The sequence below is a fragment of the Crocodylus porosus genome, unplaced genomic scaffold, assembly GCF_001723895.1.
Source record: "Crocodylus porosus isolate Cpor-Errol unplaced genomic scaffold, CroPor_comp1, whole genome shotgun sequence".
In the NCBI taxonomy this organism is placed as follows: Eukaryota; Metazoa; Chordata; order Crocodylia; family Crocodylidae; genus Crocodylus; species Crocodylus porosus.
In genome coordinates, this window is record NW_017728942.1 from 3,903,199 (window position 1) to 3,975,287 (window position 72,089).

The following is a 72,089-nucleotide window of genomic DNA, read 5'->3' on the forward strand; positions in this document are numbered from 1 at the left end:
GTAGCCCAAACAGGGAGCTCTTACCTTGAACAAATTATTACAAAATAATTAATGTAATTGGGCCCATTTTAAATGGACAGGAAGTAGAAATACAAATTGGGTCTTGCTCATATTGATGCACCCCCACAGCTAAATATGGCTCCTTTTTAAATCTTTTCAGTGGGTGCATGGAAATGTTTTGTGTCATTAACTGATTTATATCAGGAATTGTGCTTATGTTTTCACAGTACAAACCCCTCGTGTTTTCTTCTTTCTAGATTTGGTTTTAGGTCCTGATTCTCGGTTCAAGCAAAGACTCTGTCAGTGCAAGTAGCTTACTTTCCTAGTCTAGATAATAACTGTGTTGCTACTGGATAATCATCATGGGTCACTGTTCTTTGATGCACCCTGTAAATACACTGCCAAAGGTCTTAGTCATTTAATTGCCACCCACTTGAGAGTGGATTTTAGATTGCTTAAATTTCTGAAGATCCTGATTGGCTGGGAAGCTGGACATCCTGGGAAAAAAGGGTGGGAGGCAGGTTAATCTGACACTGCTGAGAACCATGAGGATTGCTTCTAGCCTTGCAACTGAGCCCTGAGCTTGGCAAGCAGCATAATACTATGTTGTAAAAGGTGTCTGGGGGTTTCCATTAAAGGCCAGAAATAACATGGATGGGGTTAAGGCCCAGTAGACTGATTTTTTTTTTCAGTTTTATACTATTGTAACGTAGTTAACCACGTTAGACTGAAGTCAAGCTGAAAGCGGGGTGGATTTGCACCTTATAGACTAACCAAAGTAGGTAGATTGAGCAATCTATTGATAGCTCTTTTATGAGTTGAAGCTCACTTTATCAGATGCTGTGTAAGAAGAAAGCATAGTATAAGGAGAGAGACATTGGAATATACAAGGCAAGGGAAGGGGAGAGGATTAGGTTGGGGGGAAGGAGGGACAGTGCCAGGAAAGGCAAACAAACAAGCACCTTTCCATGATGGGGTCGACTGGGCTCTTTAACTGGTTGGCAGTCAGGCTAGGAGTGAAGCCTCGAGAGATGGACAAATGGATGATCTCCTTTGCTCTACCAGCTCCTGCAGCCAGGCTAGTTCCAAGTGTGGTGCTGCCTGCCTTTCCTTTGGAGGAAACCAGCCCAGCTGAGAGGGGGACACTGGCTTTTGTGCCCTGGAGAGGTTGCTCCAGCTTCACTTTATTTTCAAGCATGGATCACATTCAGTGAGCGGGTGTCTCACTTGGAGTCATTCTATTGTCTTGCAAGACAGATGCCTACTACATAAAATCATAGAAAATTAGGGTTGGAAGGGACCTCAGGAGGGCATCTAGTCCAACCGCCTGCTCAAAGCAGGACCAGCCCAACTAGATCATCCCAACCAAGGCTTTGTCTAGCCGGGTCTTAAAAACCTCTAAGGGTGGAGACTCCACCACCTCTCTGGATAACTTGTTCCAGTGTTTTACTACCCTTCTAGTAAGAGAGTTTTTCTTAATATCTAATCTAAATGTCTCTCGCTGCAACTTGAGATCACTGCTCCTTGTTCTGTCATCTGCCACCACTGAGAACAGTCCAGCTCCATCCTCTTTGTAACCACCCTTCAGATAGTTAAAGGCTGCTATTAAATTCCTCCTCAGTCTTCTTCTAAGTAGGGAACAAAAGAGTCCCAAAAGCTAATCCAGGTAATGGGATAAGAATTCATAGTCCCTGTTGAAGCCATGCTTAATGTAATCCAGTCTATGGATGGTTTCTCGTTCTGCAATTTTCCATTCCAGTTGGTTTCTAAAAGTTTGCTACCTGAGATCAGCCACCCCCCAGGTCAGTGACAGAGTGTCCAGCAAGGGTAAAGAGGGCATGTCTACATGTTCATTAATGTGCTTTTGCTAATGCACATTAAATTTTGTACCTTCATTGTATGGTACTACAAAAAAGCACATTAGCCTATTTTAATGTACATTAGTGAAAAGCGCAGTTTTTTTGCGATGCTTTAAAATAGGCTAACATGCATTGAAGCACATGTGTAGACAGACCCCTTATTCTGCTACATGCTTGTGTATTTTACTGCAGCTGATTTTAGAGCGGTGTTCATTCATACTGTCATGTAGGGATCCAATGTAGACAGCCGAGGGGCACTGCAGGTGATGACGAATATGACATAGGTGCACTCATTGGGACTTTGTCCACACGCAGAGACCCACCTAAACCAGTCTCTTGTTTTCCATGCCTGGAGATGGCTCCCGCTGACATTCCTGTCCTCGGATAACTGCAGCAGGTAGTTCTGAAAGACAGCAATTTTCCAGGTGGTCTTGACAGCTGGAATAGAGCTCCTTTAGGGAAACCATTAAAAAAAAAAGGGGAGAAAAAGTGGCCTACCTTGAATATTTCTTTTCTGCTGCTTGTACCTACCCCTCCTCTTCCTAATCAGGTCAGACTTCTGTCAAATGGCTTCGATACAGCACAGTTCATTCAGAACAGTAAGTAGATTTGCTGGCTGAAAAAAGTGGCAACTAAGTGAGTCTGTTGTACTTTGGGAAAAAAAACATTTAAAATGGTCTTTTTGCATTTCTCCCAGTGATTCAGGCTGTCTGGGTGTGGCAGCAGATGAAATTTGATCCACTGACTATTCACATACATTGAAAAGTGTTTGCCTAAGCACCATGAGGCAAGGACAGAGGCAGATAAAGTGCTGTAAAGAATTCTCTAACCGAACGATCCCCTTGTATGAAAAGAAGCAGACAAGCTTGTACAACAGACTTGTTTTGAAGACTGGTTTTAAATCCCATCCCTAGCTCCCTCCTCAGTCTTTCTGTCCCCACTTACTTTGAGGGCCAGTGGGGCAGTTCGAGGTAAGTGTCTTTTACCCACCATTAACAGATACCACCTTGCTTTATAAAGCCCTAAGACCTTATCCTCCGTGTCCAAATTCCCAAACTGGCTGTTCCTGGCACTGAACACTACAGGTCTGCCCACACGGTTGTCTGCCTGCACATTGTTTATCAGGCCCACATTTCTGTTTGTCCAGTTCTGCTGCCGTTAAAGCCAATGCTGGGACTCTCACTGGATTTAATACAAAAGGGCCTTGGGACATGGGAAATTTACTCTTAAAGGTCACATTTTAGTTAGCTGTCTAACTCCTTGACCAATATACACAAATAGAGTGCAAAGCCCTGAGTTTTTTGCATGAATAACAATGTAATTATGAAAGCGGCTTTCATCTTGTGCATGTGAAGTTTACAGAAGCACAAGCTGAAAGTTCAGGAGGGGAGCGTTTATAACTTGACTATAAAAAGGGTTAATGGTGGGATTTGCAACTTGGGCTCATTTCAGCTAAACGTTAGCCAAATACACCTCAGATAGCTCAGCCGCATTAGTGGAAGCGAGTTCAAAATTAGGCACTAAATGCTGGTTGTGCTATTGCTACTGATAATTTGCTTTGATCCATTGACTCACATTAATTACAAAACCAACAATGCATCGAAAGTGACTTTCAGTCCGGTCTGTCTATTGTATATCTATTTTCCCAAAATTATAGGGCCCTGTGTCTCAGCTCTTCATAATCTTTCATCTTTATTTATCCTCCCAATACCTCTAGGAGTAGTGAAGTGCTATTATCCCCATTTAGAGATGGAGAACTGAATCACAGAAAGACTAAGTCCTAGATCCTCAAAGGTATTTAAGCACCTAATTCCCACTACAATTGTTGGGAAGGAAATGCCTAAATAGAACTTAGCGGCCTAAATACCTTTTGAGGATTTGAGCCTAAGTAAGGTACCTAAGGTCACCTAGAGAGCCTGGCAAAGCAGGGAACTGAGCCTAGAGTTACAGGCAAGTGCCCTCGGGAGGGACATTTGAGTAGTTTTCAGATATTGTGAATCATAGAAAAGTAGGGCTGGAAGGGCTTGCACAAGCTCATCTAGTCCAAGTCCCTGCTCAGATAGATAACATCATATCTAAACCATCCTAGACAAGGGCTTGCCTAACCTATAAGGCTGCACAAACTACTTTAGAAAGCTGCCATACAGAAAGAAGGAGGACAGTGGAGCAAGCTGCCTAGGGAAAAGGTTGGATATACTTCCCTGGGATAGTTTAGTGATAATGCATCCTGCAAGGGATTGGACTAGATGATCCCTGAAGTCCCTTCCAACCCTATGGTACCTAAATGTAGACACTTCTTCAGAAATTCGTGTTGAGATGGCACTACCCATATGTTATATGACCTGATGCTTTCCTCCACAGAGAGGGTGGATTTGTAAATGTAACTTATTTTATACTTCAGCATTTCTGAAATTCTGAACGGGGCAATTGGTTTAAGTGGAGTGATGCAAAACTCACTAGTCCCACATTGCACAAAAATCAGTTGTCTGCTATCCTTCTGCTCTAGCTGCTGTCCTTTGACTTGAGTATGAAGTAAAAGGGTAATTACATGGGCTAAGTACAGACAGTCAAAAGGTCCGAGGCTGAATCAGTTAAATCACTGCAGGTTAGTCCAAGCTGCATAGATTTAACCAATAAGCAAGTGAACAGACACTGGCTTTTGATTCCAGAAATGCAAGCACATGCCTGCAGTGGCCCAGGCCAGAAACCAGGGAGTGCTGGAGCATACCTCCATGATCGACCGGAACAGACAGCCTGGGTCGAGGCTGCACACCCTGCGAGGTGGGGTTTGAGGAGAAAGTGCAAAACATCCTGGGATGCTGGGGGACTGTGAATTAATTTGAATCTGACTGGGATCTGGGACAGACGTTCAAGAAACTGATTTAAGATAAATCAGTTCAGTCTGATACTACCCCCAGCCGGGTTTATCTTAACCTGGTTTCAACCATTTTGAAAGTGGTTTTTGTACACTGAACTTCTGTTGTGTTACAGATTTGAACCGGTTTATTTGTAATTTCTGCCCCTAGCCACACAACTGCGGAGGCAGTGCTATTTTTATCAAGGAAAAACACAACAATAAGATGGGCATGCTGAGATCCCCACTTTGGATGATATGGTGAATCTGCTGCTCATGTAGCAGGCCCAAACCAGAGCACACATAAAAGGTAGCAGCTCACTGCTTTTATCAAAATGCCCTCCAGGATGGAAAAGTGGCAATAGTTAAGTTGATGGAGGAAGGCTTCTGCCAGCACTAATGGTTTATTTATTTTTAAAGCATTTGGCTTTAATAAAGGCATAAGCACACGACGGTAGGGAAAGCCCCGCTGTGCACTTGCAGTGAAAGGTCAGTGTCTGAAATACATTCATGCGTGGCTTTACATTGGTTAAGTGTGGAAAAGAATAGAGCATATTTTCTCCCCAACAGTCCCAGGTATTTCTACTCCTGAAACGGATCTATTCATTGGATGAATGCTGTTTAATCAAGCAGCCGGAAAAGGGTGTGTGTCATCTTCAGAAGTACAAAGAAATCTCATTCAAAGATAGTACCATTCTTAAAAGGCTGATGTTTAAATTAGACCTGCCCAGACAGGTCTAACATGTTTGGTGTGCCCCCCCACCCCCACCTTTAGTGCAAGCTTTCCAGTTATAATTTACTTGCTGCTTCCATTTTAAAATAAATAAAAGCACAGTTCCTATAGAAAAGGTTGAATCATAAAACAGAAAGAGCCCAAACTAAATTCAGCCACTTCTGAACAGTGTGTCAGCATACAGTACAGCATAAGAGCCATTGCAGCTGAATTAAAATATATTATAGAAGTCTCTTGGAAACAAACTTCAAGAAGCAGCATGACCATTACACAGGGGCAGTGACAGAAACCTGAAATCTAAATTATTTGGCCATTTGAACTCTTTTAAAATTTATTCAGAGCCAGATGCTTGAGGCTTTGTGATGAATCCATTGTGCACATGTGATATATTTTTAATTCAAGGACCAAGAAAAGGGAGTAGTCACCTATACAAGAAACACACTCTGCAGAGTGCCAGCCGTGTGGGTCCTGAGGTTTTCTGGATGTTATGAACCCGTACCAATCTGGCTGCTACAGCATCTTTGGTGTAGAGAAAGCATTGAAGAAGATGGCGCGCTGCCCGCCCTCCACATACTTTTGGCACCTCAGCTCTTTTTTTTCTCCCTCTTGTGAGCATTTCTTTTATTCTACTGTCCTGCTGTCTCTCAATATTGCAAGGGTCACCCAAAATTATAATGAAATCCTATAGCTTAGTAGGATGTAAAGGGAATGGGATGCAGAGTGTTTCAAGCTTGGTCTGAATGCAGGGTGGTAAGTGTTAAAGTTGCTGTGTAATTGCTGTTCCTTCTCTGCTGAGAAAAGAGTTTTGAAGGGTCACAGTCTCCTGTTTGCTAAGTGTTCATAGTGGAAAAGCCACCATAGGTAGTAGGACTGTATGAAGCTTCAGGTGGTGATGTGTTTCGGAGGAGATTTGGCCCGATTCAGTGGCCGAATCTCTGAATCCCAGCCAAATCAGGAGACCGATTAAAAGGTCCAAATAGATTCAAAGCTCTTCAAATCCTTGGAAAAGATTTGGAGAGCTTTAATGATTTGGGCAGTCCCCGGTGGCTGCAGCAGGGAGCTGCAGCCGACTCCGAGCGGGTAAGTAGGGGCCGGAGAGGGGGGGCTGGGGGAGGGGACCATGGGGGAACCCCTGCCTGCTCCCCCAGCCCCCTCAGCTCCTGGCCCTTTAAAGAAAAGTCCCAGTGCTCACCAGGGATCCTTGCTGTCCCCCACTGCCGCATGCTGCATGGGGGGGCTCTATACAGGCCCCCCCGTGGGAGCGCTGCCCGGGCCAGCTCCAGCTTTTTAAGAAAAACAAAGAAGAAATACCCGAGAAGTCCCAGGACTCACTGTTTCTGCAGCAGCCTCAGGGCTTCGGGGGGCTCATGCAGAGCCCCCCATGTGGCACGGGGAAGTGGGGGGCAGTGGGGATTGCCCCGCAGGCAGGAGCAGTGAGTCTGGGGTGTTCTCATTTGTTTGTTTTTTTCTTAAAGGGCCAGAGCTGGCCTGGACAGGGCACCCAAGGGGGAGCAGGGGGAGGGGTTGGGGGGCTCATGCAGAGCCTGCCATGCAGTGTGGGGCCTGGCCTGGCTGATTTGGAGGTTCGTCAGCAGCCAAATTGCTGAATCAGATTTGGCCAAATCGATTCGGGACAGTGATTCGAATCACCGAATTGAATCACTGTCCCCCAAATCGGCCGAAGCGAATACTAACCGCTTCACACTGGCCTAATAGTAGCACCCTTCTTATCCAGGAGTGACCATGTGGTGAAAGCTGCACAAAGTTGAATAAGCCTCTCAAGGACTCAGCCAGGCTTGCTCACATTGGCTTCTTTCTGATCCTGGGTTAACTCTGGTAGCCAAAACAATACTCTTGTCCCTAAATGCCGGGCTTTGGCAAGCTCTCTTTCAAATAACTCTGGACCCCAAATCCTAGGGGTAAGGGGGTAATAAGTTGATTCAGGAGAATTCTTGAACTGTTTTAAAATGGGATTGCTGTTAAAGAAAGCATAAGTTAAAGGAGGAACTTAGGCTGTTTTGATGTTAGTTTTTTGCCCAGAGGTTTCGACTGTACTTGTAAAGTGATGGTGGCAAAACTTTCCAAGTCTTTTCCAAGTGAAAGCAGCTCCATTTGGCTCTCCGAGGATGCGTCTACATGAGATGTTTATTGTGGAGCAGACTAATTACCCCCACACTTAACATTGTGCATCTACACAAGCACCCCAATTAGGCCAGAGTAACTAATTTAACTCCACAGCAGGAGAGTAATTGTAAATACAAATCCTGCAGTGGAGTTTTTTACTGTGCAGCAGCACACATGTAGAGGCTGCCCCGGCTGGCTGGGGCATGAGGGTGCTTCAGTGGGGGGCTGCCTAAACCACGCGCCTGGGAGCAACGAACTCCAGAGCAATAAGTTCCGGAGTTTATTGCTTCACGTTACATGTGTAGATGCACCCAATGTTTCCTGCTAATATAATTGCAGGGAGGATTTAAAAAGTATTAAAATACCATTTAAAATGAAACCCTGCCGATAGTACTATGTTCACTATAGCAGCACATCCTAGGGATAGCCTTATCCTGAAGGCAGACACCCAGCATGCTGGAGGTGGAGAGCTGCTCCACAACCACTCCTGCGTCCTCTGAGATTCACCTCTTTAGCTGTGTACAATTCTGCCCTCATTCATGTTTAAATCAGAAGCAAGTCTACTGAAATCAATGGAGTTGCAGTGATGCAAGAGCAGAGCTGTGGCCAGGTGCTAAGATTGGCTTGATGGAAGTCCCTCTTCTTGCTGCAGTTTCTCTGCTAAGAGTTATCTGTCCTGTTTTATAAGCAGTAGCTGTTCTGCTCACTGTAGATGGGGGATGCTCGGCATCTGTAAGTCCAAGATGCCAAATGCTGGAATGTTTCTTCGTAACGCATTGAGACTCTTCCATGTTCTTCCTTGTCTCCTATAATACTTCTGTTTTCCTGTGGGATTCCCTGAGATGAGTGGCTGGTAACATGGGTAAAGGGCTGAAAATCCTTCCAAATGTCATGTGGGGCTGGGGGACTTCATAAACCTAGAAAGAAGTATTTTCAGAATGAAGTAAAGTGGTCACTTGCATTTTTGGGCACTGCAGAAAACCACTAGGAATGTGCAGACATATTCATATCTTAGGGAGCAATGGGATAGATACGTTTATAGCCGCAAGTAATAGAAAACAGAAAATCACTGCAGAATGGGGAGAGACTGTTTGTATTACCTCATATGAAGCAAGTTCAATTTGTATACATGAGGTTTGATTCAGGGAAATCTGTGTGGCCCAAAAAGCCTGGCCTCTCTGCTTGGCTGTGGTATTAGTATGGGAAATTTTTCTGCTACAGATCTGTGGGTATCTTCCATAAGCTGCATCAGAGCCAGAAAGTGGAGGGTAATACCAGTAGTTTCCACACTTGATTTGTAATGGGCTAAAATATCTGTCCTTGCCATGTTTTAATGATTATCCCTTACCTTTGATCTTGAAAGATCCACAAATACTTTATAGATGGAGGGCGAAGATCTGTCTGCTAGCACTGTAATGCTAAATCGGTAAGTAGAGGATTGCAGCATCCACAGATGGGTAGGAATAAAGATAGTGCAAAAAATCTGATGGGTATGATGCCCATTTTAATATAAAAGTCAAAACTCTCCCTTCTCTATCACTGGTTTTAAGACCAGATCGGTCTATCTAGCCTGACTTTTGGCATATATTATGCAGGAAAATCCTGTTTTCAGGCCAAACAATTAGTGATTGAATTAGAGCACCTCTCCAGCAAAGCCATCCTGCTGTAATGTAAAGGCTCCATGGCTAGTATTTGCTTGTAGAAAAAGAAGGGGGAATTTGTCAAGAATCTCCAGAAAATTTACTCTGGATTTTTAACCAATACGTATGTTGCATTTTAACCTAGCTCAGATACATTTTTCTCCCGTCACTCTGAATTGGAGTTGCCACTGAGGGCTGAAATGTCCCTTCAAGCTGGGATCTCAGATTGCAGCTCCATTTGTGCAAGCAAAAATAAATGTAAAATTTGGATGCATAAATGCCCAGGTAACTTCCAGTCTTTCCATTCTAGAGGAACATGAGGCTAATCTGTGATGCCCAGACTCCTATATTCTATAGGATCTAGGATGAGTATATCAAGGGTATTAAACCCGTACTTGAATTTGGAGGAAAATCTCATCTGGGTCCCACCACAAGGTCATCATGATCCAGATTTCATGCAGTGAGAATGAAAGGGTTAATCACAATAAGGGCTTTTCAGTCAGATTGTCAACAGATACAGGCGGACCCACCAGATCCACAGGCAGCTCCGTGGAGCACTAGCCAGGACTAAAGTCAGAAAAAACACCTGAATGCATGCCAAGCAGGAAGCCAGCCATACACCCAGATGTCACTGCTGGCAAAAATTGATGATAAAAAGCATCCAGACTTTTGGCACTTAGGTCTTGCATCTGCCAAGCTTTTATCCTGCGAATGACCATGAGCACTGGCTAAAATAATAGAGTGTGTTAAAGGGAAGGGTTAACACTGAAGTGGAGCATGCTCCACTTCACTTGAACAGGCAAGAATGCATGCATCTTGCTTTATGACTCTACTATAATTTAGGGATGTATAGTTTTTGCTGTCTGTTTATAAAATATTGCAAACAATCATTTTTTCTTTAACCATTTGAAGGAGTTGAAGTGTTCCTATGAAATCAATACATCTCTTGTAGACTGGTCTCCTATTGCCATGAAATCTGGGCCCTCCCCTGTTTAAACACCATAAAGGTGGCACCCACTGTCAGCCCTGTATCAGTATTAACTGATGTGTGTCTGTCTGTCCCTGTAAGGTTCAGCTTCTATCATAAACTTTATTTAAACCTGTGTACCTTTAATATAGATTAATAGGTTCATAGATGCCAGGGTCAGAAGGGACCTCAACAGATCATCGAGTCTGAGCCCCTGCCTAGGCAGGAAAGTGTCCCGGGGTCAGATGACCCCATCCAGAAACCTATCGCGTCTTCTCTTAAAGACCCCCAAGGTAAGGGAGAGCACCACCTCCCTTGGGAGCCCATTCCAAATTTTGGCCGTCCTTACCGTGAAGAAGTTTTTCTTGATATCAAACCTAAATCTGCTCTCTGTCAGTTTGCAACCATTGTTCCTTGTTATCCCAAGAGGTGCCCTGGTGAATAGAGCATCTCCGATCCCTTGCTGCACCCTCCTAATTAATTCATAGGCAGCCACAAGATCAGCTCTCAGCCTTCTCTTGCGGAGGCTGAAGAAGTCCAGGTCCCCCAGTCTTTCCTCATGGGACTTGTCCTGTAAGCCTCTAACCATATGAGTGGTCCTTCTCTGGACCCTCTCAAGTCTATCAACGTCCTTCTTGAAGTACGGCGCCCAAAACTGGACACAGTGCTCCAACTGCGGTCTGACCAGTGCTGCATAGAGGGGAAGTATCACCTCCTTGGATCTATTTGTCATGCGTCTGCTGATGCAAGCGCGGTTAGCTTTGCTGATGATTTCATCACACTGATGACTCGTGTTCATCTTGGAGTCCACTATGACTCCGAGATCCCTTTCCGCTTCTGTGCCACTGAGAGGGTCACTTCCCAGCCAGTAGGTGTGCTGGATATTTTTGTGCCCTAGGTGCAGCACTCTGCACTTGTCCTTGTTGTACTGCATCCTATTGTGTACTGCCCACTTTTCTAACCTGTCTGCAATTTTTCCCTACCCTCTGGAGTGTGCACTTCACCCCACAATTTAGTATTGTCCGCAAACTTGGACCGAATACACTTCACACCCGCATCCAAGTCACTGATGAAGATATTGAAGAGTACAGGTCCAAGGACCAAACCCTGCAGGACCCCACTACCCACATCCTTCCAGGTCGATACCGACCTGTCTACTACCACTCCCCAAGTGTGACCGCTAATCCAGTTTGCCACCCACCAGAGCGTGTAAACATCTGTCACAGCCTTTTAATTTATTTATGAGAATGGGATGAGATACTGTATTGAAGGCTTTGCTAAAATCCAAGCAAAAGACATCCTCCTCTACTCCTGTGTCTAAGCATTGTGTAACCCTGTCATAAAACAAAACCAGATTAGTCAGGCATGATCTACCTGCTAGGATCCATGCTGGTTTCCCTGCTGCATTGTTTTTCCCACTGGACTCAGACAAATATGATCCTTCATCATCTTTTCAAAGACTTTTCCAAGGATGGAGATGAGACTGACTGGCCTATAATTACTCAGATCCTCCTTCCCCCCCTTCTTGAATACGGGGACCACTTCTGCCCTACTGGTTATCTTACCCACCCTCCACCGTATGGCGAATTCGATTGATTGGTGGGCACTGTCCACAAGGTGACCACAAATCTGCAGCTCCTTTACCACGTCTTCCCCCATAGCCAACACCAAGTCCAGTGAGTCCAAGTCCCCTAGTGGGACCATATACCTCCTGCATTAGGTTCTTAGCCTGCATGCAGGGCCTTCACCTATGTGAACGGTTGGATTTGGCTGACTTCTCCTCCCAGCTGATGTCAGGGTAGTTTGGTCCCCCATGTATGCCGGATTATTCCAAACGCTCTTTCTGAACTACTCAGGGAAGGGACTGTAGTAGGCAAGGGGCATTGCGTGAGGTCCTGGTTCTAGGTGAATATGCTGGGGTGTCCCTGTTAAACTTAACTTTTCTTTCAAATGCTTGACTTACTTTTAGTTGTCACTGAAGTTCGTTGCTAGCTTGTGGTGATACAGAGTGGCTGTCTGTCTTTTGGTTTACCAAAATGTTTGCTATTGGTCCGGATGTAGGGTCACCGTATTATTTTAAAGAAAATCTAGGACGCTGCCCCCCTCCTCCCAGGAGGCAGAAGCAAGCAGGAGTGCGGGGTGCAGTCTGGCACGGAGGTGGAGTCTTCCCGGTACACCATGCTAGTCTGCCTCCCTGTTGGACTGCACCCTGTGCCCCTGCAGTTGTGGGACTTCCGTTTCAATTTTCACCAGCCAGCTGGGCCCAGCTTATGAAATCCGGGACTGTCCCTGCCAAACTGGGACGGATGGTCACCCTGCTGGATGCCACAGCACATACTAATCATAGCAGACTGTCCAAATTTAGCTTCATACATTTACCTAAGAACACACGTGCCTTTGCAGACCCATAGAGTAGTCTGAAATAGTGGGTGAATGAACTACAAAGGCCTTGAGTTTCAATATAATCAACCTAAAAAGAACATCCACAACAGGCATATTTTAATCTGGATTTTTGGCATTGGTCCAGCATATGCAATTGCTGTGTTGGGCTTGTCTGGCTGGACTTGCTGTTTTTAATAATTTTGTATTGTGTATTTTAAACAATGCATGTATGCCTGGGGCACTAGGTCTCAGCATTTCAACAGGAGTCAAAATAAATGTTTAATGTCTTCCTTCATATGTTAGTGTCTTTTAGCGTGTTTACCTCATAGTTCCCCAAACTCTGGCATGCTGCTGTGATCAGCAATGAAGAGATTTGGTTTGCATCCATTTTGCTCCTGATAAAGAAGTCCTGAAAGGCCTTTAAAGGGTCTAGTTTCCTTCTTGGGTTTTACCTCTGGTATCAGAAATGCTAAGTCTGCTGTTCCTAGTTATATTGAGAACTGGCTGGAAATCTCTGATGTGGATTGTGAGTTTTCTAGCCACAAGTTGAAGGGCAGGGGTGCTGGAACTTTAACGAAGCATTTCCCCTGTTCCCCATCTGTTTAATGAGGTCCGTGAATGCAATAGGTATTTAAAAAAAAAAAAAAAAAAAAAAGCTAGCATGTGGGGAGGGTAAACTCCAGACAATTTAACTAAAAAATACTTCCTCTCTCAACTGGACAAGATTTGCACAATATCTCTGATATTTTAATCCTGCTGCTTTACTGGTCATACATTCCAGGCAAAGCAAGGTAGAGGTGATCTGAATTTATAACATAAAAAGCACAAGTTAGGGGGGCAAAACTCCCCAAACCACTTCCAGAATCACTGCATGCATCCTGTCCAGAAAGAATGACCTTTATTTGTGTTTTTAGCTTTGCAGGCCACCCTTTATTCCAGTAGTATTTCATAAGTCTTTGCTGTGAACGAAGTCTTTGCTACCACTCTTTCTAGATTGAGAGAGACATCGGGATCTTCAGGTGCTCATTTACACCCTGGTCCTCAGCCTTTTGGTGTTAAGAAGGCCAGTCCATGTTAGGCATGTGTCCCTTGCTGACTTGAGGTCTAAAACTGGTCAAAGAGTAAAAGTAATTACAGGTCCTGTATTGCTTCAAATCCAGCTATTTGTTATTTATGCATTTCTTTGTATTGCAGTAATTCCTGGGGACTCCTTTCATGGAGCAGAGCTCCATTACGCCAGGCGCTGTATAAACAAAGCATGGTCCCAGTCTCCAAGAGCTTACGGTCTAAGGCCGCTTTTGTGCCTTATTCCACAACGTTATGCCTGCGTGATTTTCCAGCTTATGAGTCGCACTGTTTTGTCTTGCCGTTTTTCGGATGAAAGTTACACCTCCTGCTCTTAGTGAAAACACGATCAAATATCCATACGGCATAACCAAACAACAAAAGAGTACTGTTGACAGCTGACAGGTCTGACAAGTGCATTTTTAAACTGGATTCAGCTTTGTCATAGTGCATATAAAGGAGCATTGAAGGTAAAAAATAAAATAAAAAATAAGTAGATTATATAAATAAATAAAAAAGTTTGTAACTTTGCCAAATGCTGCTTCATTAAAAGCTCCAAACATTGTTATCTTTCAAGCAGGGTGATTTCAAATGTAGACACATGTTTATTTTGTGTGGGTGCTTAAATATTTAATTCTTCAGCAGAGTTTACACAGAATCTGATTTTGCGAGGAGGGAAGGAATTTGGCTTTTATGATTTAAATAGAACGGTATGACTCGAAGGCTCTCTGGTCCCTTTGAGCATGCTTCTGTTCTGTCCCTGTGATTTTTCACCACAAATTGGCTTGACTGGTTCAATGATTTTTGTCATTGAGCAGGTCACTAGTGTTCAATCATAATCTGAAGCAGAATACACATTGCAGCCTTTACAGACTTCAGAGGATCATGTTCATACTTTGGAATTAAAACCACCCCCTCCCCCTAAAAAACCCCGGTTAAAAGCAAATGCCGTAATCTCAGTTTATTTTATTTCTTTCCCATTGCCATTGTGGAAACATTTTTAGGGCATGTACAGGTATTTTGCTCTTGTGAGACTTTAAGAACTTGGACATCCTTGCTCAGAATCTGTTTTCTGCCATCTGAAGAAACTGATTTGTGATTTGCAAGAGCAAAGTGTGGCTGCCTTGGCTATGGGACAAACGTGTGTGTGAGGGGCAGGGGGCATGTACAAATTTGTGTGGGTGTCCATGCCAGATTGAAGAGGAATTATATGGAGCATTACATCTGCTGTAACTAAGAGGGAGGGGGAAGAACCGTGGCCAAATATTGAAAAACCATCTTGGCAAGAGCTAGCTGTAGAGTAGTGTTCAGAGGGAATCTGTATACGTGGGTTGGCCTTGAAGAAAGTGTAGAGCGTTTAACAGAGAGAATCCTGTATTGGCAAGGAGATGATTTGATGGTTTGAAGGGATATCTCCCAATTTTATAATGAGACTAACAAACATAGGGGACCTGACTAATAAATCCCATTGTGACATCAGAGTCCCAATGTCTAGTATTTGGGTGGATGTAATTTTAATAGAGAATTTAACAGTAGCAGTCCCTATCAATGTTGGACTTAGGTCATTTAGGACCGACCTTTCAGATAGATCCACACTTAGCATCTTAAGGCACAGATGCGCTTGTGTTTATAGATCAGCATTGCGTGCCCAGAAAGGACAGATATCACTTGAACACACAAATCAAGTAGTGTAAAATGCCTGATGCAGGCACAGTAATGTTGCAGTAATGTTTTGAGTTGGAAAATTGTATCTGCAGTGTTAAAAGCCAATTAAAAAAAAACCGTGGCCATATTTATTAAAAATATCCTTGTGTGCAGCACCAATATGTAGATGACTCTAGGCAATGTTTGTACTTAAAACAACATTTAAAATCTGGCTCTGGAGTCCATTCTTCCTAATGATCTCATGGAATATTGATTTATTTATTTCTTTTAGAGAAAACACTGTACAGCTCTTATGTGATGGTCACAGCGACTCAATGGTGGCCCTATACAGATTTTGGATGCTTCTGCATCTTTTGCCAGCCTCTGAGGCTAAAAGTCTGCCTGTAACCCAGTACTTCATCTGCTTTCTGACTTGGACACAGAGAAAAGGTTCATGCTTTTAGATTCACAGGTCAGTGCAATGAACGGCAGCAAACTAGAAGATGTATGGGCTAAGTAACAAGAAGGCATCTGATCTCCAGTTCTCCAGTCCAAGCCCATATGGGAGGCATCTCTACGTTCGCCCTCATCCTTTATGCTCTCATGGCCTGATTGTGCAGGCTGCCAGGGGGTTCGCCTTCATCGCTGAAATCAAGGGTGCTTGGAACCTTGCAAAGCCCAGCCCGTCTGGGAAGCGTTCCCTCCCTGAGATGGGGCTCCAGGGGCAAGGACAGGACCTGCATGATAATAATGAAACATAATATTTAAATACAAAAACCAGCAGTGGATTCCCTTGCAGGTTTTACACTTCTCTGTGCAATGCACAGAATTCTTAAAACGTCCTCTCCAGAGCTATGGGTGCATGTGTTTCAACTGTCAAGGACAAATCTGCATACATTAGATCAGCTTAAAAGTACCTAAAGATTTTCTAGATTCTCATGCTCTGCCCACACACACTCCTCAAACTAGACCACAAAGAACACCCACACCCCACGTGAAACTTTTGAAGCAACTTTTCAAGCATTCATTAAGCCTTACAACACTCCTTTAGCCATTCTAGAAGTTAGAAGAATGAGGGACAGGGTGATCATTTATTTGTCAAAGGTCCTGGCAATTAAGTTTCTGGAAATGAATATGAAGGTTCTGATTCTCATCTCGCACTGGGATAAACCAAGGGGAGCTTGATCAAAGTCACTCGATATATCAATATAAAAATGGGGGCTCAAAGAAAACAAAGCATTATAAAGTTTGCATTGAGGAAATCCCTGCTAAACTTCCTTTTCTGGGAACGCTTCTGCCTGCAGTGAGGATGGGTGTACCTCACGTGGTTTGGTGATTCAGATTTGGCGCTCTACCCCAAGAATGCATGAGCACTTTCTGAAATGTGATAGTTTCTCTTGAAATCCCTGCAACTTTCTTTTCCATGTTTCAACAGGGCCTTCAAAAGTGCACCATAAACTATGTAAATACAAAAACCAAGGCAAGTTTGATTAAAAAACAAAAAGTCTAAAAAGCAATGCAATAGATGGCCACAGGAGCAGAGCGCTGCCATGCCCTTCAACCTTGAAGTGATAACTTTTCATGTAGGGGCAGAAAAAAGCAGATGTGCAGAAGTAGTCAGGAGTCAGCTCCACCTTGTCAAACTAGTATTAGAGAATACAATTAACTGTTTGCTGTTGCACAACTTTGGATTATTGAATGAGCGTGGTTAGTATTTCATATAAACAGGGAAGGATGGTTCTCATGGTTGTAAAAGTTTACAGTCTGTAGTTCTTTTCTGCAGACTGTGTAGTCTCTCCAATTTTAACCAGTGGTTTAAGTGTAACCAACAAGTGAGCAGACAGATAAAATGTATTCTCATAAAATACATGGTACTGATGCATTTCTTCCTAAGTTTTAATTTGGTTGAATTCTAGTGTTGTTGTTTTTTATGAAGTCTTAGTTGTTTTTGGACAGGACCTATGTATAGAAATAGTTTGTTCACAGATTTAATATTGAACTGAGGGAAAGTACTAAATTAGAAAGACTTGTGTTTGACTCATGCAAAACCTGGTCCAAATAGAGTGATTTAGCGTGGAAGGGAGAATAAAGATTTATTGGGGATGACTCTTGCCTACTGTGTACAAGGAGTTTTAAGAGAAAATTTAACACTGATGAGGTTCCTGGGTGGGGGTTGGGATGTATTATTGTTTGCGTGTTATTTGTCGAGGGTAATTCAATTCACGTGACAATCCAAACTAAAATGAGCATTTCTTCTTTGATTCATAGTTGGGTAGGTAGAGTTTTTTTTTATGTGAATGGCTTGCGTAGAAAGCTTATTTAGCCTCAGCTTTCATAGGCTCAAGCAGAACCTGGCACCACACGATTTAGACCTGGGTCCAGTTGTCCAATATCCCATGGTACTTACTGCTTTAAGTCAGAACACATGCACTCGAATGGAAAGCAGATGGCAGTACCTCACTCAGGCCAGTGTAGGATCCAGATGCTGAATTCATTGTTTAGGGCAAGTGGGGACTCCAAAGTAGAAGTTTCAAGTGCAGAATTAAATGATTTTTTTCCTCTAATGAATCATAAATTCACTTGAAAATCAAATTTGATTGGGACCAGAACGATTTTCCAATTTGGGTCAAAAAAGGGCAAAATCTTATGTTTTGATGTTTTTAAACAGAATGTTCTGTTTAGAAGTTTTTATTTTAAACAAAGTATTCTGACTTCTTTTTCATTTCAAAATAGTGTCCTTTTGTTTGAAAAGTTGACTTGAATTTAAAAGGGTTAAGTTGCCTGAAAGTGAAAATTAGTGAAACAACCTGATTCAAGTTGACCCCAGATCCATTTGTTTTTCATTTTGCACTGTAAAACACCCCCCCACAAAACAAAACCATTTTTTTTTCTTTTGAGCTGACGTACCATATTATTTTTCTGTGTGACTAAGGATCCAAAACCCTATTAGTTGCCCAACTGTAGCCAGGAGATGGATTGCAATGTTTGTTGATACAGCAGTGGTTTTTCATCTGCCGTAGAACCACGGTCCAAAATATTTGAAAGTTAAAGGAAGCTGTCTAAAACGATCCTGTTGGTTATTGAGTGTATGCTTGCTAAAATGCTACAAACTAAGTAGCACTATTTCAACTTTCTCTCTGTGTTTGTTCTTGCTGTGTTAAAACTAGCTTGCAGGTGGTGACAAGGAAGACATTTTCTGAGAAAGCAAAAGACGCTGAAGGGAAAGATTTTTTTTTTCCCCCCCTCAGGTGAGGTGTCCAGTGTTACAGGACATCCTGTAAGGCAAGTAAACCTACAGGTTTTTCTTCTAAATATTAGATGACACATGCTCATGCTGTCCTCCGCTTGCATAACATATGCACACGTGGTTGATGGGTATTGCTGTGATGTTTCTTCTGTGCTCTAATTTAGGGAACTAAACACCTGTCACATGTACAAGTGCCCCAGAGAGCAACAGACAGACAAAGGGTTTCCTATTTTCCATATTTAATGGCATATTTATCTTTTAACGCATCCAATAGCAAAGATCCTTTCCTGCTCTCTGTGCTGCTTTGATCAACCTTCACTTCATTTCCGAAGTGTTTAGTTGTAACAAAACTGTGTCTAAAGATGACATTTTATATAACCCAACCTCTGAATGCTTAGTTAATAATATTCTGTAAAACTGTGAACAGGAAGATTGGCTTGCATATTAAAAAAGGAATAGACAGGAATAGTGACTCCCTTTAGCAACTGTGTGGATACTATTGTATTGTTTCTGTAAGTGCGAATCAGGCAGACCTGATGTTTAGCTCTAGCACATCTGAAAGTGTGCTCCCACCTGTGATATAAAGGTGAATGACAATCCTCTTGTAACAAAAAATGGGAAAACAAGCATCGAATGAACATCTCAAATATCTAAATTCAATTAGGCTCATGTGTTATAATCTGTTAGAGGGGGCCTGACATGCAGGCCCCTCATGATATTGAATCTTTTTTTTAATCCTGGATAAAAGACCTGAATGTAAACAGTCATGAATTAGGAGCATTAATTAAATAAAGCCTGTCTCGGTATAATGAGATTTACTTTGAAAGCCTCACCAACGTTTTCCAAAAGAACATCAGAATACTTTGTATCATGTGAAAAAATGTTTCCTTTCCTCTCCCAGATTAGACATAGCAAAAGACAGCCTTCAAATTCAAGAGGTGAGCCACAGTCCAGACAATTTCTTCCAAGTAGTATAAATGTTCAGATGCCAAAATGTGTCTCTAGCTGTACATTTATGAGAGTATCTAGCTAAACCCTCTTGCCCCCTCACTTCTCAGGAACTCTTACGATTGGTGCCATGGCAGGTTTCCAAAATACCTTCTCTTCTCTTGGCCTAATAGTCCCAATAGATGCTGAGGACCCCTGGTTTCTAATGGTTGCAAATGAAGTTGTGGATGCTCATTCTCTCTCAGGATTAAACCCTTTCTTCTTCATGATTCAAAAACTATAAAGTCACTCCGGACTGCAGGAATGCCATCAATATGTGGGGATTATGCACGTTTGATTTAGGCTGTGTTGTTTATCTTCTAAACACCATTAACCACAAATTAGCTGGCTCTTCTGTAGCCATAAATTAATAGATTCCATTAGCGAATAGTCAATTAAAGGATGATTATTTTTTTCTATCTCATGTTTTTAGCTATTTGTGTTGATATGGTTTTCTTTTGTCCATAAGGCTGAGCAGAATGACAAGCATCAAGAGCTGAACAACTGATAGCTGATCAAGCCATGGACTGCATCAGAAAAGCATACATCCTCTGAAAAGTTTTTCATATATTAACAAATGTTATATTCTGTGTATCCTTATCCTCTTTGACCTGCCATCTGCCTTAAAAAGTCAACTGTGCTCTTCTTGAAATCTTATCTTCTTTGGCTTCTGTGATTCTTTCTTGTTTTCTTGCTTCACTGATCATTCCTTCAGCATGTCCTTCTCTATTCCCTTCTAGCTTTCTACAGTAAACCTACAGGGCTTGGTCCTTCATCTTCCTTCTTTCCTCTGCTGTGCCTTTGGGTAATGTCATTGGTAAACGTACATTCAACTACCTCTATGCTGAAGACTCACAGAATTACCTCTCTGCACTGGACCTGTTGTCTTCTCCAAACTAAACTCTCAGCTTGTTTCTTTGACCTCTTCTCATGGATGACTAGCCACCATCTCCAGCTTGATGCAGCTAAAACAGAGTCCTCCTAGACTTCCCACCTACCTCCTTTCTTGATTACTTGTGGACATCACCATCCTGCTGTCATGTAACCTCTTCTGCCTGACCCCTCTGTTGATCTTCACAGTCATACACTCTCTAAGCCCTGCAAGTCCTCTCTGCTAATGTGTCTGGTATGGGTTTCTTACTGGTCCACACAGCTAACCTCTCATCCAGTCTCTCGTCAACTCATGTAGACCTGTCGCTGCATCCTTTACTCTGGCCTTGTCAGATGTGATCTTACCCCACTTATATCCATCCAGGCTGCTGCTGCTACAGGATTCATTTGCCTAACTCATCACTTTAGTCGCATTTACCCCTGTTTCTGAATCTTTGTATTGGAGTCTCCTTCTCTAGTGCATCAAACATAAGCTGCTTGTTTCTACTTCCAAAGCCCTTTGCAGCCTACTGCCTCCCTATCCATCACTACCAGTATCAATTGATTTTTTTTTTCGTGTCTTAAGCTTACCCAAGAAGCTGTTTGGAGCAAGGACCATCTCTTTTTTTTGGTCTGTATTTATGCAGCGTCTTCTGAAACTGGTCCTGACTCCATGACTAGTTCTTTTATTTACACGCATAGGACTAGATCTTCCTGATTTATACAGACTGGGAATCTGGCATCCATAAATAGCTAGAGAATCACATCAGCGTAAAACTAATGTGGGCACAGAGGACGTCACAAGCTCATAAAGTCCTGCAGTCATAATAAAGAAGCAAGCTATTAACTGATGACAAATCCATGCAAGTGATAATTGCATGTTCATTTCTTCTTTCCGTGAAACTTCTTGTACTGGTCATCACAATGGAAGAATATCCAATAGATGGATATTTATTTGAGTTGGATACATTTAGTTCTGGGCATTCAGATGCATTTCGTTCTGTGTTTCCATTTCAGCCATGGCAGGCATGGCTAAAGCTGCACAGTTCATATTCAGGTATGGGGGGCCATGCCCTAGGGGTTGTAACCATGACTGGTAGATGTATAGGGCCTAAGGAGATGGACTTCCCTTCTAGGCTTCCGAGCCTCATTGCCTGGAATGGTACAGACCATTTCAAAATGAAGACTATAAATGAGCGCATGTAAAACACAGCATTGCTGAGATAACTAGTCCTGTGAAGTATCTGCATTTAACAGCTCCAACAAAGAAGCAGTATTTCCAGACTCCTTGAATACACACTCCTATTCTTGCTCACAATGGCACAGATTAGAAAGGAGCGCTAAACTGACTGCTTGGTGACAGTTTTTAAATGAAATGATCCATAAATACAAACTGTAACTAAACTTTGAAGGAAATTGGATCTCTAGACGTTGGTGGAATGATTAGGAACACTGTGGGGAGTGCATGCATAAAGCTTCTTTTAATGCTCTGCTCTTCAAGCATTTAATAGTTTGACAGCAACGTTTTAATAACAGCCGACTAGGCCCAGCTTTGGCATGCAATGCACACGGAAACAGTTTCTGGAATCCATCCATGCAACAGTAAATTCCATTTCTGCGGGCTAAAGCTCATGTGGAGAGAGTCGTGAGATGCAATACTTTGATTTCAGGACCCTTTTCAATAGGTGGATGCTTAGTTATCGAGCATCTGTAACATTTGCTTATCAGTCCACCGCAGAAACCAACGCAGCAAATGTGTCTTATGTCTTTTGGCTGCTGGCTTTGTTAGAATTCTTCCACCCTGGAAATTTTAAGCGCCCCAAAGTGTGAATGATGTTACTTAGGGGGTGGTTTGGGGCGAGGCAGGGAGCAATCAGTTCTGATGAGTTGGCTCATTGCATGTCAGCATTTTTCTTTCTTGCCTGACTGCACAGAGGGGGGGCAGCAGCTGTTTTGGCAGGGGATCGTCAAGCTCTAAAAATAGGTGCAGTGTTTTGGGGTTTTGACTGTTTTGGACCTTCATTTCTTCTACGTGGTATTAAATACTGTGGCTTGAAGAGTCTGTCCCAGCAAGTGTTGGCTGTCTAGAGCAGCTCCACCACCTTGGCTGTCTTCAGAGAATTTCGATCAGCAGCGGTGTTGATTAGGCAGCTTGGTCTACTTCCATTGAGATGCAGTCTACTTGGGCAGTACAGCTGCTCCAAGACACCAAGATGCTGGAAGTCTACACCCTTATTTACCTCCTGGTAACTAGCTTGTGTGCCTAGATCCTTAGAGGCAAGAGACTGGAGCCTTTTGGACACTTGTGTTGCCTTTGCCCTTCTTAGCCTTGACTTTTTCAATGTCAACTCAGTTTAAAGGGACTCCACAGTAACATGCTAGCTCTGATTCCCTACTTGTATCTAGTCCTTTACATCTGTGAAAACTGGGTGTAAAAAGGTGTTCTATGTCTGTGCAAAGCCGATGTAGAATAAATACTACCAAATCAGCATGTTAACATCATGAGATTCAAGGCAGGGGGAAACTGTGGCCTTTTACACGCTTAAATTGAAAAATGTCTTTATTATGGTGAAAAATGTGGCCTTGTGTACAGTAGGACTGTAACCCAGCAGTGTAGGTGCCTGAGGGCAAACCCTTTTCCCTGGCTTGCTACACTTTTTTTCTCCATTCATGTTGATCATGTCTTTCTTTGCATTTCCCTTTTCAGAGGACATGGTTCATATCTTATGGCTTTTTTTTCTTCTTCTTTGTTTTATTTTCAATACTGTCAAAACTGGAATGTTTTAAAAAAAGAAAAAAATGTTTTTGATCTTAATTCTCATGAACTCAATCTGGGCCAAATCTGACCTCTGTTGCTTCAATAAAAAATGTTACGCCACACCACATGAGTAAAAACACAAAACCAAAGCAACCCCCAGACACCTGTCCCCAGTTGGGAGTTGCATGTGCTTGGCACTCATTGCCCTTACATTATCAGGTGTTCAAAATATTAAGTCAGAGAAGAAATAGTCTGATTCTTTAAATCAAAATAGGTAATCGCTGATGTAGTATCATATATGACATACAGTATTATATCCTCCAAGCACTAAACACCCTACCTCAACCACTGGATTTGTACCAAAAGCAGGAATCGTCAGGGACTACTGTCCTAATTGTGTGAGCAAAATACAAATATTATTTGACCAAGCAGAGCCATGATGACTGGGAAAAACCTGCACTCATGCCCATATGGGATGTACATTTGAGGCTGGACAATGGCACTTATTCGGCAGTTGTTTTAGAATATCAGTCCCTAACTTGAACTCATTTTTATAGGCAGAAATGCCAAAGATATGCTTACTAAAAATAATAATTGTTTTGGGTTATTCTATGCAATTGCAATAATTCTATGCTCTTTTTGGTTTTGTTTGATACAAATGTTCTGTTCTGTTCCCTCCTTTATGCCCTTCTGGAGCTCTGGTTGTATATCATCTGTTTCCCAGAGCTGTTTTGGCGTGGAGAGCAAGTGAGCAGCTGCTAGTGGTTGTACTGCACCCTAGCCAGCCAGGAGGGGCTGCCAGGTCGAATCTCCCCGGGACTCTGCATGGCATTTCCTCAACAAGTGCAGTCACCAGGTTAAACATTTTTTAATTAGAAATTTGTGGAAAAAACTAGAAAAAAACAGCTTAGCTTTTTACGTGACCCAATGTTGCCTCTAAGAATAAAATGGCCTGAAGTTTTACAGAAACAGTTGATTTTTAGAAGTGCTGGAACTGGCAGACAATAGAATTATAAACTGGGATCCTTTAATTTGGACCGCCAGTCCTTCCATTTGTACGTCAAAATGTGTAATTCAAGTGCGAGCTTCTCTCATGTTTTCATATTCTTTTCAAGTCTTCAGTCTGCATACACTTAAGCATATGCTTAAAATTAAATGCAAATCAAACTGTTGAAGTCAAGTCCCTTTCAACGTCTGCACAGCAAAATAAAATCCAGGGAAAAATGTTTGAGCAGGAGTGGCTTTCTTTTGCTTTCCTACTTCTGGTCAAACTGGAAACACTAAAAGTAAAGATTCCCCCCTCCCTTTCCCTCCTGGTAAATGGAAGGCATACAGTGAAGCAACCGGAAATCGAGCCATTTGCAAGTCCAGTTTGTTTCAGCCACAGATGGGTTTTGGGTGACCGTTTTATCCAGATTATCATCGTGCTGAGGAACTGGTGTGCATATTCCTAGTCTGGATGCATCTTCTGGAACACAGATAACAGGTGTGCAAAACTCCCGTGTATTCAATGGGATTGAATGCACCGAATCACTGCAGGATTGACCTTTTGGTCCCCTCATAGAAAATCTGCAGGACCAAATATTCACTGTGCAAAAGGCAATAGTTGACAAGACAACCCCAAATGGTGAACAACACCCGCAAGGCGCCGAACAAGCAGCTGAGCACTTCTAGGGACATCAAGACAATTGCACCCACTCTTGCCAGTGTTGAATACAGCCTTTCAGGGAATGTCTTCTTTGTCAGATAAGCTATCAAGTTAAATTCATCAGGCTTTGAGAACTGCATAAGGATTAATTTACAGCCAAATTTACAAAAATGAGTGCTGATAATGTTTATTTGATTTAACAGAGCTAGGGACATTCAGGTTAATGTAAGCAAACGTGGGTATGTAATTCCTAAAATGATGGCTACATTTTCCAAATATTTCTGCATCCATATCTACCCATCTGAGATTATCTTGCTGCATCTGAGCCCAGAATACTCCAGTGAAGGCTGCAATAGATTAGATAGGTTAGAAACATTAGGTAGGTTAGGTTAGAAGGGCTGCAATAAATGGGTAATTCATTCTCGGTATCTTGGTTGCTGCTTCGGAGGCAGAAAAATGTGGAAAGGTCAGGTATTTTTTTTAAAGCAAATATCTTTCACTTCTGCTAGAAGTAGTACAAACCACACATTGCAATGTAATGATGTTTACTACAAAAAATCAGGACTAAAATAAACAGACATGAGCTGAATAAAACTGATCATTCAGCAGCTCCTATATGAACCATATACTTTAATCCTTGTTACTAGCAAATCTTCTTTGAGTTCTGTGGCATTTTATTTGTTTTACTTTCCTAAAAAATGCACATGATGGAAAGAGGTATGTTGATGATAATGCATCATGAATAGCATGAAGGCATTCTCCGAACAGCGTATCGTATCATCCATCATTAAGGGGGTTTTTTTTCTCCCCCATTTTGCTAATGGCAGTGAATCAAATATTTAAATGCGATTGTTAGACCTCCATGCAGCTATAAAGGATATATTTAGCAGGAAAGAAACAGATTGTGTTGATATAAAATTAGGTTATAAAGTGGGTTTTAAACTGGTGAATTGGTAATGGACCTAGATCCGATTGAACTCACAAAATTAACATGTGAATTTGTACTTAAAATGCTCACTAATTGGCACCTCTTGGGATACGTTTTGAACTTGCACAACGCGATTTTTTCTTTTTACTGAAAACAGTCAGTTTGGGCTGACAGCACCTGGGTCAGAGTGAACGAGAGATGATGATGTATTTGGCAGCTTTTCTACTTGAGCACTGACAAGTCTTGTTCTCTAAACAAAAAAATCAAAACATATCAATCCACATGCTCACTGTACTGAGGAACTTCGTTGTCATATCTTTCAAATTGTTTTAATGTTTCAGCGCTGCAGAAGTGAATGCATAACAGAAGGAGACAACTATATGCAGTTTCACTTTGTTGAAAACAACTGCATAAGGGAAGCAGAACATAGCTAGCAGAGTCCTGATAAGGTCATGTCAAACAAATTAATGGAAGACTGAAAAGAACAGCTTAAAAAATCATTCTTTTAAGATGATCGTCCTGCTGGATGGAAAACTAGTTAAGCCAGCCAATCCAGTCCTCCTCTCAACTTGCTGCCTTTTATGTCCCCAGGATTTCTAGGCTGTCGAGATCTTCCTACTTGATTTACTAATCTTTTTCTAGGGTGTTTGTGTGTGCGCGCAGTGTATGCACACTGACCCTATCTGCCTACTTCATTAGAACTGTGCCTGCCAACTGATCCAACAAGCCACCTCTTGCCCCCTTTTGCAGATGGAAAGGAGACAAGATAAGAAATATGTCACGTCAATTGAAAGTTGCTTTTGGATGTAAAATGCCTGCGTTGGGAAAGCCAGCTCCCCAAACGTACAATTACGACGGTGCTGCACAGGCTTTGCAAGCTAGAGATCTGCTGCTTTGTTGGCTGAATTCGCAGAGACACTGAGCTCTCTTGGGCTGATGCGGCTTTGTGTCGCCATGCTGTACCAATATGTAGTTTTATTGCATCACTGCAGCCTACCACGCCGACACACATACAGTAAACCCTTTGTCGCGGAGTTAACCCTTGCATTCCTGGCACTGCATAAGGGCGAAGGGCAAGGCCTCTCTCTACGCCTTGTGGGAGAAGAGGGCGCGTTGCAGCCGCAGCCTGCGGAAGAAGTGGGAGAATGCCCACAGGTTCTTCTTGTTCTCTCCTACGAGGGAGACCTTCAATAGTTCTTTTGCTTTTGATCCTCGAGGAGCTGCGCATCTGAAGCCACAACTGCAACACTGCCGACTTTAAGTATACGAAGAGCTCCCTAGGAAGAAGATGACTGTATTGTTCTGTTAGAACTGGTCCCTCTGTCCTCCATGTTTTTTTCAAAACTTTCAAACCTTAGTATGAAAAAGGCACATATTTAAGCGTGCATGCGGGTATAATATAGGATAGATAAAATCTATCCTAGCTATTACGGATTTGAGTACGAGTGACTAAATTTATTGCTTGCGCGGGGCTTCCATTCATTGTAATGGGCTCTCTCAAGGGAGTATTGACTGAATAAGGTGGGGGGCAGAGGATTGGTCTACACAAAGATATCTCACACTCTGGGGCATAGTCTATCATTGGATCCATCTACGGCAGCGGTGGCCAACCTGCAGCTCCGAAGCCGCATGCAATTCTTCAGAAGTTGATGTGCATCTCCTTGAATCTTTGCACAAGCAAACCGACCCACTTCCAAATGGAGGTGCATATTAACTTCTGAAGAGCCACATGTGGCTCCAGAGCCGCAGGTTGGCCACCCCGATCTAGTCTTGGGTTGGCTCAGATGCTGTTGCTTTGGGGTACACATTGCACTGAAATTCATATTCTATAATGCACCTCTCCTCTATCGTCGCTATTTTCTGTTTATCTATACATGCACTTTGACACAGGGACAAAGGTTGATTCATTGAGCAGTCGTCCCCAATCAAAAAGCCCACATACAGCTCCACCAACTGACCAAGACAAGGCAATAAAGTCTTGCTCAAGGCTTTGTTCCACCCTCTCCTCCCATCCTAATGTTACCATAGTATCTGAGGGCTCCTATACACGTGCAGGGAGTCTGCTCTGACACGCTGTAATTACAGCACGTTGGAGAAGACTTGATTAACCGAGTCTGCTGGAATGTGGTAACTGCTGTGCTCCGGCAGACTCCAGCATCACATGTATCAGCATCCCTGCACTGAAAAATGGTGGCAGGGCACTTCAAACTAGAGCTTGTTTGAGCTCTAGTTCAGAGCACCCCGCTGGCATTTTTCAGTGCAAAGACACTGATACATGTGACGCTCTGGGTGCTTTTAATTCGTGCCCCCCCCCGGCCTCCTGGAACACATTTAAAAACACGCTGAGTGCCTTGTGATTTGTGTATGCAATGCTGAAACTAAAAAATTTTGGACATTGGAAGTGAAAGTAGTTTCTGAGGAAACTGGGTAATTATTCTGTCTGAACTGCCAGACAGAGCCCCATTCAACATAGACTCTCAGTAATCTGGCTCGTTCCTGATCTCTTCCAGGACTTGGTATTAGTTGTTTTCAAGAGGAGCAAATATAATACGATAATTTGTAAAAGTTTCCTTCCTTGCTTTCATGAGCAAACTGGATATCTGTAAACATTGTTTGTAAGAGGCTGGGATTTATTTTGACTTAAAGTACTAATAAAAGCCCTATAGATAACATTCATGTTTTTTTCCTACCTTTTGTTCTTGGACATAAGGAGTAGACTGAGTGGGAAGTGCTATAATAGATCCTCCTATGCGCTGCTATAATGCAGATAGCTTGTACTTTAGAGAGGAAAATTATTATTCTGGCTCCCTGTACTGGCATCACATGAAGCTTATTATGAAAATAATATTCTTCATTATGGCAAGATGTGAAATAGGAAAAAGTGATGTGCTCTTTGATACAACTTGCCTGACGTATTGCTATAAGCACAGAGCACAAAAGTTCTTCCAATCTTGAATACAAAGGGAGGTGGGCGAAAACCTGAAGACAGATGGTTTTACGCTCTCTTCTGGGAAGAAGTCCCATCTCGGGTGAGATAATATTTGTTATCTCGAGACCTTTGTGTCTGCCTTGTTCTGGTGCATTGCGTAAGGACTATGTCGAAGTTGTGTGAATAATTTGTTACGAATCAAACATTTCATTATCTAGATGACTCTTTTTCATAGGTTCTTCTTAAATATAGCTTTGTTTGCTTTTCTGTAACCTGTTGCTTAGCTCCGCTCTAAAGAATGTCCCGAGGCATTGTGTTCTCAACCTTTTGTAAGTGGAATCTACTTTAATTATTCACCTTGGAGCATAGAAGATGTTACAATTACAGCCTTTTCTTTGTGTTTAGTAATCCAGTGTCTCCTCAACTGTTATGCTAACTGTTTGAGAAATAAAATGACTGGGTACAGAGCAGTGGGTATAAAGCAGGTTATGTTATTCAGTTTGAATGCATGCCACCACATTGCTAAGGTGGGAAGCAACTGTTAAACTTGGCTGGTAACTGCGATCTGCAACTCTGAAGAGATGGACTATAAATGTGCCAGTAGGGGGAAGGTCCTCGGCTGTAGGCACTTTGGACTTTGGATCACCCTCATTTAAATCCAACTTCTTAATGACTGCTGTAAGCTTTTGATGAGGCCCTTGGTACCTGTTTCTTCTCCAAGCATTTGCAATCTTGATATGCTGGCCTCCAGCAAGGTGCATGGACAATACCACCTCTGATGAAGTGAACTTGAGTTCATGAAAGCTTGTGCTCTATATGTACCTTATTTAGTTAGTCTATAAGTACATATCTACCCTGCCTTCTTCATGAACACCGCTGCAACTTATAGCAGATAGGTACAAATAGTGGTGCTGTCCCGATGACCTTTTATTTTTGCATCCTTGGGCCTTTCCTGTGTGGTTTTAAATGCCCGCTGCTCTCATTCTCAACAGAGGATGAGGGTGGGAGTGCCTTCTCGGATCAGGTCCTATAACTGGCAACGAATGCTTCCAGTGTATTTGCCATGCTGGGTTGTAGGTGGCCAGGTCTGGGAGTCACCTTGGGGCCAAGAGAAACAGCCAAGGTCCAAGGGAAGTGTGAGTCTGAATGTAGGGAAAGCCAAGAAATCTGTCTGGAGAACCAAGACACAGATCCAGAGGATGAAGTCAGGAGGCCAGAAAACCAGAATTGGGCCAGATATCCAAAGGGTCACGGCAGACTTGGGGTCTGTGGGCAAGCTGAGTCAGACACCTGGAGAATCTGTTAGGAAGCTAGTAGCAGCACCAGCCAAGGGGCCCGCAGCCTAGGCAGTGTTGAACCTTGCTGCCCGCACCCGTCCTCTTCTGGGTCAGGGGTGTATATTGGGTCGGGGTGTGTATTAGAAGGGGGAAGGGGTGAAGGGCAGGGAGAGGGTGTGTGGCTAGGCCCAAGTGGAGGGTGCTGGCCACCTGCGTCTGCTGAGGAGGTGGCAGACTGGGATGGGCAGCTGTGGCCAGGCATGCCAGGGCCCCGTGCTTGAGGCCACAGCCTGACAGTATTTAGCGAGGGAGATACTCCTCGGTATTTCTTTTCTTAGAGCGAGCCATTACAGCGCTCGCAGCTCTACAGCAGGGATGACAGCACCGTATAAAACTGTATGTGGCTACGTGAGCAGCCGTGGTCAATGAAATGAGCATCTTGCACCAAAATGCTGCCTGTTTCTGCAGATCTGTTGGGTGTTGTGGGTTTTTTTTATTGTCTGAGTACATGAGAACAAAGGTGGGTGCTTCTGTGCAAGATAAATAGGTCTGATAAGGAATATAGGCAATTTAACTTAGAGACTCGGTGTAAGTGTGGAGTTTTAAAGAGACCTTTACAGGTGCTCTTTTCAATCAGTGCAACTGGAAATTCACTCATTTCTAGCTAAACTTGGAGCCTGACACGGCAGAAAATGAGTGTTCAGCCCCCTGTTGGATTGGGCCCTAACACAGCAGTGCTAGCCTGCATTGAAATCACTGTCTGTGCTCATTACATCACGCCATGCTTTTGAATCTCAAGGTTGTTTTTTGTGGTTAGTATAAAGGTCATGTTAGGATTAAAAACAATGAACAGCTCACAGCATGTGTAGTGACCCCTTAAGAGAAATGTTAGTGCACTTCGCTGTAAAATATAAATGTTGTAAGCATAATGCTCTGTCCAAGAAGTGGAATTTTCTAATTATGTAGCTATTTTGAGAAGGAATGTGGCTTGTTATAAGCACGCCAGGTGTGCAGTTGTGATGGGAGTTTGACACTCTGTGTAATTATACACCTTGCCTGATATAAAGTTTACAACAGCCATACAACTGATGCAGCAAGATGTAAATACAACAAGTTGAAGTGTCTAAAAGGACACCTGTAATCTAACCTACAGCTGTTATAATTATGCTGGAAATTGCCTCCCATTAAGTTTTATTAGTAAGTTAAAATATTGCACCTGATCTAAAAAGAAAAATATGAGAAATGCTATGGAAAATGATTTGAACAACATGTTTACGGCAACTAAGTGCAAGTTATTCAAGGACTCTTCCTATACTTCCCTGAGGGGAGAAATCATAATAAAATAACATTGATTTCAAATGACGTTCAATTTAGTAATTACATACAGTAGTTTCCAGCAGATAATTTTATACTATTACATTTGTAAGGACTTAAATGCTGTTTGTCTAAAAGACCACCAAAACCTTTACCACATTACAACAAATTATAACCACTGGAGCAGATAAAAAAGAGAATGAGAGAAGGAAAAGAAAGGGGGGAAAAATCGAAATATACTTCCCATAGTCTAAAATATCTTCCCAAAGGATTCTCTGGAAAGAATAAGTCACCGTGCAGTTGAAAGGGCTTTGGATCACATCTTGCGGGTGCGAGGTTGGTTTCCACAATCTTTCTCAAAAAAGACTCCTCAAACTCATCAGCCTCCACTGTGGAAATACGCTCTGCTGTATGGCTCTTTTTAATAAGGCTTTGCTGAAGGAGCCTTCTTTAATGATGCCCTCTTACTTTCTTTGCAGTTTCTTGGTGAGATGTAATGGATATAGCTTAATCCCACATAGTAATGATATAATACTCCTGCAGCAATTGCATTATAATGAAGGTGATAGTTTGCTCTCTGCAATTGTTCCTGCTACAAGTGGACTGTGCTCAGTGGTTAAGTGTCATGGTTACTGTACAATGTCTCCTTTGTCGAGGCACAGACCGTCAATTATCTGATTCTCATGCACACATCCGGTCTCCGCTCGGCAGTGTCAGATTCTCCCAATTTTGCCAACTCCAGGCAACTCCAAAAACCAGGAAACTGCATTAGCTGTCATGAGCCTTTAACAAATAAGCTTTGGGGTATTTTTGTACTTGCCTCTTGGCTTTTGAGCCTTTGCAATCCATGTTTTGCAAGCTTTTTCTCTACACTGTGCCTGTGTGAGAAGCTTTCCTTTTAAGTGGCAACTCAGTCTCCTGAATATACGTGACTCCAAGACCTGGAGCTTTAAGGTAAGCACCAACTAGTTTTCAGTAACCATGTGAAAGCTGGTAACAGGGAACTCCTTGTGTAGCCTGTGCTCAGCACCGTCAGCTCTGCTCAGCTGATGCATGGTCCTGAATGCCCCCCCATTGTCCAAAGGTGCTGAGCACTGCACGGTGTCAAGCCCTTACAATGGGAAACTGAGGTATGGGATAAAGGAGGCATAGTTTTTAAAGGTCCCAGTGTGATGGCTAGTCGTACCTCCTGCTTAACTCAGGTTAACTTGTGTCCTGGTCTGTCCTAAAGTGTTCTCTCTATACATAGGTGCCAAACTGCTTGGTTGTAACTCAGACGGGGACATCTGCATCTGTCGGAGCAGTCCAAGCTGCTGCTGGACTGGGATAAGCTGTAACTGCAAGGCTGGGTCACAGCCTGTTTTGTGGAATGGTGAAATGACAAACAAAGGATCTTTTTACTCATAATAAACACGAGGGCATAAAATCTCATATGACAAGCTTGTTACAAGAAGGATACTAGAAAAAGTAGTATTTGCAGTATATGAGACGTTGAATTTTATACACAGGAGAGAAGAAGGAACACTTATTCTCTCCTCCAAGGGCTCCGGGACAGATGTTTTAAAATACCGTTTTATGAATCCATGATTCTAGAAGTCCCCTTTTGCCTACTTTAACACAATTTTTTATTCCTTGTTTTGTATTTGAACACAGTTATCAAATTCAAAGGCCGAGCTGTCAAATCAGCAGTTGCCTAGAAAGTAACCCAAAAGTCAGAGTAAAAGAAGACCATGAGATTGGTGGGAGGGTGAAAAGAAAGAGGGAAAGAAAACAGCCAAAATGGAAGTAATCAAGAAAATTTTATTTTGGAAGAAGAGAGAAGAAGGGAAAGAAAGGGCTAGGTGAGACTGTAAGAATCTGTGGGTGCCTCTACACATGCGCTTTAATGCACAGTAGACTTTTTTACTGTGCATTAAAGCGTTATGTAAAAAAGTGACATTACACTAAAGCACAGTAGACTATTTTGCTGTGCATTAAGCATCATTAAAAAGTGTGCAAATGCACTACTGCACAGTTGTGAAGCCTAATGTGCGTTTAGTACCTCACACTGGAGGTACTAAATTTTAATGCACATGAGAAAAGGCATGTTAATGCACATGTAGATGTGCCCAGAGCCTGTGGAGCATTTGGAAGTATCCCACAGTGTTTCTGTGAAGTGCTGTCTACTGAGCTTGCACTTCCACACGTCACCTGCCTCCTTACCAGGTTATCAGCATCCTGCTTGAAAAGCTAGTATTGAAAACAGCACTACAGAAACAAACAGCAAGGACCTAGGGCAGCACATGGAGAGTAAAATAGCTGAGTAGCAGGTAGCATTGCAGTGCGAGCCTCAGAAAGGTATTATTAATAGCATGCAATTTAGCATGCAAAGCGCCATTTCAACCTCCCAGTAAAGTGAAAGGTGCTATTTCATTTGACCTTTCTCTGTTTGCAAGGAAGTTGTCACGAAAGCTTCAAAATATGGGAACTTCCACACCCCAAGTTAGGTACTTGCTAAACAAACAAACAAAAGATGAATCAGTCACACAAATTATTTGAGCGCTAAAGAAAATGTCTTGCTGTCAGACATTGAAAGAGTACATTCTATTTAGATTTTCAGAAAGATTAAGAAGAGACTAACTGTGTAAATACCTCCATGAGGCAGATTAGGAGAGTCTTCAGTCTGATGGAGGAACGCGTGACCAGTGCCTGGAGACTAATGCCAGATATTCCAGTTGGAAATAAGGCCAATGCTCTTGTCAGGGTGACTAACTCCTGGAGCATACTGCCAACCAGAATGGTGGGTTTCTCACCTTTTGATGTCTTCAGATCAAACTTGGATGCTATCTAGAAGCTCAGAACAGTTTATTGGGCTTGAATCAGGCATAGCTAAGTGATATTCAGAGTTCAGAACTACTGTTCCCTCATGACAATAATACGTGTTAATATCTTCCGGTAAGATTTGCTCAACAAAAATAGGTAGAAGGCCATTTTATCTGCCTTCAGCATAACTTGGACCATCCTTTGAGGAAATCATAGAATCATAGAAAGTTAGGGTTGGAAGGGACCTCAGGAGGGCATCTGGTCCAAGCCCCCGCTCAAAGCAGGAGCATCCTCAACTAGATCATCCCAGCCAAAGGGTTGTCTAGGTAAGTTTTGAAAACCTCCAGGGATGGAGCTTCCACCACCTCCCTGGGTAACCTGTTCCAGTGTTTTACGACCCTCCTAGTGAGAAAATTCTTCCTAATAGCTAACCTAAACTTACTTTGCTGCAACTTGAGCCCATTGCTCCTTCTTCTGTCACCTGCCCCCACTGAGAACAGTCCAGCTCCGCTGGCTTTCGAATCCCGCTTCAGGTAGTTGAAGACTGCTATTAGGGCTGTGCAAGGCTCTGGACAGAGCTTCGGATCCAGGGACGCTTCAGATGCGTCGGGGTCTGAAGCAGCACATCCAGGTCAAAGCGCTGCTTCGTTCGGCTTCCCAAAGCGGTTCGGAGCTGCCTCGGAGATCCGGCCATAGGGTATAATGGGGAATCAATGAAATATCTATAACTTTGTTGGTTTTTGTCTGATTTGGATAAAGTCTTCCGTGGTGGTAGACTCCATAGAGAGCATGAAGCCTGCAAAGTTTCAAAAAGATCAGTGCGGGGGTTTGGAGGTAACCACCCCAGATTCTTAAAAGCAAAACTCCTGTCACATCTATGTTACAACACAGGGGGGTCAAAACTGCAGGCATGGTGGCTCTTGCTGAGCCCACGAAGCCTGCCAAGTTTCAAGGAGATCAGTGCAGGGATATGGGGGGAACTATACCTCAAGCTGTGGAGAAGCAAAACTTGTGCCATGGGTGACACTGCGTATGTTAAGGCGCAGCGGGGTGACAGCTGCAGGGATGGTGGCCCCTGCTGAGGCCACGATGCCTGCCAGCTGTGGAGGAGCTCGGTGCAGGGGAGTCTGCAGCCCTGCACCTCTGGCTGCTGACGGACAAAACTGATGCCATGGTTGCTTGTGGGACTGACCGTGTCTGTCTTGGGGCAGGGGGGACACTAGTGCAGGCCTGGCTGCTAAGCTGCTGTGTTCCCAGTTACCAGTCAATCATGATTCAGTCAGGGACCAGCTCAATACACAGGACCTAGCTAATGTAGCCAGTTAACTGCCATCAATTAGCAGCTACAAAACCAGGCTAAGGAGAGGAAATAATCTATACAGACAATCAACTGCCCCAAGACAGACACAGTGGGTCCCACAAGCACCCATGGCGCGAGTTTTGTCCGTCAGCAGCTAGGGGTGCAGGGCCCCAGACTCCCCTGCACCGATCTCCTCCACAGCTGGCAGGCATCGCCGCCTCAGCAGGGGCCACCACCCCTGCAGCTGTCACCCCGCTGCGCCTTAACACGCAATGTCACCCATGGCACAAGTTTTGCTTGTCCGCAGCTTGAGGTGCAGTTCCTCCCCAAATCCCTGCACCGATCTCCTTGAAACTTGGCAGGTTTCATGCGCTCAGCAGAGGCTACCATCTCGTCGTGTTTCATCCAAATTGGACAAAAAACAACAAAGTTATAGGTATTTCATTGATTCCCCGTTATACCTTATGGCCAGATCGCTTTGGACGGATTGAGGCAGAAACCCGGTCCGGAGCTCCGGATCAGATCGCGGCCATCCAAAGCAGCCGGATCCTAAACTGGATCAGATCGCTGCTGACTCACACAGGCCTTGCTGCTATTAAGTCCCCTCTCAGTCTTGTCTTCTCTAAACTAAATAAGCCCAGTTACCTCAGTCTTTCCTTATCCTAAGTCATGTCCCCCAGCCCCTCACTAGTTTTGTCACTCTCCGCTGGACTCCCTCCAATTTGTCCTCATCCTTTCAGTAGTGGGAGGCCCAAAACTGAACACCAGACTCCAGATGTGGCCTTACCTGTGCTGAATAGAGAGGAAAAATCTCTTCCCTTGATCTGCTGGCAGCATTCCCACCGATGCAGCCCAGGATGCCATTAGTCTTCTTGGCAACAAGGGCACATTGCAGGCTCATATTCAGCTTATTGTCCACTGTAGCGCCCAGGGCCTCTTCTGCAGAGCTGCTGCCCAGGCAGTCGCCCCAGCCCGTCCCGGTGCGCAGGACTGCTCCGTCCTAAGTGCAGGACTTCACATTTGTCCTTGTTCAACCGTAAGCGATTCCTTTTGGCCCAGTCCTCCAATTTATCGAGGTCCCCACAACTTGAAAACGTTTTTTGTTTTGTTTTTTGGGTTTTTTTAAAGTTATATTCCCTGTTTATTTCTTCCCCACCTTCTTTGTTTTTTAACTTAGAACTTCAGATTTCATTTAGCTTTGAAGATGTTGAGAGGATGCATGAAATGACACTTGAAGAATCAAGATGGTTTGGGGAAGAGAGAGGGATTTTTAGTTGCATAAAACTCTTTCGTTTTAGTTTGCTGTTAATACCTATTCAGCGCTAATGATTAGTGACCATTTTGGAGAAAAACACTTTATTATGGACTCATGGTGCACAATGCATGTCTCTGAGAAAAGGTCAGAATTGATGTTTTTGATATTTTGAAGCAAGAGAAAAAAACATCATTTAATGGAGGGAGAGGGAGGAGAAATTGGAGAGATTGCAGGGAAAGAGTTTATATAATTTAAAATCTTCTCTTATTTTAAGATGTTTTTTCCAGATCACACTTATACAGCATTGTGGATAGCAACATGCCTTTTCATCGCCTCGGTGAGAAAATGTATTTAATGCAAATTAGTGCCTATTTGCCATGGACACCTGGAAGCCAGGGTCTGGTTCTAACTAACCACACTGAGTAGATGGGAAGTTTTATTTCCTGGGGGGCTGCAATGAGCTGCTTTAGGCCTTTCAAGTACTTTCCAACTTGCTTGTATTCAGTTTCTTGTTCTAAGCATAAACATTTTTTGAAGGAAATAAAAATGCAACTTTAAAAACAACAGGCTTGTGTTTGGATAGAGAACAGAGGAGGAAGCGCAGATGTGTAAATGCTTAAGGGTTAAACCTCTTCCCTTTAATTTTTATGATGGACATTGAACATCCAGGATAAACAAAACTCAGCAAATTACTCCTTATGCTCCACTCAGTCCAATCAGCTACCCATTTTTCCTCCGTTACATGCAGCACTTGAAAGACAATTTAGGCTACAGAGAGAGCGCCATGTGGGATGTGGAGGAAGTGCTCACTACTAGGAATTAACTTTAAGGCTTAAAACCGTCAGTTTTGTAAAATGGCGAAGACCTGTAGAAGAGTTTAGCATTCAGCCTTAGAGCAGGAACATCCCCCAACTCTTCCTGGGAATTAAACAGTTGTCAATTGTGGTTTTTTATCTAAGGTGGAATTCATCCCTACAAAGAGGGAAAGTACACTATCTTTATTAAGACCACTATTTATAGTCCTGTAACACAGGTTGCAGATCAGATTGGGTCCTCAGTATACTAGCTGCTGTACAAAGTGGGAACAGAAGGCAGTCCCTGCCCTGAAGAGTTTACAAGAGGTTTTATGTGCAGCTGAGTTTCCAAAATTGGGCTTTTAATGGACTCTGAACACAACAGAAAAGAACATGGACTGCAAAAATCTTGCTCCGGTCATGCCTAGAGATGGTGTTAGTAAACAGATAACATGGAGATTGCCTTAGGTGGGAAGCAGACCAAGTGATTTAGTGTTTTATTAAGATGTAGAAAGGCAAAGAAAGAAAACTTTTTTTTAATGGAGAAGAAGCTTTATTTTCCAAGTAGCTCTACCCAGAAACTTTAAGACTATTTTGTATAGCTCGTCATATAAGTACCATGCAAGTCAGGGCTTCTTTTTCTCACCCAGTGGTCCTGGGCACTTTTACTTTCATTCTCAATGACAACATGTGAGGACCCTTATTTCTTCAAATGCCAGATGAAGGCATTGAGGCATTGGCAAATGCCAAATGAAGGCCAACATGCATAATGCAGCACTTTAGCTTAGGGTTTGCAAAATGGCTCCTCCTAGTAACTGAGCACTGAAGATCAAGGCATTTAGCTTGAAATGGTCTTCTGATATTTTTGAGTTATCATTGCTCTATAGTTGCAAGTTTGCAATATGGTAGGAGCACCCAATAATTTAATGTCCTTTGAACTCCATTTTGTATCAAAATTAATTACACCACAGTTTAATTGCTGGATTTAAATGCATACAGTGAAAGCTTCCTCTGTGCATTGTAAGTATACGTTTTGCATGATTTTTGAAAAAGCAGTTCAAATTAAACATGTTCATCTACACAAATAACATTTGAAACAGGCTCTAACCCCTTTCCTAGCCCTCCTCCCCCTAAACAAAAGGAATTTCATGCACATTAGGGATGAAACATGTCATTTGTCCCCCAACACATAAAGACAATGCAATGCCCTCTAAACCGATTTAATGCATCTTCCCTTTCATTTCTTCTTTCAAGTTGGTGTTAGTGTGGTAAGTTGAGATGTTGCTGCTATCTGTATCACAGGTCCGGCACAACTCAGTAAGCCTCAAAGGCAAGCATGATGGACTCCAAAATAGGTCTTGGTGGACCTTCTGCAACCCTTGGGCTGTTCTTTGTGCATCCATGCTTTAACGGGAAGCTTCCTTTGTTCTTAGATTTACATTTTGTTTTCCACATCAGCCTTTATTTCTGCTTGAAGAATTCTTTTCCATGGTTCTCTTCCTGCTTGCTGCTGGCTGTGCAATGCCCAGTGAATCAGTTCTGATAATTTCTGTTGGGATTAATTAATTAATTAGTAATGTCTTGGGGCTAAAGTGTGTGTTTGCATGTCAGAACACTGTACATAATCAACAAAATCACTCGGTTAGGGGCTTGACATTATGGATGTGGATTGTGAGATGAGTATGCTCAACCCCTATTTGTCAAAAGTTTGCCTACATTATTTATAGGCCACTTATTTCTCTTTTCTGATGCCGTTAAAGTTTGCATGTGTACAACTGGAAAGTCAGAATGAGAACAGAAATAGATACGTTCACGAGGATAATCTCATCAAGACTGTCCATTTGTTGAAGCTGGAGAACTTCACTAAACAGACAGCTTTCCACATTTTTTATATGGGTGTGGCAAGAGAGCCATTATTTACATTTGAAGTTAATTTGTGCAACCTTTTCACAGGTGAGCGAACATTCACACAAGTAGCCATGTGAGCTTCAAACAAGCTGGTGGTATGAGTATGTGAAGTGTTATAGGATGTATCTCGTGAGAAGTCATGGGAGGATTTTTAACTTTGAAAATGTATTCATAGGGCTGTGCCCAGTGGCAACCCAGCTATAAGCTGTGGAATAATGGAAATTTGTTACATTTCTTTCTTTTTCATCTATGAAACCACAAATAGACCAGCAGTGGCTTAGAGAGCTTCTGGTATATTATGCATAAGCAAATAGAAAGAGGGGTTTGACTTGTACAAGCCTTGAAGACAATAGCTTCAATCCCCTTGACTCTAGCGCAACCAGAACTGGTTCCACAAACATCTGGGCAGGGCTCTGTCAACTTGTGACTGCGGCCTGTATTTTCCTATACCAAGCCTCCGTGCAGCACATGGTATTCGTTGGGATTTGATTGTCTTGTGGCTTGCTGGGGCTCTGAATTATGTTACCTGCCTAAATGCTACAGGAAAGGACACCTGTATGGGATAGGTTAAGTCTTCCCATTTCTTGAGGACAAAATGCTAACTCACCTGTACTAAGATGGGGGATTAATGGGTATTGATCTGCTCTGAGGAACAAGGTGGGGGAAGGAATCCGAATTGATTGGTACAGGAGCAAAGACCCCAAAATGACGCCAATAAATGAAGTGTGCAAGTTTCTGAATTTCTCTGCTGTTTCCTTAGCCACTCAAAGGCTGAGTACAAACAGCCAAAAAGACCAAGGCTGAATTGATTCAATCTTTGCAGTTTAGTCTGAGCTCTGTAGATTGAATTGATAAGCAAGTGAACAGACTTCAATTTTGATTCTGGAAATGCAGTCGCATACCTGCAGTAGCTTATGCCACAAGCTGGGGTGCGCAAGCCTTTCTGGCTCAGGCTAGCCCACCTGCCTGCAAGGGGATGCTTGTGGGGGAGGTGCAAAGCATCCTGGGATGCTGGGGGACTGAGAGTTAACTTGAATCTGGGACAGAAGTTCAGTAAACCAATTTAACCTAAATCAGTTAAGTCTGATACTACATCCATCCAGGTTTATCTTAAACCAGTTTCAGCCATTTTGAAAGTGGTTTACATGCACTGAACTTCTGTTGCGTTACAGATTTGAACTGGTTTCTGATCACTTATACTGGTTTCTGTCCTGAGCCATATTCATTTTGTGACCGCCACAAACTATTACAATTGGGATGGCTGAGAAATAACACAAAAACGTGACATCTGTACAGATGCCCTGAGATCCATCTCTTTAGACCTAAACCTCCTCCCAGACCCTGACTCATCTAAGTTGTGGCAGAGAGGTGCTTAAACAGTCCAAGATTCCCTTTAGAGGGAAGTAGAAATCGAAACCCTGGTTCAAAATCCCACTTGGAGCTGTTGCTGAATCGTGGCTCTAGATTCTCTCCCCCTTTTTCCTCTGGGACAACAAAATTACAAAAGCAAGTTCCTGGGGTTGTAAGAATCATCGTCATTGCACAAAATGTATATACGAATCCAGCAGAACAGATTCACCAACATACAGTTTTTCATTTTCAACAATGTGGTTTAAATGAGGTTCAAGACCAGGCCTGTTTACATTTCAGCCCCGGGTATTTTGGTTGTCTAACCAGGTACATGTGCAAGATTGGTATCAATCAAAAGTTCTAAGTGTGCATGAAAATGCAACAGATGGTTTTGAGGCTGGACAGTATTTAAAGGATTTAAAGGCATCAACGTTTCAATCTTCTGGTGAAGTTGCTGCCATAACAAAAAGGAAAAGTGAATATGGGTGACTTAAACTGCAGCCATTCCAGAAGATAACCTTGCACTGGCTTTTGTTATCTTCATTTTAAAGGAAAAAAGATGAGGGGTCCTAGTGCCAGTGTTATTTTGTTTTATATGGTATGAGACAATGCTTTCTTCTTCAGGCATTAAGGATAGCCTTTAATGAATGTCATGTGCACAACTGGATTTGAAAACTAGACATGCAGCTGCCATTGCTGCATGCAAAAATCCAGTACTCCTATGCACAACTGAGTAGGACTAGCCACAATTATGCATGTATTTTTTTGGCATGAAGTTTTACATGTAACCAGAACCCACTGTTTAAATGGAGGGACGAAACCCTGCTCTTAGATATGCTCCGAGGCCACCGAGAATTGGAATGAAAAACAGAGGAGAGTTAAAAAATGTGCTTTTTTGTTTTGAAATGATGGATTTTTCCCAACTTCCCAGTGCCCTCCTCTGTTCCTCTGACTATTAAATGCTGAAAAAAGTAAATAGGGGAAATATCTATTTTTCATAACTTGACATTATAAACGTGACAAGTAGGCAAGCCTGCTATTTTATCTCACTTGCCTTTTTTTTTTCTTGTTCAAGTAAAAAAAGAGAGAGGAACATTTTGGGGATCACTGAAATTTTAAAAGGGTATGTTTTAGCTTCAAAGAAAAAAACCCAACCCTGAAATGTAACAATGTAAGGAATGGGATGGAAAGGATGGGAAATTTTGTTTCCAAAATGTCACCCAGGAAATTCTAAAATGTTTGTAATTTTTAAAAAATTCACAGGAACCATATCCTAGTTTTGACCAGGTCTATTTAACAGATGATGGACTCTGTAATGTGTTTAATTCCCATTTTTCAGAGGAACTGAACTCTCATTGAAGTTAATGGGATTTGGAAGCAGTACTTAATAGGAGTATACCAATTACAGACTGGCTGAGAGGCTGGGTAATCTCTCAAATACCAGATCTTGGGAAGAAGACAGTTCTGGATGTTTTAACAAGCAGGGACACAGCTCTTTCCAGGATTGCTTTGTCATATAACTAATTGAACCTAAATATGAATGCCGCTGAGTCTAAGTGAAATCCTTACTCCTGCTCCTTTACATTGTGTGCAGCGTGAGGGGGAGAGAGACATACAGCCATGTTGTGCATTGTACTATAGCTGTACCCCAAGGGTGGTCTGACCTTTTATTATTGTCCCCCTAGTGTTGCCTTCTAATCCTCTCCAGTTGGTGTGGAGGACCAAGACTCTTACGACAACTTCACACTGTCTAAAAAGGTCAAAGTGGCATAACAGAGATCTGAAAGCTCGATATCCAGCTAGGGAAGTATTGCTCCAAGGCTGTCACCAAAGACTGTAGCCTAAGCGATAGTTAGGGACATATGGTGAGTCTACGTGTGGAGGAGCTGAACTGAGGATGAGACTGCCTTGTATCCTACTAAGTGGATCCAGGCAGGGTTATGGCTTACTGGAAAACCATGGAAGTGTCAATAATTTGGGCAGGTCCTGAGGGCTAAGAAAGTAACACTGGAGACATCTGAGCAACCACAGACGTGGTCAGTTCAAATCTGTTTTAATTCACCTGTCCTACAGTTGGACGTGGGCTACAGTTCTGTGACCTGTGCTCAGACCAGTATTTAATGCTTTACTTTTAGGGATGGGATTTGTCCAGGGGAGTGACCAATGAGGTTTGGGTACCTAGCTTTCTCAAACCTTTGGTTCATGCGTTGGATGAACTTGTTCCTGGTTAGCATCTAGTTCTTATTCTAGCTTTCTATCTCTGTTTAGGTTTTTTCGGTGTTTGGAGTTTTGCTTTTCCGCATCTTTCGCGTTTGTGTTCGCCATCATTAAGTCACATGTTCCACCCCAGAGAAATAAAAGGTAATCTCTCTCTCATTGTCCCAGTCTGGATCACATTCCTGGTTAGTCCCCAGCCCTTTAATCAGTCCCCATTTGCAAAGTCTGTCTTCCACAGTATTTCACAGGGTATTTTTTTTATTTTTATTTTTTATTGTTGGACTTCATCTGGTACAAAGGTTTAAACTACAGAAGTAATTTAAAATATTGTGGCATTTCCGTTCTTAATTAATCCCAACTGTTTTCCTTGGTAGTACAGAAAGTATCAGCATTTGATGAGGACGTTATGGCTTCATCGCTGTGGCAGTAGATTCTTCCTGCCGAGTCTGTAAACAGCACACAAGCCACAGAGTTCAGGCTTCATGTTCTGGCTTTCATTAGAGTCCAGACTAGAGGAGCACCCAGCTGTGTCTTCCTGTAAGGTCTGTCAGTCTTCCAAAGCTTGTTAACATGCTAATATAAAAGGAAATAGGGCTGACTTCAAGGAATTTACAACTAGTCTGAAACTTCAAAGACAAAAGCTACATCTATTCAATACGACGACGACGACAACAAGAATCCTATAATAAAAGCTGTGTTCAAATACCAAAGACAGATCTGTGCATAGCGAACAATCAAGCCAGCATCCGTGATTTTACATGCTATCTGCAAACTGCAACGCAGAACCTTGTATACCTTCTGAAATGCTCCTAGTGGGCAGGTCAAGATAAATCCATATTCAACTCGCATATAATGGCACTAGGTCCAACCACCTTACCTTAAAGAGCTGAAGTGAGTAAGTGAGCTGGATATGAATACAAGTGATGCCAACTGAAATATCTCCTTTGACTTCAAGGAATTTACTCCAGTTCATAACAGCTGATGATTTGATCCGCTCTGAGCAAACATCTCAGCACGCAGAGCTGACATTCTTAATAGCTTCCTCAAACAGATGTTCAGACGAGGTAGGGCGCATTCACATGCCTTTACTGAACAGAAATCTCTCTGGTGCACAAGAAGGGCAGAGCAGTCTCTGTGCCAAAGGATGACTCGCTCTAGAAGTTGTTTTGGAGCAATTCTATTATCACTTTTTGATCACAAGGAAATATTGATAGGCAGAAGTAATAACAAACTGCCACCCCTGCCGATAGCACTAATTGGCACCCAGGTTTATAGGTAGTGACCATGAGCAGTAGTTCATTTTCCTATTCAGCAGTGGTGCCTTCAGGTGAGACGTGAGGCAAACAGCACATGGAGCCAGTGGAAAGCCTGGGAAAGCTGGCACTGCCCATCACTAAATGCCCTTGCTGGACCTTTTCTGTGGGTAGGTGGAGGATTTACAGACTAATTCTGCTGAGTGCCTCTTTCAAACTTTTTGAATTCAGTAGGAACTCTCAGGACTTTGGAGGAGGGATTCAGGACAAAGATTAGAAGGACTGGCTGGCGTTAGTCAGCAGAGGTTTAAGTTGGGTAACTTTCATAAGCACTAACAAACTCCTAGATAATGCTGTTTATTAGTCATGGCTTATAGCCGCACAGAAAAAGCGCAGCGTTAAGTAACATCCCATGATTTTATTGTTCTATTGTAGACTTTTCCTATTAAAATTCTCTAGTAGGAGCTGGAAGAATTTATGCACAGTAATGAAAGTCGTACTGCATGGCTGAGGTAATTATACCTCAAATGGTTTAAGCCTTAGCAACCAAAGTAGCGGATAATGCGCATCTTGGGATACTCTGGAGCATTTCTGGAGTGACCTCTGTATAGTGAGACTGGCTTTTATGTGCTCAAGAGCTATGAGAGACCCTCACGTATAAACAGTTGGCCAACTTATTATTAAATTGGTTTGGTCATTTGAAATATTAAAAACTCAACTCAACTGAGCAAAACAACAACAACAAAATGATGAAGTAGCATATAAACTTGGCTGCTGTTCACACTGTTCTTTCTCTGACAGCTTGTTAAAAACGTTGGTAGAATAGGTGCTACTGTTATACTTTTGTTATTCGGTGCTAATTAGAACAAACTTAAGCAGAATCAAAAATTCTTTTGAAAGAAAACTGATTGTTTTAATTGGAATTAAAGAAAACCCGAGTCTCGTGTTGGAGTATGGGAGGCCAGAGAGAGCAATTTCATGTGTCAGATTTGCTTATCAAGCTGCATGTTGCTTACTGCTAAAGAATTGTACTACGAGAGCAAGTAGTTCAAGCACTGCAGTACAAATCCATCAAACTAACCAGTGGTTGGGATGTTTCTATTACAGAGTGTTTGGAAATGGAGTATTTTAAGTGGATGGAGTTAGGTGATTGATATACATTTGACAACTATTTTATGAAGTGTTAAGACTTTAGTTTGAGCTCCGATGTGGGTATGCCTTGTATCACGACCCTTTCTGGCAACAGATGTTTCAGTGTACAGCAAAGCTGCTGTGGCTCTGCTGCATATACAGGTGGTAAGATCTGAATGATGGGACTACCGCCCGTGTGTCCTCTGTCTGCAACACGGGAGCTACTTCTGGTGTGGCTGCAAGGGTGCAGTACTACGGCCAGCCCCGGCCTTTAAGTAAGGCATCTCTCTTTCTTCCAAACTCCATGCACATGCATAATGGCCAGCCTAGCTACTTAGGCTGTGTTTGGTGGATAATAGAACTGTTTTTTCTAAGAGATGGCTCCATACAAGCAGGTCTTGTTTCATGAGACTCCTTACTGTTACACATGGGATTTGTTATGTAGTGGCTCATTATGGGTTGAAGAACTGATATAAAGTCAGAGGCACTGAGGGGATCAGGTATTAAATGAAATGATCATGAGTAACCTGGCCAGAAATCCCAGGAGGACGGAACTGACCAGGCTGTATAACTCGCTTACCCTCAACAGAAGGTGTAAAGTCCTAAGAAATGTTTGCAGGCTGCTGTGAGTGCTAGCTGATCTTCTTGAATCCTATTCAACTTAAGGTTCATGACTGAGAGCAAAGATGACGGGCCGTGTCCCAATACAGAAGATGCATTGGGACTGATCAGTCTGGACAGATTTGAGAAGAAAATGTACCATCATCATCTCAGGGAAGGCGAGGTAGATGAAGCAGGGAACTGAAGGGTAGCAGGTTGCCTAACAATTCTTCCCTTATGTATCCAATTATAGACATACCATGTTTGCAGTCGTCAGCAGTTGGCCAGATATTCTGTATATTAAGCTTTGCAGGTTGTTTCTCAGATATAATTAAATTCTACATCATTATGATTACAATAATCACCTCAATTGGATGAGTCCTTCCATGCACAGGAATTTCCATTGGGTCATGCTAGTGACCTAGGGTGTCTTTCTGTTGGTTTTAATCAGCCTAATCGGTGTCATAATCTTGGCTGCTTTGATTCCTTGTGTTATAGAACCTCAAAGGTGGAAAGGGCGGAAAAGGAGCACGAGCTTGCAGGTGAAGTAAATGCAGGGCTCAGCATATTAAGAATAACTTCGACAAGTACAAGAAATGCATAATGTATGTTGCTGCGCACATGGCGTTTTTGATGCAGGCATGTGCTCATGGCTTCTTTCAAGAGGACAGGCAAAATGAAAGGAGAGAGTGAGGCTATACTATCAAATTCGTGGGAATGGTGGTAAGTATGATATGGTGGATCAGTTGCCCTTCTGTCAAACAGGGCTTGATATTCTCAGAGGATAATGGTAGGAGACACTGTGTCATCAGCTGATATGGTCATATTAAATGAAATGCAACTGTTATTAGATTATGTTCAGTTGTCCCCTTAGGGTGTGTGTGGTCATGTGAGCACGCATGCATTTATAGCGTTTGGTGGATAATAGCACAAAGGTGATGGCTACCAAGATAACGAATTTAATTAAAAGAAAATTAAAATTCTTGGAAAATGTTAATGCAGCTTAAAATCGAGAATAAATGTAGACTTTTAATCATAGAAAAGTAAGGTTGGAAGGGAGCTAAGAAGGATATCTAATCCCAGGCATGATCATCTCTTTCTAAACCATCCCAGCGAAGTATTTGTCTAACCTGCACTTCAGAACTTTCAGGGATGGAGATTTCCCACGTTTTCAATGTAATCCATTGTAGTGTTCAACCACCTTCACAGTAAGAAAGAACTTTCTAACATCCAGTCTTACGATGACAGGCTGAGAGCCACGGGACTCTTTAGCCTGGAAAAGCGCAGGCTCAGGGGTGATCTGATGGCCACCTATAAGTCGAACGGTCACAAACTCCTGCAAGACCGTTTCAGGCTGGACATAAGGAAGAATTTCTTTACTGTCCGAGCCCCCAAGGTCTGGAGCAGCCCGCCATCGGAGGTGGTTCAAGCACCGACATTGAACACCTTCAAGAGCAAATTGGATGCTTATCTTGCTGGGATCCTGTGATCCCAGCTGACTTCCTGCCCTGTGGGCAGGGGGCTGGACTCGATGATCTCCCGAGGTCCCTTCCAGCCCTGATGTCTATGAAATCTATGAAAACCCTGTACAGACATTGTTTCAATGACCTATAGCTCCTTTTAAGTCCTAAGTAATTAATACTTCGAGGATTTAAGTGGCACTTCTAGCTCTGGCCCTTTGGCTCCGGCCCTTTGCACAGGAATGAAACTCGCTGTCCGTAAACAGTGTTGCAGACGAGCTCATTTTCCAGAATAAGCTTAGAAAGCAAATTCCAAAAGCACCTTGAATCCAGAGAAACAGGATTTCAGTATCTGAAGAGAGATTCACAGAGCACTTTTTTTTTTTTTTTTTGGCAGCCTTCTCTCAGTTCTAATAATAAGTGTAAGTGTGGATCATTTGAGCGCTCTCACTCTCCTTCCAACTTGCTGTGAATTCTGCAGGGGAATATTTCCTTTTCTGGAGGGCTGTTTATTGGGAAACAAAGCCTTCTCAGGCTAAATTCTCCTCTCAGATATGCAGCGTGGATCTCTAAACATGTCATTTAAGCTGGGAGCTGAGAGACTGACTGCAGCCCACGCACCAGACATTTGGCCTGCTGGTATTGTGCCCTCTTCAAACCAGTGCGGATGTGTACTCCTCTGAAGTGCCGACTCCATGCTGTGCGCTGGATGTTCTGTTCTGTTCAGTTCAGGTTTGTCTTCTGTGAATCCCTTGGGGGCAGATACACCACATATGCATAAAATGGCTATTACATGTTTGCACTCAGCTCTTCATGGCGCCTGAGTGCTGGATGGAAGTTGTCTGAGGGATCGGACCTATAATCTTTTGCTCTCGCTTCTCTGGTGTCAAAATATTCCGGCAGCTTATAACTATTTTATCTTTCACTGACACCTGGGCTCCCAGGGCTAGCAAAGCATCCCAGTGACCTCTCCCAGTTTGCAAAGATAAGGAATTTCTGAGCTGCAAAGAAGTTCAGATGTCTTTAAGGAGGTGTTTTTCCCCTGCAAGCCAGTCAAGCTCTGCTCCTCTTTTTGCTAGGACTCTTTGTCCAATGATTCATCCTCTTTCCCCTGTCTCTAGGGAGGACCCTTCTGTTGAACAAGCATTTGAGATCCATGGCTAAATGTTTTAAGAGACATCACGCTCTGTGGTAAGAAATACCTGTCTAGGATTTCAGTACTTTCCAGGGCTTTTGCGTTTATGCCTTTCAGAAGTTGGTTGTGATGAAGGTCCATTGCGCCAGTAGTTCAAAAAATGAACAGCCATTATGACTTCCTAAGCTGGTTCCTTTGCCACTGCTGTAGAAACACTTCTTTTAGTCAATATGTTAAGCACTCGTTAAAAGTGTCAGTTTGCATTTGCATACAAGATTAGCTAGAAGCATCGAGTCTTTTAGTTTTTATTAAGTGCATTTCATCACTGATATATGCAAGCCATAGTTATGTAGAGCAGTTCATGACATGTTACCACAACATGTGTTTGAGACTGTTTCAAAAGGAGAATACAATGATCACAGGGGTTTGATAGTGAAAAGCCCATTTATTAACTCCTGCATAAAGAGTTCAGCCATTTAAAAGAGCCCCCAAGCAAATTACTCCATCTCTGTTCCTTATTTATAAAATGGGGCTACTATACAACTGGTCTACAGGGAAGTTACGAGACTATATAAATCTTTATATATATAAAATTCGTATGGCTCATTGAAAATCTTGGATGGAAGGTGCTATAGCAATGCAAGAGACTATTACGAAATCTTGATATAATTAGAGAGCTGCTAATAATTTTTGTACATAATTGGCAGTTGAGATGGATTGAGCGAGGTATGACGTGGATTAAGAGATTGGAGAATGCTAGTACTTGCCCTCCTACACAGCAGAACAACATCTTCTCCATTTGTGGTATGTTCTGGGAAACTGTGGTCCTGCTGCTCTTGCTATTATTGTTTGCAATCACAAGCTGGTAACTGCATCATGTTTCATTTGACTCATGAGACAAGCTAACAGCTCTTTTGCATGGCAAGCACTTCAGGGTCATGATTCCATGGGAAATTGTTAGCTGGCATGGAGCAGAATGAGTTTTCAAGGGCACTGATGGTGATGCTACCATCTTCCCATGATGCCCCCCCCCAATAACATGTTCTTGCATAACACAAGTCACCCCAAAATCTCAAGGTCTTTTTATAAACGATTCATTGCTCGGTCTCTGAGGCAGGTAAGTGATCAGTTTCTAATTGCAAAACTGTTCACAGAAGCAAAAAAGGATTGCAAATCCTGGTGCAAGTAAACACCTGTGAAACTGTTCTCACTAAAAGTTCTCTCCTGGTTGTTATTATTACAACAAAATTAACTCAAGAGTTTGAACAGTTCTTGAAAGCAGCAAGAGGCAGCCTTCTAATCCATGAACAAAAATAACATCACATGACTTAGTAAGGGATGAACAATTCTACCTAAATAATGAACAGTGTGTACAAAGAAGGGAGTTCAATTTATAAGGAACCCTCAGGCCTAAAAGTGGTTTTGCAAATAATTGTGAATGTCAAACAATCCCCCCCCATCACCACCCATGATAGCTTGCTTTAGATGGCTTTTGAATAGAAGTGCTAAAATGGTTAAACAAGGCAATGAATTATTCAGCTAGCTGTTATTCATTTTACAGATGGACATAGTGAGATGGAGGGAAAATGACCCTCCCACACTGGCAGAGCAAACTGTGGGGAGAATGGGAATGATATCCAGGAGTTCTAGTTGCAAAGCGCGCTCTGACCTCCCATGAGATCGCAAGTAAGGCTGGACGTAGCCTTCCTTAAGGCTACGCTTTATATGATGGCATACAGAGATACTGCATCATTAAAGAAAGATGAGCCCTTTTAATGTTACATATACAAGTAATTTACATAACTAATTTGCAAAGTGAAAAGGGTGCTCAGCAAAAATAAGCATTTTGACAAGCAAGTGCAAACATCATCAGAACAGTGGCAGATCTCTTTCTGATGAGACTACTCAGATGCACGTGTCTGTATCTTGGGGGGGGGGCGCGCTTTATCCTCTTGTATGGTTCTTACTATTGTATGTGAAACTGAGAATTAAAACCATCCCACTCGGATGATTTATCCAGGGCTTTAGCATCAGGAGCATGTGTCTGCTGAGGTTGTTGTGCCTAACGTTGTTTAAACAAATACAGAACTATTATGAAACACCACCACCTGACATAATTTAATTCCACTTAAAGATGGTGATTAGAAGAGAGATCATAAGATGCCTTAGATTAATGCAGAATAAATGTGGAAAGGGAGTGAAAAATACCACTACAGAATTAACAAGACGTTGTTGGATTAAAAATTGAAGTAAAGAAACCCTTTTGACAGAACAAGGAGCAATGGTCTCAAGTTGCAGCAAGCAAAGTTTAGGTTGGATATTAGGAAAAACTTTCTCATTAGGAGGGTGGTGAAGCACTGGAATGGGTTACCCAGAGAGGTGGTGGGATCTCCATCTTTGGAGGTTTTTAAGGCCCGGCTTGGGAAAGCCCAGGCTGGGATCATCTACGTGGGCACGGTTCTGCCTTGACAAGGAGGCTGGACTAGATGACCTCCTGAGGTCCCTTCCAACCCTCATTTACTATGATTCTCTGTGTTCCTAATGTCACTTTAGCTGAGAGAATATATGGCTTGTGTTTCAGAACTGTTGGATGTCTGCGGCTCTTATTGCTTCTATACACTTTATTTTGTGCAAATCTTTAACAAACCAAAAGAAAAAAAAACACTTCAAAGAATTAAGATCTCCGCATTTATGATTCTTTAAGTCCTCAAGTCATTACTTTTCACCACTTATATTCCTCCACCCCCAACGCATGCTTTACTCAAGTTGGGAGAATAAATTTGGAGCAATCAGTTTCACTGTTCCTTTCTCTTTCATTACAGATCTGATCCAAAACACCTTGGATCATGCCCTGACTGCGCAAAGCTGTAACATTTAGGTTGCAAATACTGAGAAGGAAATGCTTTAATTCCTGACAAAAAAATTAATTTTACGTTGACGTTAAAAATCCTGGAAAAAAATATTATTAGAATTTGCAAGCTCCGTTTATTTTTTACATAGAGACTACCCCACTTGGCAGTATCTTTTTAGACTGTGCAGACTAGCAGGCGGTATGCTTGAGGTTTAGTGGTTAGTGCCATTTTGGGGATGCACAGTAGCAGCAAATAACCTTCTTCCTGTCTGCTATTTCAATATCAATCTGAAGTCCATGTGAGTGCTCACCAACTTTGGAGTCAAGACACACTAAATATCAGATAGGAGTGTAAGTGAGAACAGCGAGGTAGTTCTTGTCGCAGTCTGGCAAAATCCTTCCTATGGAAATGCTGCTATGAACTTGTTTCCTAACTTTGCCTGTAGACATTTCTTTATCACACTGGCTCTGGTGATTAAAACAAATCTTTAATAAAGAAAGGAAAGAGAACATAATTCACTTTTAATACACCGTGGATTTAAATCTTTATTGAGATTTGAAAGTTACAGCTCTCAGCAACCACAGAAAAGGAGCTATGTAGAGAGGTATATACAGGTTAAATGTGCACAAAAAAGGAGAAGCTGCACGATACAGCGCATAATGCCAACTGACAAAGTTATGATCTGAACCTGATCCTACAAGCATTCACGCAGATGTGCAGAATTACTTGCATGCGCAATCCCCTTTGTTCCTAGTGGAACGTCTCCTTTGAGTTATTTTTAAATGCATGAGCCTACAGGATTGGGTCATCTGGGTACACAGTGAAATCTCGTATTTTGCAGTCTGAAGTGCAATGTTGAAAAATGACTATAGATAAATGTTGTTACGGATAATTTGGGACTTTAAAATGTGTTAAATAACAAAACAGGCGGTGTACAACCTTTGGGTTTGTATTTGCTATCTTTTCTTTCCCTTCTTTCTCAGTACAAGCACACACGTGCTATTTCCTAAGCGTGTCCATATCCTCAGCGGATGTAACGTGCTGGTTCTGTGTTGAGAGCAGTGGCACTGGAGTGAATATTTGTGCCACTGATTCTTTTCTTCACACTTAGTAAGGGCATTAGCACGGGGAGAACAGAGTTCCTAAGCTTTTATTGTTAATTTTTAATAGATGACTGGCTACCAAATAGCACCCCAGGACTTTCAGAAATGGTCATTTAAATGTTTGAAATTGCTAGATGCCTTACGAGAAAGACACACACCCCTTTGCCACTCAAATTCACTGAAAAAGGCAGAATTTCAGAACTGAGAAGTTATCTTGTCTTTTTGCTAATGTATATAATTACCAGTGCAGGTGTTCCTAGCTCTTAGCATGGAAGAAAAACTGCTTGCCAGGATTTAAAACTATAGTAAGCAATATAAACTCCCCCCCCCCCACCAGCATTTCTTGCTGAGGCAAGTGAACCTGAATTGTTTTAAAACCATGTAATTAAACTACTATATATCATTTATTAAATCAGATGTCCCCACCCTTTCCTCTTTCAAGTTCTTTCTGGAACCACTTTTCTTCCAGGAGTCTATTAAGCAAGGGTCCTACCTTTGCAGAAGATTTCCAGATCATGAAAACAAGCAAACACAAATGCAACTCAGACAAACTATGCTGTTTTGCATCCTCACGCTATTCTCTTTCCGTTGTTAAATCCTTCCCCCATCTTCTGTTGGTTGTTACCTGCCTGGGGGCCGATCTGGCTCTCTCATGTGTCCACACAGATAACGTAGCCTATTTTGATCATCCCATATGGGTTCCTGCATGACACAGGCCATAGTTACAGCTAGGGCTTGTAATTTAGAAAGCTATATAGTAATTCAGTGTTTTAAATAGTTATATTAAATATGAAGGAATTGACCTAAAATTGCCATAAAAATGCTTCACAGCCAGTGAATCTAAAAGCTAACGCAAAAAAGTACAGAAGCTGTGTACATGCAAAAAGTAAACATGCAAACTGATTGTTTTGTGCATACAAAAGTGTTGTTGAGGTGTAGGCCAAAAACCCTCTCTTTTCAGGCTTTGCAGTTCACTCAACCTACCCTGTCTGAAAAAGCTGGGAGAAAAGGCTATATATCTTGAAGGTCTACCAAGTAAAGCTCTGCTGGACCAAGGGGCTATCTTAATACCACTTGGTACCTGTAAGAAAGCCCTCTACAAATGCAAGCAGGATGGGGCCCAAAGTTCAAGGCTGGTCAGGAAGGGTCTATCTGCTCTAAAGATTGCTGACTTGGGGAGTGGAGGGGTGTGCCAAAATGCAAGGTCAGCCAGGGTGCCATTTTCCCTGCGACTGGCTCTAGGCGAAAGCTCATGGTAAAGTCACCTACTTTCACACAACAAGTTTCCTATGGCCAGTACTATCACTTGCATATTGAAATGCAGTGAAATAATTCATAGTGCTCATCACTAGGGACAGCTAAGTATTGGGGAAGGGCAATTTCTCCAGCTCCTCCTTATGCAATGAAGCAGGACCACATTATAAATTTCAGGATTGGTCTTACCCCTTGTAACTTAAATGGACATTTTCTGTACTAGGCAATTTTGTTAGTGCTTTAACAAAATGGGAATGCTCTGTGCGGGACGAACAAAATCATTACTTGGAGAAGACATTGAGAGAGTTAGAAACTATATTCTTTTGTTAGACTGGTTGTTTCTCATAGAACTGAAAAACAAAGAATCCATTCCAAAAGCAGCAGGAATAGTCTTTTTTCCCCCCACCATAGTATCAATTTATAATAAATCAGATGTGAAGTATAGATCAGGTAGAGTAGAGTAGAAGGCATTTCTGCTATAGGCCTAAAGCTCTATATACATATATATACAGATGAATACCTTCCAGCTCCAGTCTTGCTCTTTAGCCCATTTACAACAATGGCATCTCTATGAAAAGTTACTGCAGCCACATATTGTCATTTTATTGTGTTTAATGTCTTTTATTAGCTTGCAAATCTAATTAGGAAACCAATTGGCACACAGTATGGAATGACAGGAACCCTACCACCTATTTTTCTGGATACTTTGGTTTTACTTTATGGGTGGTCTTTGTTCCTGCAGGCTTATATGAATGCCATATATTAGTTGTGCAAGTTCCCCCTTGATGTCTGTGTTGTATTGTACACATGTTGTCACTGTTTGACACTTAAACAATCCAGATTCTTACCCAGCCCATATTTAGTGCCATAATAAACTTCTGAGCATATGTTTTTGAGAGCAACACAGTAACATTCATCACTGCAATGTGACATGTAAATAAGCACTATTGGACAGCACACATGCCTTTGGAGGGCAGCGCTGGACTGTAAGGTGTGCATTTTGGTGAACTTAATGACCTATGACCCCTTCTTGTTTTATTTTTTTGCTTCATAATAATTGAAGGAATAATTCAAGTGACTTAGCAAATTAGCCACAGCACATTTGGAGAATACATTGTTTTGATGCCCTTTGTAGTAACATGTCTCCCAGTGGTCTAAAAAGACTTACACAGTGGGCATACAGTATTTTCTTTCTTCTTTGCCTCTCTCTTTCTCCTTTTTCTCCATACAAATTACAAAAAACATCTTTGCTTTCCAACCTGATCTTGCAGAAAAGATGCCATGAACTAAAACCCTCAGCTCCAGCGAGTGAGACTGTCATTTTTGTATGGTCCAAACAATGGTTCAGTTTTGGGGAATTTTGTGTCTTTTGACTAACTCAATGCTTTTGTAGAGAATAATTTAGGAAGGACCAGAAAAACACTAAAACTTTCAAAGAATGAAGAATAAAGAGACAAATTCCAAATGTGGCCCAGTCTTCCTTGGCATTGGGAATTTTGTCTGAGGAAGGAATAACATTTGACTCGGAGGAAGAAATGTTAATTTCTGAAGAATTTCATGAACATTTAGAATGCAGCATTGATTTTTTTTTTTTAAAAGTGCAAGTTAAACATAGCTTGCATGTCTAATTTTTAAATAGCAGATTGCACATGTCAGAGACCATGGGTTGAATCACCAGGATAGCAGTTAGGGAACCATAAGCGTTAAACAATTTCAGTGCCAAGAATTTATTCCTTCTCTTTAAAGGAACAAGTATCGAAGACATAAAAAACGTTCCTCTTTCTTTCTTCTTAAGTTCTAAAAAAAAAAGGATCAGTGGTAAATGGATCATCCTTCTTTCTTTAACTAATTCTTGGATTTCAAATGATCTGTGTTGCAGAGGACAGGAGATCATATCAAAAATACATACGAAGTAGCAAAAGTAATTAGCTTTACAAGTGTCTTGCTGTAAGAATTACACTAGTAATTAAAGTTTCAGAAAGAGATGATTGAATATGCATATAGGCAATTTTTAAATGTTGCCTACAACAAACTAATTATTCCTAAGGAATGGTTTATAAGGAACCTTACTGATCTGCCTGTTTTAAGTCTTTCATCCTTATGGAGCTGAGTTTTGCCTGCCATCTTTGTGATTGAAGAGGACTTCAAACAGAGAGACTGTGGTCAATCATGGGCCAGTGAGCTTACTGTTGTGACAATCAGACTCTCTTCTTATCCAACAAGCACATTAATAAGGAAATGTCCTATCAGTATTTGAGTAAAAATACTGTGACTCAAAAGGCGCTGACCTCAGTAACACTCCAGTACACACACACCATAAGCTGTTGATGCATCTGGTTTCCAGACAGCAGCTGGGGACATCACTGAAGTTTTCATTTTGCCAGTGCCTGCACCATAAGGCCGCATCCAGATGTGCATGGACATTTGGTTCCCCAGGGACAGCTGGTGGCAGTGTGCCTTGTCCTGCCGCTGGTTGTCCCTGGGGAATGCCTGTGCCACGTGCACTCTGGCACATGGCAAGTTACCCCAGATGAGGTAGGGGAGGCGAGGACCAGTACTGGGCTGGTCCAAGCAGACTTACCTAGGCTCCGGCTTTGGGTGGTGCATGCTACCACTGTGTGCGCCACTCTGCATTTTTGTCTGCAGGTTTTTTTTGACCCCTCCACGCATCACCCTTGCAGCTTGAAAAACAAGTGAATGTGCAGTATGTGGCACTGCAGATGTGTCTGCAGCGCCACATCCCACATGGCCATGCTCACCTGGACGTGGCCTAAGTGGCCAAAGATGCAACTTATCTGAGGCCAGGTAAGCAAATCCCTGGGTGCAGCCTTGCTCCTTAAGAGCAAAATGGATATTGCTCATCCTTTTCCCCGGAGACTGTCCAGCTGGAAAGGGATAACTGGAAGTGAGATGGCTGTCTTGAAGTCCTAGCACCTGTTCCCACACCAGTATTAGAGAAGGGCTCTTAAACATAATCATCCCACTGGAAAGTATAGGTATGCATCAGAGATGGGTCCAACCTGAGAACCTTGATCTTGGGTCTAAATCTTCTAAACAGTCCTTCCTGGGAAACGTGCCTCCCTTTGTCTCCAATCATCTTCCTCCCTTTGTCTCCATTCACCCCAGAGAACGTACTGTTCTCAACTGGAACTAGAGCCAGACTTTTGACCACACTACATGTGGTGGCATGTAGGAGATGCAAGAGAGCAGCTGAGTTTTCTGACACAGTTGAAAATAAACTGCATTAGTTTTCAAGGAGGGACTTTCAAGTTTGAATACTACAGTTGTCTAGTTTGATCAAGTATTAGGTTATTGAATCGTATCACTGTAAGACACATGAAAACAGTTGCATGACCATAAGGTATATTCCATTATAGAATGAGGTTACAGAGCACCAAAACACCACCGTATTGCAGTCACAAATGCAGCTTCTGGGGAGTTTTGTTATCGTTGCGTAAGCTTCACTGCTTCCAAGAAGATGACACTGATTCAGATGGAAAACACTAATTCAGTTCTTGCCAGCAGAGCCAATTGTCTCTTTGATTACATTAGACTGACAACTGGTTTTCAATGTCATTGTCAGCAGCAAATTTCTGTACATAAAGCAGTGGAGCGTGAACCTGGGTCTCTATTTATTTATGTCCTTTCTTCAGTCCACTTCTGCATTTGTGAATAAGGCTCTGATTTAACATCTAAACATACCAGGTGCTTAGATTTTTTTAAACCCCAGGTTTCAGCAGTGATTTTTTTTTTTTTTTTTAACTTCCATTTTTCAAAGCAGAGTTCAGGTATGCACATCAGAGCAAGTAATTTATCTGATGAAGTCACCTTCTGTTTGTTAGTCGTCTGCAAGCAGCTGATGACTTCCTTAAGTGCATTGGTCTGAAATGATTTCCTGGAGGTTTCTTTCTAAATAAGTCTTGATCGGTAGATTGCATGGGAAAAATTTCTTGCAAGTATTTGGTAGTCAAAATTTCACCACCTTTGGTTGGTGTTGATTGGACACAAAACTCACAGCCTACATTTCTGGGCCTTGATTGGCTCAGTGCAACTCATCTGGAATGTGATTGCATGAGGTGTGAACATACTGGTGGGAGCTAATACGGGTAAAGATGCAGCATCCCGGGTTTTTTACTGCTTACTGACAATCAGAGGACAGATCCAGGGGGGTCTGGAGGGTTTGTGCTGTGCTGTTTAGAGTAGCCTAAAGCTTTTGCTTCACTGCTTTTGTTACCTCTGCTTGCTCCCCTAAGCTAGAGCAGATATGCTAGCGCTCACTACAGTCGCACCTTTGTTTTGCAGTGTACACACAGAGCTCTTTATGAAAACACAATCGTTCTATTTAAACAAGTTACTTCTGTACATAATGTTGTTCTTTGTAGGGCGTGACTGAAATAGCAGTGATAGTTGTGTTTTTTCTCCAGGGTCAGCAGAAGCTGCTTGTGGATGGCAGGGCTCCCAAACAAATGCACCAGCCACTGGGGACAGAGAAGATCCCATGTCATTTGCAAAGCAATGTCTGAATTTCCAGTGCTACATATTAATATCTATAATATATATTTGGGGGAAGAGCTTTTCCAAATGGGCTAGCCCGTCCGTCCTTGATACTCATGTGATATTTTATCTCTCTTGCTATTGAGGTGACCAAAAAATAACAGAGGGATTTGCTTGAGTTCTTTCATATTTTAATGTGTTTACTATAATTAAGGCTACTTGGGTCAGATTTATACGTACTTGTCAGCAACAAGTGACATCTTTTAGACAAGTGAAGGCTTGTGGAGAAAAGACTTGATTCTTTATCCCTGATATAATGGAGAGCTTTGCCACTTATTTTGGTGAAGTGAGGTTTGAACTCAGAGCTGCTAGGGTTAATATTAGAAGAAAAGAGATTTGTCCATAGGGGTTAGCTTGCAAAACTGTGCACACCTGTGGCATTTAGATTTCATCTATCATGTCTTTGTGGTTTCAGTAGGGTGACCTGATGCATCAAATCTCTTCTGAGAGCGTCTTAATAAACAGAGGGCCCAATCCTGCATGTATGTTATTAGCTTTATGACCACACCTGGGTAAATCTGATGATATTTTTTATTAGACCAACTCAAATAGTTGGAAAAATTCTTCTTTGCAAGCTTTCAGGTATAAATACTCTTCGTCATGCTGGCTTCCACACCTGGAAGTTGATTGTTATTAATACATTATTGTTTTATCTTATTAATATTAATAAATGCATATTTGTCACCTGCATTACAGTGGGGTCTAGGGCTCCATTGTGGTGGCACTGTACAAATGTGGAACAAAATGTGCACGAATGGTTAGCCGGGGTGCACGCATTTTTCATGGCCTGGCTTCATCAAAACTATACCTGCTCTCTGTTTAAGAGTTACTAACTCTCCCCTTTTTCTCAGCTGCTAACGATTTGGAAAGCAACCACTGGCCTGACTAATCAGCAAAACTGAGGTGCTCTACTACAAAAAACTTGTACAAGTTATTGACCTGGTTAGTGCTTGCTTCCTAAGCAGGAAGGTGCTGTATCAACTTCTCACTTTATGTGAATTCTTCCTATCAAAGAAGTGCATTTCTGACCTCTGACTGAGTTTTGTTCCCTTTTCAAGATCCCTTGAGAATGCTTCCAATGGCTCTTCTGCAAGGAGAATCTGTACTAATGTACTTTGCCTGGGCTTGGCCGCTCAGACCACAGCTCGCTGTAGTTGCTGGATAGCACGACTCCTGCAGTAACACAGTCTGCTTTAGCCATGTGCGTGGGTGTTCGGGTGATGCAATCACCTGAGATTGATGGGTGCTCACTCCCTTGCTACTTGCAAGTCTATGAAAATGAAGCTGTGTGCTGTCATGGGGCTCAGAGGGCATGCAGCGAGGCGGCACATTTCCCCGCTAGCCCTATCCATGTCAAGCCCAGCCCAGCAGCTTTCCACTCTGTGTGTTATCAGTCTGATTAGCTGGAAGTTAAGCAGAAATGCTGTTTTATTTACATTTTGGAGTTTGAGGTTTTTTATATTCACCTCAGAGCATACAGAGTCCATGCTGCGTTTGTAAGGATGGAAGGCACACTAATACAGGGGTATAAGTTGTAGCTGTGTTGGTCTAAGGTAGGGGTGGGCAAAATGTGGCCCGGGGGCCGGATGTGGCCCACCAGGCCATTCTACCCAGCCTGCGGAGCCCCTAAAAATTTAGAAAATTAATATTAATTTGCCTTGGGCTGCCTGTCATGAGGCCCTTGATAGCTTGCTGAAACTCTGTAAGTGGCCCTTTTTTCAAAATAATTGCCCGCCCCTGGTCTAAGGACATGGCAGACAAGGTTCTTTGGCTAAATCTGATGATATCTTATTAGACCAACTCAAATAGTTGGAAAAATTCTTCTTTGCAATTTTTCAGGTATAAATACCCTTCGTCACGCTGCAGTTTAAGGCCAAAAACTTAAAGATATCTTGGATCATTCAAATATGCTTTGTTTTATTTCAACTGATCTACCACCTTCCAGCTTAGAGGTTCCTGTCATTCTCCTAGTATGAAGTAGGGAATCTTTTCTGCAGTCATTTATCCTCATTCAGGCTGGGGAAGTGGAAGAAACCTGAGATTCTCTCTGAACTTTCTTTGACCAGATCTTCAGATTTAAGAAAAATAACAAATATCCCCAGACTTACAATAAAACTATCAAGACTGGCAACATTGACATTTTTCAAGCTCAGTTATGGTTTGAAATTTTTCTTAGTAATTGTCTAACTACATTTCAAAAAATACCTCAGACTTGTCTGAAAAGATTGAAGGAGAAAGTTTTGTGAGCTCCTAGTAGCTCTGTGGATCCTGCAGACTTGCAAAACAGCTGCAGACTCTATATTCCCTTTTCCCTCCTGGAATGGAGATTTGGATGTCCCATAACAGTGTGTTCCTCCACTTTCTCCTACCGCTCTCATTGCATAAAAGTCAGAAGCCAACCTCCTCCATTTCCCAGAGCGAAAGCACTTTGCATTTAAAAGTAGATTTAGCAACTCCAAAGTGGGTGATTGTGGTTCCACCCATCAAAATTGAGCTCTCTGATCTAAAGTCAGAAGGCTGCTACTCCTAGTGAGGTGTGTGCCAGATCCAATTAAATTTTACATAATGTGCATCTTGGGTGATTTTTGATTATTTTTTTTTTTAGCTTTGTTTTAAAACAGCAATAAAAAAGAAAATGGCTATGGCAATAGGTTGCTGAATTCTCTGTGCAAGCAGGCACAGTCTCTCCATGAACTCGCTGGGTTGCTCTTGGGAAGCTCTGGTTGCACCGTCCATTAGAGTGATGCAGTCTACCCGGTAAGCTGGTGCTGAGGGGCATGGAGCCAAGGGTCCCACCTTCTGCACAACCACTGCTTTCTGTTTACCTGGGTTATGGTCCCTGGTATTATAGAATTGGAGCATCTCACAGTCTGTTCTGCATTAGTCTTTGCAATATCTCTTTCAAGTAGGAAACTGCAGTTATCCCTCCTTACACTTAGGGAGCTGGGGTACAGAAAGACAGAGGCCGTGGCTATAAAGTACCGCATGCCACCATCTGGTGTAGTGATAAACGAGCTAGCTGTAAATCTCTGGATTTTCCAGTACCTGCTAGCTAGTTTAGGATAAGCTTGGGTGTTTCTGTGCTGCATTGCAGTGTTCAGTAAGGCCCAGGTCCTCAAAAGTATTTAGGTGCCTAACTCCCACTGATGTCTGAGGTTCTGGATCTGTGTCCTGCCTAAAGTCACACGTGTAGTCTCTGACCAAACAGGAAAGTGAACCTGGGTCTCCACTCACTAACTACTAGCTTATACTTCTCCTGAGAAGATTAGAGCCCCATATGTTGGAGAGAGGGACGACATGCAGTAGGACTGGCCCTTATTCTGACAGAAAAGGCTTCATGCCTCACTTTCCCCCACCTCGCCATCAGTTTACTGCTATTGAAGTGCCAGGTAAAATATACTGGGTATTTATATATATATTTATGAAGAGTTCCATCCCCTGAAAACCTTATGGCCTGAATCAAAAGAACCACTTCATGGGGCTGAAAGTTTATTTAGATGACCATAAATCTTATAATACTTGACTGGAATCTCGAAACATCTCTTGTTTGTTGAATAGGATGAAATTGGACTAGGATAGAATAACAACAATTCAGTGCAGTTGTGTCTTCAAGCAGTATTGTTAGCCCAGGTGAGTTGGACTGAGCAAATAATATAAAATGGAAATGCTGTCAAAGCCCTGGGTTGTTGGGTTTTTCCCAGTGAAAATGTTTTGTTGGCAAAAAGGTCAAAATCCTTTCTTACGGCTGTGCCTGCGACTCGGCTCATTCACCGAAACCACCGATATAAAGACAATATTAGCAAATATTTGTGGGGTGTCCATTTGATTGATTAAACTTGGGTATTTTTACTGGAAAGCTAATTCAAGGGATTCCATTCTTCCAATCAGAAAAGAGAACCGAGTCATGCAGCCGGCTGTGGCCAGTCAAAACAACTTGAATTTCTGCGACCAGAATGTTAAAACTTGACTTGCATACTGTGATTCATTCCCAGAAATTATTTGGCAAATTATTTCAAATGACAAATCTGAAAGGAAATGCCTCATCTGCTTTGCCGGCTGTTTGCCAACAGAGACAGAGGCCAAATGGGTCTGAATGGTTATATGAATAATTCTTTCCGTCTTTGTAGTCTAGAAACTGAACCAAAGTCAAGTTGCCAAAAGGAGAAACACTGGGAGGAAACGTATGCAGTCTTCAGAGGAAGGGAGCAACCTCCATTGCCATGGCACCCTGGTGGAGAATTACTGGTTCAAAGAAAGCACACTCCTTCCTAGATTTTAGCGGCGTTGAGTTTCTTGTTTTTATTGGGGCTCTAGCTTTTACAATGGTTCTCACACGAGAAGTCTCCCTCAGAAGAAGGACTTACGAGGAGGAGAGGTTATGTGAGTGGCACAATGACCTGAAGCTGGTTGGAGTTTTCCCCAGCGTAGCAATCAAATGCTACTCCCCAGTAACAGGCTTTAGGCTTCTTTGTACTTGTAAAACATAATCAAGAAGTGAAGATTTCTGACCTCATCTCCTCTTCCTAACCTTAGGATAGATTTAGGACATGATTTCCAAAAACACCTGTGAGAATGAGGTGCCCAGCTCTCATTGCCTCACTGCTTTAGACTCGTTAAAATCCCAGGTGTCATTTATCAGCCTTCTTTAAGGGCTGAGCTAACAAGGTTTTAACCCAAGGGCAACATTTTTCATGCAAATAAAAGGCATGTCTTCCAAGAAACAGCTCCTATGCTAAGAAGCCAGAGTGGCTATTTGGGGGAAGGATAGAGGGTTGCTTAAATACCAGCACAATGTATTTTGTTGCCTTCACTGACTCTGCAAACCTTTTCACACGCCGCTCCATCTGACAGTGACTCAGAGGCAGGGAAAGTGAGATTACGGCTCCCAGCTCAAGCATGGAGTTTGCTGTGGAGGAGGAGGATTAATTGATTAATTTTATTTGGGACGTTGGGCAGTTTTCTTGTTGTCTGCAACAACTGGGTGTGATTCACTCCCAAATCAAACAGGTGGGTGATGTGTTTGCAAGAAGCAGAGATATAGAAATATAATATGTATATGTGCATATGTATGTGTATAGCTAGATGGATATTATCTCTGCTTCTTGAAAACAAGTCATCCAGCTGATAGATAGATATAACCTTGAAACACCTGTGGACTATGTGTGTGTGCCACTGCCGTTCCATCTGCACTGCTTATTATTAGGACTTGGTTTAAATCAAGATTTCACATTTTTCATGAAAATCATGATGATATTAAGTGATTTTTGCAAAAACAATGCAATTTGCAACAAAATGCCATGATATGGGTGCTTACTGGGGAGTTCCCCAGCAAGTCACTGTATGGTGGCATTTTGTTGCAACACAAAGGCTGCTGCAGGTAGGGGAAAGCATTCCCGAGCCAGCAGCAAAAGCCTAGCAGCCTGGGGAGGGGGGAAAGAGTTGCAAAAGGGATGGGTGGGGGGAAGGAGAAAGGTTGGAGATGAGTACGAGAGGGGCTGTTTGCTCCTTTGGGCAAGAAAACTAGGGTGTGCAGGGTTGGAGGTGGGGGAAGCAAATAACCTCTCCCTACCCAGTGCCAGGGCCATCTGCCAGTCGGAGGGTGTGCACCGTGATCTGGGCACGAAAATGGCAGCCCCTCATCGTGATCGGGCCACAATATTAGCGAGTTGGGCCTGCCATTTAAACCAGGCCCTATTTATCATATGTCAGTTTTGTTAGATCCATCAGGGAGAGTATCCATAGTCTAATTATAACACACTGGTATATAGCTAAGGGGGCTGGAGAAAACTTAGATCAGGGCAGAAAGCTATCACTGTTCTTGTGAGCCTGGTGTCTGAATAACAAAAAGCCTCTGAAGTGGGTTTTCCAGTGCTGAGACTATTTTCTCCTCAATGATAGGATCTATGTTTCAACCACACAAAATGGAAGGAGAGTCATGTTTTGTATAGGGATGATCTTGCCTCAGGCAGTTGATTGGACTAGAAAACATGTGGAGGTCCCTTCCAGCTCTACTAGTCTATGACGCCATCAGAGTGGGCGCGTCTACCTGAGTGCTTTAATGCGCAGTAGCCTATTTTACTGCATATAAAAGCACTGTGTCAAAAACCGCTTTAATATGCTAATGTGCAGTAAAAATATGCTACTGCACTTTAAGCGTCACTATAAAAGCGTGCACTTTTGCTACTGCGCATTAGGGCAACCTAATGTACATTTATTTAGTACTTCACTTTAGGGGGTACTAAATTTAATTCGAAGTTGCGAAAGCACATTAATGAGTGGTTAAATGCATCCAGCAGGAATTTGTTTAGCAGCTAGTTTTGTAGCCAGGTAGTACCGTAATGTTCAACAGAGTCTTTGGGCTAGACCCGGAGAGAGTTTATAAAGCGTGACTTGAGCAAAGTTTAGAGTACAAATGATTGTGAGTTAGAATACAAATGATTGTGAGTTATACATTTCTAGGGAAATCTTGGCTCAGATTCTCCTGACTTGCTGAGGTAAATCCAGAGTAATTCCATTAAAGTGACCTGAGGTTGAATGGGGTAAAACGAATTTAAACAAGAAGAAGCAAAGCTCAGACTTCTTTTCAGGTGAAAAAGGTTTCCCCAAGCAACATCCTAGATGCTGTCATCAGTTGTTAAATTTTTTCTTATGGAGCTCTGGGGCTCAGTCTCCACTCTGTGACACCAATTGCATAGCTGCCTGGATCTCACTAGAGTCAGGCAAACAAGGAATGAAAAATCACCCTTTGGTGTTCTTGCTTTGGTGATACCTGAGCAACATACAGTAAAATCTACCGTCGTCAATTGATATTATCTTTAAAATCAATGTTATGGGTCCGCCTCTTGCTTGAGGCCTCTGGCTGCTGCGTAATATAAACTTTTAATAGTAGTAATAATAATGATTAGCCTGGGTTTTTCTACTACAGTATCTTATCTAGTTTTATTTGTCACTTCTTTACTTTTTTTTTTAAGGAAGATGCATAAAACCAACAATCTTTCCCTTCTTTTCTGTAGCCTGATAATACTGCAGTGAAATATGCTTCCCAGTTTTGAACTCTCTGGGTGCATCTACACATGTGTTTTAATGTGCAGTAGCCTATTTTCCTGGGCATTAAAGCGGCGCATAAAAAAACATGCTATTATGTTAATGTGAAGTAAAATGGGCCACTGCGCATTGTGTCACTTAAAAAATGTGTGCTTGCACTACTGTGTATTAGGGCAGTCTAATGCACATTAATTTAGTACCTTGCATTGGAGGGCACTTTTACACGTGCTCCAGGGACGGGAAGAGGGCCGGTGGTTTAACTAGAGCGGCTCTGAGAGTCTCTGTAATTAGAAGAGCATGGAGTTTCGTGCACTGGCGGCCCGCACTTCCAAATGGCAGCAGGGGAGCTTGACCTTGTTTGACAAGCTTTAGTTCTAGCGCCTCCGCTGCCATTTTGAAGCACGGAGACACTGATACGTGAGACACGGGAGGCTGCTGGAGCTCAGTAATTGCCACGCTCCAGTAGACTCGATTAACTGAGGCTGCTCCAACACACTGTAATTACACTGCATCGGCGCAGTCTCTACACTCGTGTACATGCACTCAGAAGTACTAAATTTAGGAAAAGCACATTAATGCATGTGTAGATACACCCTCTGTGTTTTTGACTATTTGATACAGAGCCACAGAGGGTTTAAAACTGGTTCTCAACCTTTTTAGATTTGAGGCACCCCAGATAGATTCAGTGCACCCCTCAGAAAATGCCAGCTCTTAGTTTTTACTCTAATATTTTTCTGTAGTAAAAAAAAAAAAAAAATGTGGTTTTCTATCTGCAGAGAACTCAGACCACAGCTATGGATTTCTATTTGAAATCTCTAGGTTAATCTTGTGAATCATTTTTGCAAACCTAACAGTGCTAACATTGTGTGGCACCCCTGAAAAGACTTCAAAGCATGCTGGTGGAGAATCACTGGTTTATAGAAACCACTGTGCTTCCTAGACATTGATGGCATTGATTTTCCTGTTTTTATCAAGGACCACATTTTCAAAAGAGGACTCTACCCATTGGCAGTAGTGTAAGAGTGATGTTATAGCCATGATGGTCTAGAAATTATGCAAAAGGCAAGGTTTTCTTGGGGGGATATCTTTTTATCAGACCAACTATGTAGTTCTGATAAAGTTAGACAAGCTTTTGGATGTCCCTGATCACAGGAACCAGGCACAGGGACCTGGGAAAGAATGTCTCGCATTGAAACGCTTGTCTAACTTTATGAGAATGACATAGTTGGTCCAATAAAAGATATCACCCAAAGACATCCTTGCAGCTATTTAGGCATCTGAAGAAGTCCCGATGTTTTCAGAGCACTTGGATCTCTCTTATTTTGAACAGCACTTTGGCTTGCATGGGAATAGTTTGTGCCATAATCTGCAAAACAAAGGTTTCAGCATCTGTTCTTGCTTGAGAACTAGAAAACATTAAATGCAGTTACCTGGACAAGATTTCTAAAATGTTGACTGCAGGGATTGGGATTGGGGATTAGGATTGGGATTTTCAAAGACATAAATCCCAAAATAAGAGCACTTTTCCCATGCATTTTCCGGCCTCTCAGGAATTCTTGAAATCCTCATTATGTGCTTAATAATTTTCTTAATAAATGAAGAAGTCCTATGTTAGATGTTAAACATTTAAAACAGTACAGGTAAGAAGTCTTCAATGTTTTTGTTTTGTGATGGTTAAGATGTCAAAATTGCAGATCCAAGATAAGAAGCAGATTCTGATGCCCTGACTCTCTGAGAGTCTCATGAAATTCAGTGGATCCTGTCGGGTCGGGTGTTGCTGAGTATGAAAACTATTCCAATTTCTGGCCCTACTCGAACCTCAGTCAGTGCATCTGTGTGTAGGTGCTGGAGCTCATGCCAGTAAATCTGACTGTGGCACTGAGGCAGTTACATAAATGTGCTTTTTGGTAGGAGGGACTATTTGTGAAGTGATAGTGGCTTTCTTACAGAGACACCGTGAAGATAAAAATCAAATATCTGTCTCTCTAAAATTATCCATCCTTAACTATAATATGAGCTCCATCTTTGTTTATTAAATGTGAAATGATCTCAAAAAATTATTGACTAAGAAGGTATATAGCCCCTCAAAATGAAGATGACGCCTAATCCCTGACTATGCTGTAATTATAGTCTGTGACAGAGCGCTGATCCTGCAGTAATGCAGTGTAGTTAATGGGAAGTATGTATGTGTGTGTGTGTGTGTGTGTGTGTGTGTGTGTGTGTGTGTGTAAGGAATGCAGGACTGAAATCTCAGTGCTGTGGGTTTAAAATCATTGATTCCCTCAAATTTCACTTTCCAAATATAAAGATTTAATTAAAAATGCCCAACCTTAGCCCACAAACCTCCAAGCTGCTTCATATGGGCAACAATTTTTCCATTGTGGCACTCCACTGACTTTGGTAGGGTTTGCACAGGTCAACCAGACTATCAGTGTGGATTAGTTCTTGATCATACACTTTTCTTGCAGCCAAGAAACAACTAAACTTCATGTCACTGTATCCCGCTCTGCCACAGACTATGGCTAGATTCTTTAGATCTTGAAAATCATGTTGGGTTCTTATGATTATGATCAGCTTGCTTGCATTTCAAACAATGCTGTAACCTCTCTGAATATGAGAGAATAAGAGATGTCGGACAAAGATCTGGCCTTGGAAGGTAAGATTTGTAAGAGCCAGATATACAAAGTGTCCCAAGATAAATGAATTGTCATTATACTTTCAAGCCTTGTTGAAGTAGTTTTTGCATTACTGCCTTGAAATAGGAGCTACCCTAATATTTGTCCTGAGTGTTAATGCATGACCTAAAGCTTGTTTGAATAACTGGAAGGACTGCTTGGACTTGTGTGAGCTTTGGATCATACTGTTGGGCTTAAGTGGTCCTTAGATTTTTGTTTAGTCACTTACTACAGATGTAAATTCATCCTAGATATCTAGAAGTACTGCTAGACACTACTGAGTGTACCAGAGGGAGACAAAGTAGCTCACAGATCTTTGGCTGCAGTGGTTTTGTCCTTTCATATTTTACTTTCCTGTTCACAATAAATTACCTGTTGCCATCTCCAAAGATATGTATGGAGAGATTGGCAATGAAGACTGAGGACCATACCGCACCAGGTGATTAAGCATATTTAGTAAACCCACAGTTCAGAAAAGAAGTAAGCGCATGTTGAATTTGTAGCATGTGAGCAGCCCTATAGGAGTTAACAGTACTATTTTTGTGCTTCACATTGAACCCGTATGACTGGGGTTTTGGTTGTAGCCGTGTTGGTCTCAGGACATAAGCAGGCCAGGTTCTTTGAGTAGATGTGATACCTTTTATTAAGCCAGCTGAGTAGTTGGGGGAAGGTTCTTGGCAAGTTTCTTCAGGCATAGGGAGTCTCTTTTGGTCTGGCACTTATATGAGTAACTGAGAATATAATTCACTGACTGGACTCAAAACATTGGCAAAAAATGTTGTTTTCAGGTCAGCTCAAAAATTAAAATTTGCATGTTCAGCATTTCCTACAAGATTAAATTGAGGGAAAGCTCAAAATGAAAAGCTACTTCAAGTTGAAAAACAAAACCAAGCTCAAAACTGTTTCATTTAGATCTTGAATGAAATGCTTGGACTTTTTCATCCAATCCTGGTAAAGACATAAGAACACGCTGAAAAAAATATCCACGAGCATACTTGATAAAATGTAAGCATTTTATTTTTTTGCTATTCTACCAGGTAAAAAAAAAAATGTTCAGTAAATCATTGCACAAAGATTATTTTCCTATTAAAATGCTAATTCATTTTCAACTTCAGCACTGCATTAAACAGTTAAGTGGGTTTAATTGAGGTGTAAGGGGCCTTCTGCAGTTACTATCTCTTGGAAATGATTTAAGTGGGGGTTTTGGGCCTTGGGCAAACCCTCTGCCTGAGACGAATTTCACCCCAATTAAAGTCATTTGTTTTCATGTTCACTTAATGGGACTAGAGATATGGAACATCTCAACTACTTCCTTCAGATTTTTTCCTAGGGTGGAGAATTATTTAAGTCTGAATTGTGTGAACTCATTATTGCAACACCCACTGCGCAAAAAAAAAAAAAAAAAAAGTCAAATATGCTTGAGGATTATCTGATTAAAGAGGGTAAATTATTCTCTTATTACTTCAATAGTTTGTCTTCAGAGGCTCATGCAGAATGAGGTTGTATTGAAGGTGGGCCAAGGGGCGGAGTGCTGCTCTGAATTCGGTTCAGAGTGGTAAGTTGTGCAGAGTTCAGGCTCAATCAGAGGTAGGGTTCAAAAAAGGATGGTGCCAGATGTCTCATAAGCTGTTCTTACAAGGGTTGGGTTTTAAAAGGTGGGAACCTTGAAAGATTGTCATCTCATCTGGGAAGTCAGCTGTCTTGGACTGAAGCATCAGGAAGGAAAGGCTTTGTGTGCAATGTTCATCTGTACCTGGGACAGAACAGAGGCTGCTTGTTGATCAGCAACAAAACTCTACAGAAAACCCCGTGATTCATATTCAGATTCCACCAAACAGGATTGCGCTATGAAGGTCTAGCTGTTTTTTATATGTCTGCCTATCTCTGTCTCACGCAGAGGCATGGAAGTGAGCCAAAACCCAGACCTGCTGATCACACACTTCCAAACAGCAACTTCTTTTTGTCTTCTCATACACTTTATTAACGCTGAAGAAAGGAATAGGTTAGGAATGCTCGGCATTGAATCAGTATTGGTTCTCTCAGTTGTGAACTGTAGGGCCAGCTTTTTAAAGGTATTTTATTTAGCTGTATAAATGTTCTTATAGAGACTTGGTGTATTTGGACATTTTTGGAAATCCCATTAGGAATCTATGTTCATACACACATTCCTCTGAAAATCTGTCTGTAGATAGCCAGCTCTGCCACCAGAGTCACTGGTGATTTCGGTCATTTATACTCTCCACCTTGCAGCTTTTTCACTTCCACACTCATAAAAGGGAATGGTGATTATGAGCCACGTTGATAAAGTGTTCTGAAACCTCTGACTGAGAAATGCTAGAGAAGCATTGTTGTTTTGTTGTTAAGGGAAGGTCTTGACAGGACTCGTGATCTTCTTGCCTCTCTCTTTATTGAAATTCCTTGTTTTCTGCCAGCTTAACACTGCATGCTTATGTAATCCTCTCTGGCCATCCGAGCAAAAAGTCGCCAATGATACCTGCGTTCTGGGTGCTGGTGCACGTGGTACTCTAATATATCCAGCACAGGGTTCTTCTGTATCCTAATAGCCACATGAATTAGAGATGGCAAGCGCTGATTGTAACACTGATGTGAGTAAAACAAAACATGAGTATGTGGAGTATGGAAAAATCATCTGGAGAAATCAGAAAAGGCCTGGGCAAGCAAGCAGCACATAATGTAGCAGAAAAGAAACCTGCAGCTTCTGTGGCCTGTGCCAGCAAACAGTAGTACTTCCCATGCACCTTTTGAAATGTTTCAGTTGCACAGAGAATGACCTGATTTTAAAGCTGGATTTGTTCCAATAAATCAGGGTTGGTGTCTTCCCTGTAGTGTTGCATTTGTTGTAGCTGCAGTGTAATGTCTTATAACAAACTGCACCTTCAAAAGAAAAAAAAAAGGTGGGGGGGGGAAAGAACAACCATGCAGGCAAAAAGAAGCATCTGCATTTGCTTTGCTGGATCTTTTGTCAGGCATTGTGATCGAGCTGACAGTTAGCCCTGAGGAAAGTTATAAATTCTGCACTGAATTGCGGTACAATCTTTCACCATGGCATTTCTGCCCTCTGGCCACGCTCTGGTTATCCATAATTGTGGCAGATAATGGTTTTTTATGGCTGGAAACATTCTTTGCAGGCACAGGGACAATAACCAGGGCTAAAAATGTAATTAAAGTGAATGGATGAACTTTCTTAAAGAAACAGTGTGGCTTATTACTGGATCTTAACACCCAATAGCCCTGGGGCAAAATGGCAGCATCTGAAAAAAACTTGTATAAATTTTAAATGTAGGCCAAAGCTAGAAGGTGGATATTAGATTACAGAGGGAAAACTGAGACATTTGATGTAACAGATAACTAAGGGCTTAGATCATCTCCAGAAATTTAAGCTAATGTAACACATCTTTCTCTGTCAGTTGGAATATTTTATTTGTGTTCAGTGGCATTTTGTTTTCTCAAGTCTCTAGAGAAGTTTTGCCTCAATTTTTTGGCATTATGTGGCTATAAAAGGCGTTTCCTTTATATAACGCAGCATGGAGATCTGTGCTTAATATGTGCATTGCAGACCGTTCAGATTAACTAGTGAACCAAATTTATTTCACACATTTACCACCAAAAATCTGGAAATCAGGTTACATTGAACAGACTTGGATACGTGCATAGAAGTATACACTAACAGGACTCTCTTAATTAATGCTTACCTAGCTGTGTTCACAGCTATTCCAGGAATTAGAATATGTATGTTTGGCAGTTCTGTCAGCCAAATGAATTATGCTACAACATTATATATCTTTGTTTTAATCTTAATTGCGAGTTGTATTTGCTACCTGCATGGGGCTCCTGTTTTATGGGCTGAGCTCCGGGTATGTTTTCTTATGAAGCTGAAAGAATTTTAACTTCTTCAAAGCCTGCTATCCAAAGAGAAAACCAAAATAGGATGCAATTAAAAATGTGGATTATCATCAATAAAAAGGACTATGTTTTTAATGGGCAAATACATATAATATGCATTCAAGTTTTGGTCCAGACATTCAGTCTTTCTTGAATATGACTCTCATTATTTCCACCACCCCTCCATCCCCCTTGTGCATACAAGTGATAATACTCACTTTGGTAGCGCACACCTTTTTGTGCATGAGAATCAGGGGTGCTGGGTTTTGCATC